At 47.9% G+C, this 54795-nt stretch overlaps 2 protein-coding genes across 4 annotated transcripts; one reads left to right on the top strand and one right to left on the bottom strand.

Annotated features, from left to right (window-relative positions):
* Positions 1-246: 246 nt before the first annotated feature.
* Positions 247-22917, top strand: Slc25a18 (solute carrier family 25 member 18). 3 transcript variants are annotated; one of them, XM_036181216.1, is made up of 11 exons: positions 247-493; positions 828-1012; positions 12485-12568; positions 14084-14206; positions 14379-14434; positions 16847-16937; positions 17892-18010; positions 20668-20833; positions 21099-21253; positions 21684-21759; positions 22259-22917. In XM_036181216.1, exons 3-11 carry the CDS (start codon positions 12549-12551, stop codon positions 22398-22400), a joined length of 948 nt encoding a protein of 315 aa, XP_036037109.1. In that variant the 5' UTR covers positions 247-493; positions 828-1012; positions 12485-12548; the 3' UTR covers positions 22401-22917. The 3 variants fall into 3 exon arrangements, with proteins under 3 accessions (XP_036037109.1, XP_036037107.1, XP_036037108.1); XM_036181214.1 differs by lacking the exon at positions 828-1012; XM_036181215.1 differs by lacking the exon at positions 828-1012 and having other exon boundaries at positions 247-489.
* A 1907-nt stretch (positions 22918-24824) lies between these two features.
* Atp6v1e1 (ATPase H+ transporting V1 subunit E1) lies at positions 24825-46974 on the bottom strand. The gene is made up of 9 exons (XM_036182895.1): positions 46805-46974; positions 42327-42392; positions 37213-37322; positions 35677-35743; positions 32011-32100; positions 31299-31367; positions 28786-28880; positions 26235-26322; positions 24825-25325 (listed from the first exon to the last, which is right to left on the bottom strand). The coding sequence occupies exons 1-9, from the start codon at positions 46835-46837 to the stop codon at positions 25263-25265; spliced, it is 681 nt and encodes a 226-aa protein (XP_036038788.1). The 5' UTR covers positions 46838-46974; the 3' UTR covers positions 24825-25262.
* Between the last annotated feature and the right edge of the window lie 7821 nt (positions 46975-54795).

Consider the following 54795-nt stretch of genomic DNA (forward strand, 5'->3'; position numbering starts at 1 on the left):
CTTGAGCTTTTGAAAGGACAATGTTTGTGCATTTCTTTCAGTCTCTTTGTGCTTACAAAGCTCACTCCTCTAGTTTCCTGAGGCAATTTTAGCAAAAGCTTTCAATGCAGAATGAACTATGTAGTAGCAGCCAAGAAGGCAGCTGGGAAATGCCCAGATCGAGCTATTGTGTGCTGCAGTTCCTGCCCCTCTGCCTCCATGACACGAATTTTAATTCAGGTGTCTTGAGACCATTTGAGGAGTGGAAAACCACAACTTGCTCCTAGAATCCTGTTAGCTCATTCCTTCCTGCATAGGACCAGTCACCCTAGTCTAGCCAGTTAGAGCTGGGCAGAGCGGTTGGAAGAAATGAAGCCAGTTCCTCAGGTTGTATCCAGAGTTTTTGCTATGGGGAGCGGTTAAGTCTATAGGAAGGCAGAGACGAGACCCAGCACAGCCTGGCCTGGAGTATACCAAACACTGGGATGAGGAGTGGCTCCTAACCAAGTGGTCAGTAAGTACACTTGCCCTCGGCATCTCAGGGATTGCTTCCAGGACCTCTGTCTGCAGGTGCTTAAAGTCCCTGTGTAACCTGCTATTTGCATGTCATCTATGCACATCTTCCTGTATATTGTCACCTCTGGGTTTCTTATAAAACCTGTGTAAATAGATGTTAAATTCTACCGTTTGGCGCTAACGACGAGAAAATGTCTATACATACTCGCCACAGAATCCCCACTGCCACGTTTTTGGTGCAGTTTGTTGAATTCACTTGATGCGTGGCAGGCTGTTAGATATGCAGCATCTGCCTGGCACTTAGTCTTTTCCCTTTGTATTCTGAATAACAGATTTCCTTTTCTCAGTAATGAGGAAAAACAGTGGGGAAGCCTGGCCTACAGCAAGGTGCTGGAATGGTCGGTGCTTAGCCAGAAAGTGAAGGTGATGGAGAGTGCTCCCTTTAGTCCATTGCAGCAGGGTGGCTCTTGGTGCATTCACATCATTTGACTTGGACAGACCTCAGCGCACAGGCCAGGTAATGATCTGTTGTGGTTGTCAGAACGGGGGTCTGAACCTGCAGTATGAACAAATGAACATCACCCAGGAACTGGTTCTGACTCCTCCTTCACCCTGCCTGATCAGTCCCATGGAAGGCCCTGTCCGCTGGCCTCAGTTTAAGAACAAACCCCTAGGAAGAGCCTGGCATCAAATTTCAGCTTATAAACCTTTACACCTTTCTGGGCTGAATTTCCCCTCCATACCTAATGGACAGCACTACCTTCTGAAGAACTTTGGAATCCAGCCCACACTACTGGCTAACGGGGAACAGTGGTGTCAGGTGTCCTGTATTCCACACCCAGAAAAAATAACAAAGCTGAGGAACTCCCGTACTGTCCATCCTGGCTCAGGCCACCTGCTGTCTGCCCTCCTTCAGGTAGTCTCAGTCCAGGTCGGCTTCCTGTTTTCTCTGGACTGTATCTGACACATCAGAACTGCCTTGCCCACACACTAGTCCTGTGCTGTCTGTCTATCCATGACAACCCATCAGCAGCTGCTGCATTTTAGTCAACAAACTTAACAAGCTCCTGCCAGTCCAGGCTGCCTCCTAATGCTTATCTGGGCTGTACAAAGCCCGCCTGCCTGGTACCCAGCCTCAAAAAGATTGGTTTTCCTGGAGCACTCAAGGTTGTAAACCAGCCAGTACAGTGCTGGAAACCTTGGCTGCGTACCTATGTTATCAGGGTATCCCAGTAACACCAGACTGGTTCCCTGGGCTTCAGAGGAGTGGAGCACAGCTGCCTTCCTAACGGACTTGGGATCTTGCAGGACCACTCTGGAAGCAAGCAGGCCTTTAGCAGCCCTAACCCAAAGCTGAAGCTCCCTTCTGCCCTGGCTCTCAACTCCTATATATGGGTCCTTCCTGGCCTACACTGCCACTCCAGTTTCTTTTTATTTGTTTCTTTGAGACAGTCTGATGAAGCCCGGGCTGATCTAGAATTTGCTTTCTAGCCATATGCACCTGGGAGCTTCTGTTCTTCCTGCCTCTACTTCCTACTGCTGCTGATCCTATGCTGGGGGTTGGGGTCTCAGCTGAACCACATTCCAGCCCTACCTATTTGTTGTCTTGGGGTTCTACTTCTTGCTTCTGAGACGGGGTCACTCTATAAGGGGTGCTGGCCTGGCATTCATTGGTTAGTCTAAGCTGCCCTCAGATTTATGTAATCCCAGGAGTCCTGGCTCAATTTCTCTCCCTTTTCTGACTCTTGTTTTTCAAGGCAGGGTTTCTCTGTGTAGCAATGGCTGATCTGGAACTCACTCTGTAGACCAGGCTGGCCTGTAATCCCAGCACTCAGGAGGCAGAGGCAGGCAGCTCTCTGTGAGTTCAAGGACAGCCTGTTATACAGAGTGAGTTCCAGGACAGCCAGAGCTGTTACACAGAGAAATCTTGTCTGGCTGGCGCTCTCTCTCTCTCTCTCTCTCTCTCTCTCTCTCTCGCTCTCTCTCGCTCTCTCTCGCTCTCTCTCGCTCTCTCGCTCTCTCGCTCTCTCGCTCTCTTGCTCTCTCTTTTTTCCAGAGCTGAGGATTGAACCCAGGGCCTTGTGCTTGCTAGGCAAGCACTCTACCACTGAACTAAATCCCTAACCCCTCACTCTCTTTTTTAAAAGTTTACTTTTATGTGTATGTGTGCTTTGGCTGTGTGTGAGCTAGGTCCTTGCCTGCTACCCACAGAGATCAGAAGAGAGCATCGGAATGCCCTGGAACTGAAGTTGCAGGTGATTGTAAACTGCCACGTGGGCTCTGGAAACCAAACTCCAGTTCTCTCCAAGAGCAACAATAACATTTACCTGCAATTATAAAAGTACATGAGGGTGGTGTGTAGCTCCATAGTGTAGTGCTTGCCTAACATGGTATGTACATATAGAACATGGAGTTCCATTCACACACTTGCAAAAAAATTTTTTTTTATTAGATATGGTAGTGCATGCCTGTAATCCCAGCACTCTCAAGGTTGAGGCAGGAGGATTATGAGTTGTAGACCAGCTGGTCTACATAGTGGATTTCAGCTGGCTGTACAGTGAGACCCTATCTCAGAAAACAAAAAGTGCATGTGACCAAGAAGCATACAGGAATGGTCACAGCACGTGTGAAATGCCACATGCCCCCTCTCGGACCAACATCCTCTTGCAGATGCTGCTGCAGTTCAGATCAGCAGCCACTCATCTGGCCAGAGCCTTGACTTAGATTCCATGCTGACCCCTCCTCACACTTGCCATCTGCCCCAGTGTGTTCAACTAGTGACAAGGAGTTAAGTCTTAGCAGAAATGCTCAGGCCTTACAGAGGTGCTTCGCGCATTGTAGTCTCTGAATGTTGGGAAATCCCCACCCCCCCAATCACCCTGCTCCTGCAGCTGCCTTAGTCAAATTGTTTCTCAGCTGTGTTTCCAGCACCCTACTAGTAACTGGTTGAGGGACTCTGGCTTCATGTGGCTGTTGGGAGGTTGGGCCCAAACCCAGACTAAAGTGCAGTGTGACAAGGCCAGGACTGCAGCGAAGGACTTGGTGACAGCCTGCCTGCTACCTCTGCCCATGCGAGAGCTGCAGCAGGGACAAGGAGGGAGGGACTGCAGGCTGATAACACCCCAAGGACAAAGCAGCTCCTGTCCTTTACTCCAGAGAAAGCAGAAAGAAGGTCCTTCCTGAAAGCTGGTAAGTTGTCCTGTCGGTCCGTGTCAGGCATAGAATTGGTAGGGAGAAATGGCAAGTAAGCCATCGGAGAGGGCCTTCTATATCACCTACTGCAAGCTGGGGTAAGAGGAAGTCGGCATCCCAGGAGCATCCTGGGAAGTAGGGTACTTCCTAGACAGTACTAAGCTAATGGCCGTTCTGATAGGAGGGACTTAGCCCTGGGAGACCCTGTGCTCTGCCGGCAGGAGGAAGCAGGCCTGGTTCTCATCCCTGAGACCCTTGACCGACTCAGCTTCTAAACATGTGAAGAGAGGGCAGCTTAAGAAGGCTGGCTGTCTTGCGTTAACATCAACTGCAGTCAAAGGCAGGGGTTGTCTTCATGGGTCACTGATTCCCAAAGAACAGTTTGTAACTTACTGTTGGTCCGTGAGCAGAGTGCATCCATCCTGGGCACATTACCAATATGTACAAGGTTTAGGTGCAAGACAGCGAGTTCCCTGAAGCAGCTGCTGGAGCTGCTGGAGGGAGAGCAGAAGAGAGTGGCAGACACTGTACAGGGTGTGATGGGGCAGGACTCTGGCGGACTGCACTAGTCCATCAGTCCCCAAGTGCTTAGGTGGTAGGCTAAGATATACCAGACCCGGGGCAGACACTTGGAACAGGGCTGTGTTCTTCCACCATGTAGATCCCATGGTGTAGATCCCATGAAAGTTATAGACTTGGCACCCTGCCCTGCTGAGCCGTCTGACAAGCCCTGGACAGGGTTTTTCTGAGAAGTACCGCGTGCTAACTGATTGTACCACTGGAGCTCCCAGGGTTTTTCTACCAATGATGAAGGACCTGGTTTTCTCCTGGTCTATCCTGGAACTGTACCCTTGAAGTTTTACAATAGCAACAACTTAGTGCAGAAACAGAATAAAATCACGAGACAGAGCGAGACTGGAGAGCTGGTTCAGTGAGTAAAGGTGTTTGCTGCACAAACCTGATGACCTGGCCCAGTCTGCAGCCCACAGAGGAAGGAGACAACCAGTTCTCACTCTGTCCTCTGACCTCTGCATACACATCAGACTCACTTTCCAAAAAAAGATTTACGGGTATGGATGTTTTGCCTGCATGTATATCTGTGCAACACGTGCGTGCCTGGTGCCAGAAGAGGGAATCAGATCCCCCTAGAACTTGCATTACAGGTGGTAGTGAATGCTGGATTTCGAACCTGGGTCCTCAACCATCCCTCTTAACCCCTGAGTCATCTCTTAGCCCCTCACACACATTGTATAAAAACTTTAAAGACGAAGCATAAACCACCTTTTTTCCTTTTAAACTAACATTGATCCTGAAAAAATGAAGACCGCCAAGAGGCTGGGGCTGTAGTTGAGGCCTGGCACTCTGGTCTCCCCCCCCCCCCCCATCCTGTGACTCTGGACAGCCCCATTCATTTCACACCTTCCAAGCAGCACTTGGTGACATAGGACTGTAATCCTAGATGTTTGGGAGGCTGAGGCAATGCCTAGTACAGGTATGCCTGCATAAGCCACAGATTAAGTTCAAGGCTAGTCTGGGTAACGATGAGACCCCAATTTAAGAACTGTGGGTAGATCTCAGCGGGAGAGCACTTCCCTAGCACGCGCAAGGCTCTAAATTCCATGAGAGGAAAATGGTATTCCTGGGTTTACTTTTTTTTTTTTTTTTTTAATTGTTTAGCACTATGAAAATGGATAGCAAAAGTATCCCAGCACTCAGAAGGCAAAGACAGGCCAAAATGGTTCGGTTTGAGGCCAGCCTAGTCTGCACAGTGAAACCCTGTCTTAAAAAACCCTCCTTTAGATTTATCAAGTAGCTCTTCCAGAGAAATGGAGGGATGGGTAGCTGATGGGGTTGACTTTGATGATGCGGAGGAGGCAAAACAGCTCTCTGCCCAGACCTATTTGCTCCTGGCTCTGGTTCACAGCGTCTTCAGTCACCTTGTTCGCCATATGGCAGCAGGTGACAGGGGTGACCCAGCGATCTGGGCATCTGAGAGGCCACAGAAGGGCACCTCCATGGAAGGAGTACTGATGCCCTTCCCCTGGCCTGCAGTCATGCAGGAGGTGAACCCAAAATGCCTCCAGTCCCCTCAGGTCAGCCTGGGCGGCCACCACACTTTGGAACTTCCTTTTCAGCCCTCATTCTTCCTGCCTCCGCCACCCCAATCTCTGCACCCAGCACATTGTCGGGAAGTCCTCTCCTAACCCCGCCCAGTTCATCCAGAGTGATCAGCCTTAGGCCACAGGGTGTTTCCCTTCCACCACCTACACTGTCACAAAAGTGGTTCTGGGGCACTTACAGCGCTCTGCCTGGCTGCCACAGTTCTCCACGTCTGCTGGCGCTTTGCATCCTTACTCCCACAGTGGTGAACCAGACCACCAGGCCCAGGGAGCCAGCCTCCAGCCCCACTCTGCCAGCTGCCTCTGCTCTCTGCTCCTTCACAGGCCCACGGCGGCGCCCTTCCTCAACTCTGGCTCTTCACAACACTTACTACACAGCTGTAAAAAGGGATCTGCAGAGTGCTCATCTTTATTAAAGACACTGTTGACAAGTCATTCGTTAGAAGGAGTCTGGGACATTGCTTTGTTGTCCCTGGTCAGGAATGAGGCAAAACTGCTCCAGATTACAGAATCTTCCCCTCAGTGCTCAGCCCCCCACCATGGAAAACCTCCCGCCTATGAGGTCATCGCACTCCCACTGAGCCGCACTGCCAGCCCTGGCCTTTCAAAGTGTTGGCACCGGTAAAATCTAGATTCCCTGAAAGGAAAGGGATCTTTAAGCTACAACCCAGTTGCCTGTCAACACTGCAGGCATTCAACAGATTGCCTAAAGGACTGGGCAGTATGGGCCTCTTCCAAGTTAAGGACTTTCCTGATAAGATTCCTTTAAAACCATGGCTGGCTAAACTTAAAGAAACAAAAACTGCCCGCCCCCATGGGACAGAAGAGAGCCTTGTTGCTTTGGGAAAGCATCTAGGTTTGGTTCCTTGCACCCACATCAGGTGGTTCACTGTCTGTAATTTCAGGTCCAGGGACCCAGGCTCCTGTTAAGGATTTCATGGACATGTGATGCACATACAGATATGGACACACATACACTCTAGTATCTGTTGACTCACATAATCACTTACCTGTGGCAGGAAACTTGTGAAGTCAGGGTCTTTGAATACCTGAGTTTGCTAAAGGGAACCCAGAGCTATAAAAAGCACCCAGCAGCAAATACTGCAGAGCAACATTATGAGTGCCCAGGCTCAGGGTGTCCCTTTGTTCTCGGACTTATCTCAAGTGTGCCCGTTCTCATTGCCAAGGAACACTGATTTCAGACATCTGATCTTGCTCTAGAAACAGGGAGTGCAACCCAAAGGGCTGCCACGTGTCTTTCCTTTGCTTTGACTTATAGAGAAGCTTAGGTTCTGCACTTTCTAAGCAGCGACTTGGGAGTTTGTTTGTTTTTTTTTTTTTCATAGCAGTTTATTTACATCTCAAGAACTTCTGACCTTTGATATCATGATTGAGACAGGGGCTCTCTGTGTAGCCCTGGCTGTCCCGGAACTCACTCTGCAGACCAGGCTGGCCTTGAACTCACAGAAATTCGCCTGCTTCTGCCTCCTCAGTGCTGGGATTAAAGGCCTGCACCATCACTGCCCAGATAATATGACATTTTGCCACCAAATGTCCCAAGATTCTGACATCTAGAAAAGCACAAGGTTTGAGCTTTAAGAGATGGCAGGGACAGGACCCTGACCAGGATGAGGATTCTGCAGCCTGGACCTGCCTTCTCCCAGAGAGGACGGGAGTCGAGGCTGTGTTGCAAATTCCTTGTCCCATTGAATTTCAGTATTAAAGTTTTGATTGGAGAGATGGCTCATCAGTTAAAAGTACTGGCTGCTCTTCCAGAGGATCCAGGTTCAATTCTCAGCACTCATGGCAGCTTACAATTGTAAATCCAGTCTCAGAGAATCTGACACCCTCTTCTGGCACCAGAAATGCAGTACAAAGACAAACGTGGGTAAGACACCCACATACATACATACATACACACACACACACACACACACACACACACACACATATATATATACATACAAACACATATGCATATGTATGTATGTGTATGGATATGCATATGTATACACACACACACACACACACACACACACATATATATATACATACAAACACATATGCATATGTATGTATGTGTATGGATATGCATATGTATACACACACACACACACACATACACACACACACACACACACACGTCTAGGGAGCTCTAGGGAGCTGAGACTCTGATGACCCTGGTTAAAAGTTCACGTTACTTAACAGGTGACTCAACCTCATCACTTCAGCTTCAGGACTCCATTGTCCCCTTCTGGCCTCCACAGGAAACTAGACCCACATGTGCAGACACACAAATAGTTAAAAATAAGAAGTGGGCTGGGAATGTAACTCAGTTAATAATAGTGTTTTCCTAACAACCCTTAAACTCTGGGTTCAATTCTCAGGCCTGCATAAAACCAGTTGTCACACAGCCTGTAATCCCAGAACTCAGGAGGCCGCAGGAGGATTGCCACCAGTTGGAGGCTAGCTTGGGCTACAAATAAAAAAATAAAATAGTCCATCACATGCCATTAATCCCAGCAGAGGTAGATGGATCTTTGAGTTCAAGGCCAGCCTGTTCTACAAGGAGTTCCAGGACAACCAGGGAAACACAGAGAAACCCTGTCTTGAAAAACCAAAATAAATAAAATAAAAACAGCAATTCTGTGGCCTGGTAGGCTGGCTCTGGTTAAAAGAAAACACTATACAAGCTCTGTAGTGAAAGGTGAGAACCAACTCCTCAGGGTTGTCCTCAAACATGTGCTGTGTGTGGCGCACACATACATCATAAATAGAATATACACAATAGTAAAATTTTAACTGCAGTTCTGGCAAGATATGCAATGAGGTAATGTCTCAAGATCCAAGGACAAGAACATAGCTGGCATTTAGGTATGGGCTGGAAGCAAGGATTAGTATCATCAAGGCCTGCAGTCCCAATCAGAGGGGAGGCTGAACCGGAAGGAGTATTACAAGTTGGAGGGCAGCCTAGACTGTGTAGAGAAGTGAGTTCCAGGCCAGCCCGGCAGACTTCGCAAGATCCTGTCTCAGAAAGTAAAACAGATGTCAGGTGTGGTGACACATCCAGTCCCAGCACTCCGTAGGCACAGGCGGACAGATCTCTGTGAGTTCAAGGCCAGCCTGGTCTACAGAGCAAGTTCCAGGACAGCCAGGACTACACAGAGAAACCCTGTCTCGGAAAACAAAACAAAAAAGTAAAATGGGGCTCACTGGTAGAAGGCGGCCCAGGCCCAGAGTTCAGTCCCTAGTATCAGACAAACAGCAAAATAAAAGCCTGCCACAGGAACGCTCCTGAAACAGGTGTGGCTCCATTGGATCCCTCTAAGTGTGGCTGTTTCTCATCTTTCCTGTGGTTCTCCATTCTATTTGGCCAACAGAGCAATTTCTACACTGCCAGCCCCCCAGCTTCTCCCACCACCAACTCCGGTATTCCCTGACAGCCCTCTTTCTCTAAGCCCTGGCCCCAGGTAGTTTGTGCTCTGGGGACTGTCCGGTTTCTTGCTGAGTTGTCTTCTGATTGGCTTCTGTCTCTCCGAATAGCAGCTGAAGTGGATCTGTCCTGAGCCTGTCACGCCTCTTAGCGTCCCTGCCTGTTTCTAACTTTGCTTTCCGGGTCTAGCTGCCCCTTCAGCTCACTAGTCAGCTGGCAGGGTCATGTCTGGCAGTGCTGGGGAGGAATTGGGCCCCAGCACAAGCCAAAGGAGCCAGGTCCACCCCTGTGAGCTCCTTCCGAGCCTCACACCTGCATGGCTGCCCGGTGAAACCCTGCTCAGACCTCAGAGACACTGCAGTCAGCTTTTCCCTTCAAAGGCCACCCCACCCCACCCTGCTTTCACGTATGGTGGAGGTGGGGAGCTGAGGTCACAGCCAGAAGACTTCCTCCACCACGCTCCACTTTTATTTTGGGGGACAGTTTCTCCATGAACCTGGAGTGTATGGATTAGGCTGGGCTGGCTGACCAACAAGCTTCAGGGATGCGCGTGTCCCTGTTTGTGCTTCCAGTCTGTTTGTGCTTTCTAGGCAGACAGTTTACTGATGCATCTTCCAGCCGCCCTCGCCCACCAGACCCTTCCACCTGGTCTTCCAGGTGCTGGGATGCTAGGTATAGGCACCGTGTTCTACAGAGTTTCTTACTCTTTAGGAACCTCAGGCTTTCCTGTGTATTATCTGTCGCTTCTGGGCTTCTAGAATTTAAGTCCCCAAGAGATAAGATCTTAGTCATTTCTTCCCCAGTACTATGTCCCAAAACTGGTTGTGGTGTTTTGCATACATGTGTATGCATATATGTGCAGCACATGGATGGTGTTTTGGTGCCTGTCCTGGATCTCACTCTGTAGACCAGGCAGGCCTAGAACTCACAAAGATTCACCTGGCTCTGCCTCCTGAGTACTGAGATTAAAGGTGTGCGCCACCACCTGGCTGAAAGTGTATTCTTAATTATAAATGCCCAGCCTTAGCTTGGCTTGTTTCCAGCCAGCTTTCCTTAACTTAAATTATCCCACCTATCTTTGGCCTCTGGGCTTTTATATTTCTCTATTCTTGTATACCTTTCTTTGTTTCTTACTCTGTGGCTTGCTGTGTAGCTGGTGACTGGCCCTTGACATTCCTCTTGCTCTTCTTCCTGTCTCAGATTTCTCCTATTTATCCTCTCTGCCCGCCAGCTCCACCTATTTCTCTCTCCTGCCTTGCTATTGGCCGTTCAGCTCTTTATTAGGCCACCAGGTGTTTAGACAGGCACAGTAACACAGCTTCACAGAGTTAAACAAATGCAACACAAACAAAAGTAACACACCTTAAAATAATACTCTACCACACATGGGTACCTAGTGCTTGCAGACTACATCCAGCCTCCTAAAGCTGGAGCTACAGATGGTTGTGAGCTGCCACCTGGAAGATGAGAATCAAACCTGGGTCCCCTGGAAGAGCAAGTGTTCCTAACCACCCAGCCATCTCTCCAGCCTCCTCAATATATATATTTTACTAAAGTGATTAATGTCTGTAAGAGTCACTTTCCTCCTCCTCTTCCTCTCTCTCCTTCCCCCAAATGAAAAGACCTTGAGATAACTAATTCTGGCTTGGCAGCCTCAGGAAAAGCCAGGAACATGGAAGAGGGGCCCAAAGCAGCTTGTAGTGAGGCGGCTCTCAAGCCAGCCTGGATGAGCATTCCTGGTGCTTTCCCACTGGGTGGGAGGCAGGATGATGCTCAGAGGTACAGCCCTTCTTGTTCTTTCTTGTTTTCTTTAGACAGGATTTTATGTATCTCAGGCTGACCTTGAACTTGATTATGTAGCTGAAGACAGACAGACAGACACACCTCCTTAGGACTGATCTTTCTCTGTAGTACTTTATAACACAGGACAGCCTGGAACTTGGATCCTGTGCCTCAGCCTCCAATTTTGTTTTTTTTTTGAGATAGGGTTTCTCTGTGAAACAGTCCTGACTGTCCTGGAACTCACTTTGTACACCAGGCTGGCCTGGAACTCACTGAGATTCACCTGCCTCTGTCTCCTAAGTGCTGGGATTAAAGGCGTGACCACCACCAACAGCTCAGCCTCCAATTATTATAGTTTCCATTTCCAGACTATGGTCTTAGTGTTTTCCTTATGTCACAATATAAATGTAACACCAGTCATGGTGGCACACACCTGTGATCTCAGCATTCAGGAGGCAGAGGCAGTGGATCTCTGTGAGTTTCAGGTCAACCTGGTCTACATAGTGAATTCCAGGACAGCCAGGGCTACAAGAAAGACTTTGTCTCAAAAGAACAAAAACCAAAAAAACAGAGCAACAATGGTGACACACACCTTTAATCCCAGCACTCGAGAGGCAGAGGCAGGAGGATCTCTGTGAGTTAGAGGCCAGCCAGGTCTACAGAGTGAGTTCCAGGACAGCCAAGGATACACAGAGAAACCTGTCTCAAAAAACAAAAACAAACTGTAAGTAACTCAGTAAATCCAAGGACACAGTGCAGGTCGGTTTCATATGGAACTTTAGAAAGCACAGCTAAGAACCATATGCCAGGCAGGATGGCTGACACCTGGAATCTCAGCACTTGGATGAAGGCAGGGGATCAGGCATTCAAAACCATCTTCATCGGCATAGGGAGTTTGAGCTCAGTGTGGGTTCTATAGAAAGTCCCTGTCTCATGCCCCCTATTCCTCACATTAAAAAGAAAAAGTAACAGTTGCTCAGTGGTGGCGCACACCTTTAATCCCAGTACTCTGGAGGCAGAGACAAGTGGATCTCTGTGAGTTCGAGGCCAGCCTAGTCTACAGAGTGAGTTTCAGGACAGTCAGAGCTGTTACACAGGGATACCCTGTCTTGAAAAACCAAAACCAAAAGTTACTGGAGACTATCTCAAGTATCCTTGTCTACTGTGAGAGGGACTCCTGGTAAAATTTCTTCATAGCCCATGTCTCCACTACTCCCAGAACTCCCCTAAAAGCCTTTTGGGATGGCCTCTTAATTTAGGCTTCTCCTTTCTCACCCCCTCCCTATATTTTCTGATCAAAGTCCAAACAGTTAAGGATTCTGTCTGAATGCACATTTCCAAAAGGTCTAGGATGGGGGGACATGGATCATGCTGGGGCCTGAGGAATCCTGTGTCCTGTCAGCTCTATGGAGGTCTGAGTCAAGGACACTGACACTTTTTCCCTCTCTACTGGCCTCAACAGCAGCTGCCTGTGAGGACGCCACAACCTGAGTCTTGGGAGCTGCCAGTGGTTGAGCGCCAGCAGAATGTCCAGCCAGGATCTGAGGTAGGCCCTCGGGCGCACTGGTGGAGGAAAGGTGGCGACGGCACCATCTGGTCAGTGCCAGCTCTAGATGATGAGAACCACAGAGTGAATGACTGGGAAGAGAAAATGAGACCTGTTGTCCCAAATACATATTTCCCCAAATATACAAGCAGATACACACACACACACACACACACACACACACACACACACACACACACACAGAGTATTGTTAAAATACAGTTTGCAAGCTGGGCATGATGGTGCATGCCTATTTCCCAGCTCTAGGAGGTAGAGGCTCAAGGATTAGGTTTGAGGCCAGCCTTGGCTACATACATAGTAAGATTGAGGCTAGCCTGGGCTGCATGAGATTCTCTTTATACTCCCCTCCCCTGCAGTAACGTTTTCAATTGTTTTAACACACCTCTTCAGGGAAGTTTCAGCCATGGCCCTCCTCGTTACCAGTTTCTTGCTTATTTAGGTCCCTTTGTGGAGAAACCTACTGTGACCTGCTTTCAGCTGTTCTACAAGTGTTATCCCCATGGCTCCCCATGGCCTGCAAGATAAGAACATTTGACTGTTTTCCAAGGAGTCTGAGAAAGCTTTGTTTTCTATTCCCAGACTTGTATCTTTAGGCAGAAAGAGGAGCTGTGTTGCCTGAAGCATGTGTTTACAGAGGACAGATAATATACTGCTTGTTAAGAAGTCTGGTTATCTCTTGCTAAGACGAAGCACCCATGGTTAGAGACAGGGTATCTTACCCGTTAAAAATTCTTTTTAGATTTATTTTACGCGACTGTTTTGCCTGCATAATTTATGTGCATGCCTGATGTTTACAGAGGTCAGAAGAGTGTCAGATCCCCTGGAAGTAGAGTTTCACATGGTTGTGAGCTGCCATGTGGGTGCTGGGAACCGAACTTGGGCCGGCTGCAAAAGCAACACGTGCTCTTAACTGAGGAACCATCTCTCCAGCCTGGAGGGTGTGTGTCTCGTCCTTAACGACGGCTGTCATTTACCTGGTGTTCATTTGTTTAGTCCTCACACAGCCCCTTAGGCGAGGGAAATGGAGGTTCATAGAACTAAGGCAACTTGCCCAAGTCAACCGCCCAGCCAGCCAGGGTTCATCTGCACCTCCTTCTCTTGACCTTCTACTGGAACGGAAGCTGGAGCTTGTTGAAAATTCTCATTGGCCTCGGAGGGTGAGAGGCTGGAGGGCATCTTTGAAGGCCGAGCTAAGGCCTGCTCACTCCCGGGTGGGCCCCCTTCCCAGCAAGCCTGCAGGGTCTTGGCTTGGTGAACTCTTCACTGTGTCAGCCCTAGACGATCAGGCTGGTCAGCACAGGCTTCCTGGAAAGAGGTTCCTAGCCTGTGTAGAGGGAGGAAACAGGGACCGACTGACAGCCGGAAGCCCCATAGCTGCCATTCCTGACTTTCTCTGCCTGGCCCTGCTCTCATGTCCCCTACCCAAGCTGGCTGTCGCCAAGTGTCCTCTCTCACACCACGTCTCTGTCTCTTCCTCTCCACCTGGTGGCCTAGCATCGCTGCAAAACTCATCAATGGAGGCGTGGCAGGACTCGTCGGGGTGACCTGTGTGTTTCCCATCGACCTTGCCAAGACCCGACTGCAGAACCAGCAGGGGAAAGCTGTGTATAAAGGAATGTAGGTGTTGGTGGGAGAAGTGAAGGCCGGGAAGGCCCCACGGAAGGGAGGGTCTGAGGTTTCCTTTGCTTGTCAGGGAGGGAGCTGGGAGGCAAGGCCAACTGAGGTGTGCCAGGAAAGGGAAGGGGTACATTTGGTCACTACTAACTTCCTTTCTGGCCTCTGCTTCTAGGACAGATTGCCTGGTGAAGACTGCGCGTGCCGAGGGCTTCTTGGGCATGTACCGAGGTGAGGTGGGCTTCTGAACTCCCAAAGGAGCCCAGGCTCCTCTGTCAAGGGTGATAGCACAGTGGTATGGTGTTCATTCCACACAGGGGGCTGCTGGGCTGGGGCCTGGAATACTAGGTGTCTCTGGGCTACCCCGGCTTTCAAGAGTCTTCAGTGTGGTGATAGCTGCTTCTGGGCTTCCTTGGAGGTGCTTGCGTGTGCTGTGTTTAAAGTAATGCCCCCAGCCTTCTCTTGCCTGCTCGCCTCTTACTCTCCCTGACATAGAACAACCCACAGAGCCGTGAGCTCAGCCCCACGTGACCCCATGCGGCTGTCTGCAGCTTCCACATCCATAATGAGACCTTGGAACGTGGGTCATAGGTCAGTGCTAGGGAAACGCTGATATGCTGGGACCCCAGAGAACAAGGACAAACACATGTGTGGATCATCCAGTTCCCATAAAAAAGGGGAGCTGCCCAATTCCCCAGGCTGCTTATTCACCATTAGAGGTGGAAGATACCAGCAGGACAGAATGTGGTGACTTCTTAGCCAGGTGTGGTTTCATACACCTGTGATCCCAGCGTTTGAGAGATGGAGCCAGGAATGATCAAGAGTTTGAGACCATCCCCAGTCACAAAGGGAGTTCAGGCCCAGCTGTCCTAGGCTACATGTGATCCTGTCTCAAACCAACCAAAATGAGAAACAACACCACCACAAACAAACAAACAAACATAGATGACTTCTTGGTAATGGGACACTTGTATCCATAAACAAAGCAGGAGTTCAAGGAGGAGAATGGGCCTGGAGAGGGGCTCAGACATTAAGAGCAACATTGCAGCTGGGCGCTGGTGGCGCACGCCTTTAACACCAGCACTCAGAAGGCAGAGGCAGGCGGATCTCTGTGAGTTTGAGGCCAGCCTGGTCTACAGAGTGAGATCCAGGCCAGCCAGGGCCACACAGAGACACCCTGTCTCAAAAAACCAGAAAGGAAGGAAGGAAGGGAAGGAGGGATGGAGGGAGAGAAGAAGGGAGGGAGGGAGAGAAAGGAGGGAGGGAGGGAGGGAGGGAGGGAGGGAGGGAGGGAGGGAGGGAGGGAGGAAGAGAAAGAGCAAGCACCGCTCTCCCAGAGGACCTGAGTTTGGTTCTCAGGACCCACATTTGGTAGTTCACAACCACCTTTAATTTCAGTTCTAGGAGGACCGTCTTTGGTCCTCTCTATAGGCACTGCACTCACTCTCTCTTTCTCTCTCTCTCTCTCTCTCTCTCACACACACACACACACACACACACACCACACGCACACGCACACGCACACACATACACACACAGACCATGCAAATAAAATAAAATAAAAATTTTGGGGTTGGAAAGATAGCTCAACAGCTAAGAGCACTGGGTGTTCTTCCAGAGGTCCTGGGTTCAATTCCTAGCACCTGCATGGCAGCTCACAGCCACTTGTAATTCTAATTCCAAAGAACCAGGTATGTCTTCTAACTTGCAGGTACCAGACATGCATGAGTGCACTTACATACATGTAAGCAAACACTTATATGCATAAAATAATCTTTTACGGGGCTGGAGAGATGGCTCAGAGGTTAAGAGCACCTACTGTTCTTCTAGAGGTCCTGAGTTCAATTCCCAGCAACCACATGGTGTCTCACAACCATCTGTAATGAGATCTGGTGCCCTCTTCTGGCCTGTAAGCATGCATGTAAGCAGAACACTGTATACATAATAAGTAAATAAATAAATCTTTAAAAAAAATAATCTTTTACAAAATAAAATCTAAAACAATTTAATCCCATATTTAATCTCAGCACTCAGGAGGCAGAGACAGGTGGGTCTCTGTGAGTTCAGGCCAGCCAGGGCTGTGTAGTGAGACCCTGTTTCAAAATTTCAAAAATAGGAGGGAGGGAGGGAGGGAGGGAGCTGGGCATGCAGTGAGTAGAGTGCCTGCAGCTTGCCTGTTGCATGGGGGACAATGTGCCTCACAGTGACACTCCTGTCATGCTTGCACTCAGGGAGCAGGAGGATTGTGACTTCCATGCCATCCTGGGCTGTGCTAAGGCCCCTGACTCCAAAATTAAGAGGGGTCTGGCAGGTATCCCAACCGCTGAGGTGCCTGCACACAGGCCTGGCAACCTGACCTTGATTCCAGAACCATGTAAATGTGGAAGGAGGGAACTGACTCCAGAGTTGTCCTCTGACCTCCACATGTGTGCTGGGGCATGTGCATGCCCACACACAATAATACTAAGTAGATTAAATATAAAAGGAAAACATGTTAGGGAGAGGAAATAAAAACGGCACCTGTAAGACAGTGTTGCCTTGTGTGGCCTCTGCCGACCTATTCAGCCCTGAGCTCTGCCTGTCAGTGGCGGACTGGTCACTTCTGCAGCAGCCATTGATTCTCTCTTCATATCTCACCTCCAGGGGCTGCGGTAAACCTTACCCTGGTCACTCCAGAGAAGGCAATCAAGCTGGCAGCCAATGACTTCTTGCGGCAGCTGCTCATGCAAGATGGGTAAGGCCAGGTGATGGTGACATAGAGCCCCTTCACAGTATAGTCAGAGACAGTATATTCAAGAGAAAATACAGAACACACAGAATATATACAGATGTATTTAGCAACCAGCTGAGACATTTTTTAGAGATTTATTATGTACAGAAGAGGGCACCAGATCTCATTACAGATGGTTGTGAGCCACCATGTGGTTGCTGGGAATTGAACTCAGGACCTCTGGAAGAACAGTAGGTGCTCTTAACCTCTGAGCCATCTCTCCAGTCCATGCTGATACATTTTTTCCTGTTTTATTCTTCATTTTTTGTATGTTTGTTTTTATTTTTGAGACAGAGTCATCTATTTAGCTCTGTGTGGCCTGGAACTTACAGAGATCCTCCAGCCTCTACCTCCTGAGTGCTCAAAATCGTAGCCCTGAGCAGCCACACCCAACAAGCTGACAGATTTTAGACATTATCCCCAAACCTTCTCGTCTTCTGTGTCCCCACTTGTCCTAGGGACAGTACTTGAGAGGCTGGAACAAGAACCTGACCTGCCACTGGTGTTTCGTAGTTCCTGATTTCCTCTCAGGTCTGCCTCCCTCGAGCCTCTTCGGGAAATCTAGCTTCAAGCTCAGGCAGTGGCCCAGTCTGTACTTCCAGGAGGTAGGCAGCAGCCGCAGGGGAGCTGCAGCAAAACTGAGGACAGCTTGCTTTACACACAGTTTCAAAAAACAGAAAGGAGAGCCAGGCAGTGGTGGTACACGCTTTTAATCCCAGCACTCAGGAGGCAGAGCCAGGCGAATCTCTGTGAGTTCGAGGCCAGCCTGGTCTACAGAGAGAGTTCCAGGACAGCCAGGGTTACACAGAGAAACCCTGTCTTAAAAAAAAAAAAATAGTTTCAACTACCAAAGAAGGTGGATGGGCAAAGCGAGGCAGGGCTGGCCTGAGACTAAGGACCTTACTTCTGGTCCCACAGGGTGCAGCGGAACCTGAAGATGGAGATGCTGGCCGGGTGTGGGGCTGGAATATGCCAGGTGGTGGTTACCTGTCCCATGGAAATGCTCAAGATTCAGCTGCAGGATGCTGGCCGCTTAGGTGAGGCACATCCCAACTCATGGCATCTGCAAGGCTAGGATCAGCACAGGGCACACTGTATGGCACATGCACACCCCCACCACCAGGTTCCACACACACTCAGCTTCTAGGTCAACAGACATGTTTTTAACCCTCTCAGCTCCAGACCAAGGAGCAGGAACAAGAGCCTGGATTTTAGAAGGTGTAAGCTCATCTCATGCCTCCATGCCGATGTCTTGATGTTCAGGCTGGATTCCTGAAGATTTTCTAAAATGGGGCTTAGTGGGCTGGAGATGGCTCAGCAGTTAAGAGCACTGGCTGTCCTTCCAGAGAACTGGGGTTCAAGTCCAGCACCCACATGGCACCTCACAACCATCTGTAACTCCAGTTCCAGGGGATCCAATGCCATCTTCTGGCCTCATTGGGCAATGCACACATGTGGTACACAGATACATGCAGGCAAAACACATACATAAACTAGCAAACATTTGTTTTTCAACTCTGAGCCTTGCAGTGGTGGTGCACCCCTTTAATCCCAGCAATTGGGAGGCAGAGGCAGGCAGATCTCTATAAGTTCCAGGCCAGCCTGGGCTACAGCGCAAGTTTCAGGACATCCAGGGCCACGCAGAGAAACTCTGTCTTGAAAAACAAACAAAAACAAAAATTCAGATGTGGAAAGACAAACCGGAATGCTGACCGTGGTACACAGTGAGAGCCTGAGGGAGAGATGGGACCTCCTGGCAGGGGCCAGCCAGGGTCTGGTTAAATAAGCTAATGTGTAACACACTCAACAACACTACCCTCCGTTCCACTGTGCACACTTGTGCTGGAGTCCAGCTGAGTCCCAGACTGGGTTACAGCAGTTTCAGGAAGCCCATGTGTTCCTGTCTGCCAAGAAGAAGCTCCTGCCATGTTACCTATTCAACTGGGTAAGAAATTCTAGCACAAAGCCTGGTGGTGGTGGTGGTGGTGTACTGATCCCGGCACTCAAGAGAGAGATGGGTGGATCTCTGTGAGTTCCAAGCCAGCCAAGGCTATATAGTGAAACCGTGTCTCAAAAAAAAAAAAAAAAAAAGAAAAGAAAAAGAAAAAGAAAAAGAAAAACAAAACCCCAAACTAACCATTCACACAAAGAGCAACAGCAAAGAAAATGTGTGTAAAAGCCAGAGTGGTGGGTTTGTCTGTAATCGCCAGGCTGAAGGGGAACTCAGCCTTGGCTAAAAGAACCACATATACACACATGGCCCTGTGGCTGCTTCCCTCGGGTTCTCTCTACAAACTGCTGGGTAGGCAGGAGTCCAGTTTTCCATCTGAGCCTCTCCTTCTCTCTCCTCACCCCCACGCCCCTTGCCCAGACCTGGATATCAAACCTTAGCTAGAACATGCCAGTCAACCCCTGAGCCACACCCCAGGTTCCCTCCAAAGAAAAGCAGAAGGGAATGAGCAGTAAATAACTGCCTCCCTTGCTGCCTTTGGATCTAAAGAAGGCCAGGATGTGAGATGGAATTATTTCCTCTGAGCAAGAACTTACTAACCTCAGCGAAGGACCTAAGCTTTTCTTGTTTCGTTTGATCTTTGAGGGCCTCATGACCTCTGGCAAGTGCTCTACAATCAAGCTATTTCCTAGCCTGCTTTGTCTCTAGACCAGGTTTCATCATACTGCCCAAACTGACCTTGAACTCTTGGGCTTAAGCAATACTCTTGCCTCAGACTCTTGACTAATCAAATCTACAGGTACATAATACTATGTCCAGCAAACACTGACTTCTAAAATAAATACACAATCTCAGTACATTAAATCCTATGGTCATTAGTGAGACCCACAAGTTCTATCATATCTATTATTAATCCATCAGTCACCATATCTGTCCATCCATCCATCCATCCAGTAGGATGGCCTTGATATAGTCCAAGCTGGCTGACATCAAAGTCACAATCCTCAATTATTAATATTATTATTATTATTATTTTTGAAACAGGGTCTCTTGTAACCCAGGCTAGCCTTAAACTTGCAAGATAGCTGTGGGGAACTCTATTATACCCTGATTCACCTGCAATTTAAATGCTCAGGGAAAATAATTCTGTCTCAATTACTAGATGTTTGTTCGTTGTTCTTATTATTTATTTCTTGACTCTTTATAGGCTGGATCTCACTGTGTAGCTCTGGCTGGCCTGGAACTATATAAACCAGGCTGGCCTCAAATTCACAGAAATCCACTTGCCTCTGCCTCTTGAGTGCTGGGATTAAAGCTATGTACCACCATGCCCCATGTTTTTCTATAACTAACAGTAATCCTCCAGCCTCAGCCCTCCAAGTGAGCAGAGAAGCCTAGCTTCAGTTCACCAAGTCACAGGTAATGAATTTGACACTAAAATGGTTTAACACTGAATTCTGTGAGTCGGAGGAGGTGATAAAGGGCGTGTGCCCTTGATCTTGGAGTAAGGGAGGAGGCAACCCTGGAAGACTGAGGAGGTGAGTTTAGACAAAAGCGTTTGCTGGTGCCGTTTAACATTAAGCAGAACATATACGGTGTTTCTTTCTGGAGGCTAGCAGGATGCTAGCTAAAAAGCTCAAAGAGCTGGAAATGGCGGACCATCCCAGGGTTTTAATCAGGCTGGGCGAGAACACCTTGGGTACCTGCTGGGCTTGGTGCAGACATGCCACCTTTCCTCCCCAGCTGTCGGTCCTCAGGGCTCTGCCTCGGCTGCGCCCACCTCCCGGCCCTACAGCACCGGCTCGGCTTCCACCCGCAGGCGCCCATCGGCCATCCTCATTGCCCGGGAGCTGCTCCGCACCCAGGGCCTGTCTGGCCTCTACAGGGGCCTGGGTGCCACTCTCCTAAGGTGAGCGCTCTTTCCGAGCCCGGGCCCCAGCCCCCAAGTCTTATCTAGGGACCTGCCTGCCTTACTCATCCTACCAAACTGCTCTCCCTCCCGGTGGTTCCCCTGCGGGTTACAGAGGTGAGGATGGGGAGCGGGTTACGGAAGAACTTCCTCTCTGCCAAACGGGGTGGGGGGGGGGGCGTTTCTCGCATCTGCTGCGCTCCAGGGCTCATGGGGAGGCGGCTGGGGGTCACCCAGAAGGGTCGGTGGTCTTTCCCTTCCACAGGGACATTCCCTTCTCGGTCATCTACTTCCCCTTGTTTGCGAACTTGAACCAGCTTGGGGTCTGCGAGCTCACGGGCAAGGCTCCCTTCACACACTCTTTCGCGGCAGGCTGCGCCGCAGGTTCGGCGGCGGCCGTAGCTGTCACCCCTCTGGACGGTAGGTGTGGAGAGGGCCGGGGTTTGGGCTTTCAGGTCATCCTGCTGCTTTCCGGGTCGGGCCCACACAGGCGGAGCTTGCAGGTCCAGCAGCCCCAATCCCCAGCACCCGGGAGGTCCGCACAGAAGCTGGCACTGGGGTAACTGTAAGGAGCTGCTCCCGGCACTGGGGTAACTGTAAGGAGATGCTCCCGGCACTGGGGTAACTGTAAGGAGATGCTCCCGGCACTGGGGTAACTGTAAGGAGCTGCTCCCGGTGTGCTCGGGGCCACACACAGCCCTTGCAGGCAGCAACACTTCTCCCACTAAAGGGGGGCAGAGAAGGCCGCTCACCTCACAGCCACAGAACTGGCCCCACCGGGAAACCCACAGGTTTGCACCAAGGACAAGTTCAGGGTTTAGTTACCTGCTTTAACTCCTGCTTCATCCAGTTCTGAAGACTCGAATCCAGACCCTGAAGAAAGCTCCGGGCGAGGACATCTACAGCGGGGTCACTGACTGTGCCAGGTGAGCCCAGCACCCCTAGACGCCATGCCAGCTCAAGGCCCAGTTCACGCGGGACTTGGAGCTGCCTTGGAATGTGTTGGCCCCTCACTTCTCGGAGGACGCAGTATTGGGAGTTTCCCGATTCTTCAGGGGTCTTCTCCCCACTCCTCTTCCCAGAGTCCAGACAATTCGGAATTACTAAGACCCTCTCACACTGCAGCCCTCGAGACCAAGGAAGGTGCACAAATTCTTGGCCAAGTGGGGTTTAATGGCTCGTCTTTGGCCTAGCACTTGAGAGGTGAAGGAGGGAACACAGGTCAACCTAAACTACCTTGAGTCTTAAAGAAGGTATGAGGTGGTAGCTCATTTGTAATCCTATATAATCCTACACTCAGGACTAGCCTGGGCTGTATCTGGAGACCTTCTCCCCAAATCCAACAGCAAAAACAAAGTAAAGCTTGGAGAAGTCTGAGAAAGCATACTCTTAGCCTTCAACTACAAGGCTCTCCTTTCTTCACAGGAAACTCTGGACACAAGAAGGAGCAGCTGCCTTCATGAAGGGAGCAGGCTGCCGGGCCCTGGTCATAGCCCCCCTCTTTGGGATCGCCCAGGGCGTCTACTTCATTGGCATCGGAGAACGCGTCCTAAAGTGCTTTGAGTAGTCTATGGTGGCCCCCACAAGCTGCCATCTCTGGCCCTACACTCGAGACTAGGTGGTAGTGCTGGAAGCCTAAGATGCCTACCCTGTTGTTGTACATCATCTAACCTGTAATGTTACCTCAGAAGAAATGACCCATTTCACTACTTACCAGGGGCCTTCAGAAGCCCCAACCACCTGCTTAACAATGGAAACAGCCTTGTGTATTGGGGCAGGCGCAGGCACAGTAAGGATGGAAGGGCTGGTCTACACCAGCACGCCCCCTGTAGGCAGGTGCAGGACAGTGTTAGGACAGTGTTAATCCTAGCACTCACACTGTGACATCAGAAGTAAACCTGGCCTGAACCATGTGCCCTCCTGAGCATCATTAATGGTCAAATGAACCCAAATGAGCAGTATGGCCCCCTGAGAGTAGCTGTCCTGCCCCAGATGCCCACCCTTAAGTATGGTCCCAGATCACTCCTAGTGGGTGCTTGTGGGACGTGATCTAGAATAAAGCTGGTTAAATCCTTGTCCTGTAATCAGCACAGCAAATGACTTACAAGGAATGTCTCCTGAAGAACCAAGCTGTGGCTTCTGGGGCCCCACTCCTGACTGTTGCCTAGCGGTGGAGAATAGCTGGGGACATTTTCACACTGAACCTTGTGTGTGTGTGTGTGTGTGTGTGTGTGTGTGTGTGTGTGTGTGTGTGTGTGTTGTGTGTGTGTGTGTGTGTGTGTGCGCGCGCGCGCGCCCCAGAAGCCAGAAGAGAGTGCTGGATGCCCTGAAGCTCAGGTTATGAGCAGCTGTGAGCCATCTCTGCAGCTTCCTACTCTTGAGTCTTGTCTCCTGCTCATCACTTTATAACCATGTTACACCAAGAACTCCAAGTCTCAAGGGCCTCAGTCCTTCCTCCACAGCCCGCTATAGAGAAGTGGGATAATGCCACCAAATGGCATCAGGTCCTAAGAAAACAATCCTGGGTTTTGGTTTTGGTATTTCAAGATAAGGTTTCTGTTTAATAGTCCTGGCTGGCCTCGAACTCATAGACATGCCTCCCTCTGCCTCCTGAGTGCTGGGATCAAAGGCCTGCACCACCACAGCTAACAATCCTGTGTTAAGAACAGGAACCAGGGCTGGGACACAGAGCTCAGTTGGTAGAGTACTCCCATAGCAAGCTCCAGGTCCTGGGTTCCATCCCCAGCACCTCCATCCCCAGCATGGTGGGACATGCCGGTAATCACGGCACCTAGGAGGTGGAGGCAGGAGGGTAGAAAACTGAAGGTCCTCGGCTGCCAATAACCAAGTTCTAGGCCAGCCTAGACTGCATAAAACGAAACTGCCCACAAATCCAAACCACAAACTGAAAAGACGTAAGGAAGTCAGGGTTGCCTTGCCTCCCATTAATGGGCAAAATCCGTGCACAATAATTACAAGACAGAACGAGGAGTCCCTGTCACCAGTTGCTCTGCTGTTCCTGCTGGGGGTCCAGCTCTCCGCAGGCACCGCCACCACTTCCTTGTTCCCAAGGAGAATGGGGAACCTGAATCAAGAGGCCAACCTCAATTGTTCCCAGGGCTGCTGGCCGTCCATCCTCCCCACCACCTTCAGGCCCACCTTTTTGTTTTTTTCTCTTTAGAGTGCTGAGGACCGAACCCAGGGCCTTGCGCTTGCTAGGCAAGCGCTCTACCACTGAGCTAAATCCCCAACCCCCAGGACCACCTTTTATTCCGGTTATGTACTCGTCAATACAACTCCACGCTTTGGGACAAACCACTCCTTACAACTGGCTAGTGGAGCAGTGACAATTCCCTAACAGAAAAGAACCTACATTAGTCCTACCTAACTAAAAACCTGGTCCTGGGGACGGCCGGATGTGTATGCAAAATGTGCATTCATCTCAGGACAGGGGAAAGATGGATGGTGGCCGTGGCAGGATCGGTACTAACACAAAGCTCCTCCCTCCAAAACTTGGGCTTTTTTCACTTTGTCCAAATAAAACTGTTCCAGAATAGATGCATGGACCAAAGTTTGGGGGTGTGGCTCAGTGTACAGCCTAAGCTTACCATGTGAGGCCCTGGCACCTACCCTAGCACGTGTGCACACACAAGGCTGTCCAGACTCTGGGACAGGTACACTGAACATCTATGTGTGGTGTCCACATGGTCACAGAGCTGCAGGAAGGTTTAGTAAAATATCAATACCGTAGGGATGCAGAAGTAGTTCCTTTCTGGAGTCCTTCTTTTTTTCTTTTGGTGGTGGTGGTGGTGGCGGCGGCGGCGGCAGCGGCAGGGTCTTCTTTGTTGGGCAGACTGGTGCTCAACAATCCTCACCACAGCTGGGACCACAGATGTGTTTCACTGTGCCCAGCAGAACTCACAATACTTTACCAAAAAAAAACCCCCCAAAACCCCAAAAACCAAAAACAACAACAAAAAAGACAACCAAATCCACATAAGTCTTCTGTTTTAATAAATAAAGAATATTTGTGGCTTAGATTTTAAATCACGTTTACAGATAAGGAAAACTAGATCCAAACAGTAACAGTGAGGCTGGTGTTGTTGGAGGAATGCAAGCCCCACATGCACTTTACACCCAAAGAGCAGGGGACAGCATGCACAACTCACTCTAGATGTCTAGGAGCAGAGAAAGAATGGTGAGGGCCACGCAGCATCATCTGACCCTCACGTCCTGCTGCAGAACCAGTGCACAGCTGTGGTGTCAGATGAGCTGGGCCTGGGCACCTGTCCACACCAAGTGGCCCTTCGGTTGACATTGGGCAGAGCTGCAGAGGGTTTCCACTGATTACCAGGATTAGAACGAAGGAGGAAGCCACACAGATGTCTGCGTCTCCAGTAGAGCCTCGATGAACTGCACCTCCCCAGGCTCAGTCCAGAAACTTCCTGTTGGCATTTGCACCAAACAAGGCTCCCCGGACCTCCGGCATCATCTGTAAGGAAGCCCGTCAGTAAATGAGGACCTCAGACAGGGCAAAGTCGGAGCTAAGCACATCAGACCTGTCCTATCTGCCGCCCTGTGCCAGAGGCACTTAAGCAGTCACACTATGTGCTAACACCAACTGCTCACAAAAAGGCAGGAAAGGCCTGAAGTTATTACTGTACTTTCTTGGAGACCAGGTCTCAATCTCAGTTCAGACTGGCCTCAGACACAATAATCCTACCCCAGCTTCCCAGGTGGCAATGCTACCCTGTCTGACTAAACTACTCTGTTTGTTTTTTGAGAAAGAGTTCTCTGTGTAGCCCTGGCTATCCTGGAACTCACTCTATAGACTAGACTAGGCTTGGAACTCACAGAGATCTGGCTGCCTCTAGGCATGCACTACCACACCTGGCCTAACTAAGCAGCATGGCTGTTGACCACCATGCCTGGAAGATGACCAGCCTTTTAGGCTTGTTTCCTAGAGTTCAGTGTGCAAGTGTGGCAACACGAGAACCAGCAGCAGCCTTGCACTCACTTTGAAAGGGCCTGTGTTCTCTGCAGTACTTGAGAGCGAGTGCCAGCCTGTTGTGGAATATTCCTTTACACTATTGAAGATATTTCACTGTGATTGGTTTAATAAAAAGCTAAACAGCCAATAGCTAGGCAGGATTTTGGGGCCAGAGAGGAATTGCCAGCCAGACATGGAGGAAGCAGGAAAGCAACGTGGGCAGAGTACAGTAATAAAGCCACAAGGCAGGAAGTAAATTAATGGAAATGGGTTAATTTAAGTTGTAAGAGCTAGTTAGAAACAAGCCTAAGCTGTCAACCGAGTTTTCATAATTAGTAAGTTTCTGTGTGGTTATCTGGGAGCTGGCAGGCGGGACCAGCCAAGAGGTAACCAGAATTCTTCTGTACTTACCTGTTGGGCTATGAGGTCCAGCCGGCTTTCCAGAGTGTTGGAAACCTTTATCTTGCGATCCCCATTATAGATTTCAACTCCACCAGCTCTACAGAACACAAGAAATAACAGGCTTGACCAGGTGTACATCCATGACACTTATACCACTCCCTTGACACAAGGTGGCCTAGGCAAGTACAGTGCACCACAGGGCAACAGGCTTGACACTTATTCAACAGCTTCAGTGAGACCAATCACACAACACCAAGGGACTGCTGAGCACAGCCACGCAGTTACATCATACTGTTCAATTATAGCCAGGCCTCCCCAGCTAGGTGGATACTGGTTTCAGTGATCATAGCTATGAATCAACAGGACTCCGGAGAGGAGGCACTTGCTGAGAGACAGGGAGGGCGGATGACTCAACATCCTCAACAGCCTATTGTCTGCCTCTAGCCACCCTGCCTTGCCATCCCACTCAATGCCTCTCAGCACTCAAGAGGTATATGCAAGTCAACTATATTACAAGGAACCACGGGCAACAAGAGCCACTCATGACCAGTTCTGTGAATTACTGAGATAAACAGACCATCAGACAAGGCCTAGATGATGCCTGAGACACCACCTCACTAGGTAGTCCAGGCTAGCCTGGGACTCAGCATCTAACTATCCCCCTGCCTCTGCTGAGATCACAGGCATGTGCCATTATGCACAGGCTGGGAAAGGTTTTGAACTTTCTCCTTGGGACATTTCAGTGGATGATGATGGCCACAGACATACCCACTCCCCCTTTGATGCTCCTCAATGGCAAGATGGTGCTTTGTTAAAATCCCAACTCCTGCTTCTTTGTTTTTGGGGAAGTGAGGATAGCAGGAGAGAGGGATAATCAAAAATGTCCTAGGCCAGCACCGAGTGTCAGCTTTGCTCTCTCTGTGTTTTGAGACAGGCTCTCCCTATACAGTCCACACTGGCCTCCAACACTCTACTCTTGATCTGAGCCAAAAGGCTGAGAAGCAATAAACCACATATCCCACCTCAGCCTCCTGAGCGTGAGCCACCAAGCCTGGCTAAGCCTACAGCTTTTGTTTTGTTGTTTTCCGAGACAGGGTTTCTCTGTGTAACCCTGGCTGATGGGGGAATTTGCTGTGTAGACCAGGCTGGCCTTGTACTCAAGAGATCTGCCTGCCTCTGCCTCCAAGTGCTGGGATTAAAGGTGTGCACCGCCACCCAGCTCTGGCTGCATTCAAACAAACAAACAAACTCATGCCGGTCATGAGCTCTTGACAACCTACTGCTTCAGCACCCCGAGTCTTCGATTACTGTCAAGTGCTACACACCAGCTCTTCCCGAGAGTTTATTCAGAAGTATTAGTACACCTGGCTATGGCAGTGGTGTCTCAGAGCCGAAGGTACCGTACAATGGGATAGTACTATACTGTATATGGAATGGTACTATACACAGGTACTTTATTACTCTTTGGTGCTGGGGATGGGACCCAGGGTCTCACATCCACTAAGCAGACCCTCTGGAGGTACGCCCCAGCCCAATCATTACTATTCTAATCTCTGAAATTCAAAACACATATGATGACAAGGCTCCAGCAGCATCAGCCCATGCCTCACGCCCTTTTCACCGTCTGCTCCGTTTCCACAGCACACCGGCACCAGTGCTGCCTAGACATGATCTCACTTCAAATCAATGACGTCAGCTGGGCACGTGAGCCATGCCCATAACCCCAGCCTCCTGATTTGAGATTGCTGGAAACAAGACCAACTTGGTCTACAGAGTGAAGTCCCGTCTCATCCCGTCACCACCAGAAAAACAGAAACAAAAAGAGCTCAGTGAGCTTAAGAAGGGTCCAACGCTGCTTGGACAGTAGGTGGCGGAGTGGGGAAGGAAACCCACATCCAAGTCAGCAATATGTTCATGACCTCCTGGGTTCTACCTGGAGTGGCAAGAACTGAAACAAAACCCCAAAGCCCCAAGTCTAGTACTGATGACAGTGTTCAACCCATTTTACATTCCTAAGCCTCTCCTATTCTTTCCACTCGGTTCAGAATGTGTCCCAAGAGTCTGCCCCAGGTCAGGCAGGCAGTGGTGGTGACGTCAGACACACACCACTGCCCAAACGGGGAGTTTCTAAAGTGTACCCCCACCTGCACTGCCACTTCCTCAGTTGGAAGAAACCGCGTAGGTACTTGAACGGAAGGCAGCTGTGGGCACCCGCTCTGGGCACGGGCTCTCACTTCCCTAGGGCTAGCTTCCACACTTCCCACACAGAAACCTACACCCAGCTCTGGGCAGTGGAAGCACAACCACTCTGAGCTCAGTGAGCTTCCAGTAACGAGGGAGAACCGGAGCCCGGGCAGGAAACAGCCACGCCTCTGTCCTATAGCCAAGACCTCCCCAAGAAAACACTTTCTTATTTAGGGTTGGGGAGTAAAGCAGGTATGGGCTTAACCACTGAGCCAACCCCCCACACCCCACAAACAACAACCACCACTTTCTAAAAGGCTGGCACCTCAGCCGTTCCCACAGCAAGCAGCACATTCAACAACAGAATTCTCCTTACATTTCCTCAGGCAGGTAGGCCTCCTGGTCAATTTGGACATCAACATCTTTTTTGGTGGCAATTTTATACATAGGAATTGCTTTTTGTACTGCGGCCTGGGGGAAGAACCAAACAGAAAACAATGAAAGATTTTCAAGTAACAGCAAACTCTGCTGCTGATCACATGCTGGTCACATGATCCCGAGCCTGCACACGGGAGGGAGGGAGGGCTCATCGACTGAATGACCACACCAGGGGCAGTGACAGGCTCAGGGGTGCAGTGGGGCAGCAGACCCTGTGTGTCAGGAGCGCGGTGGGGGCTGGGCTGTCAGCCTGCCCTTCCCAGGCAGCTGCAGAAGCGAGGACTCCCGCTTACTGAGGAGGCGCGGTGTGATCCACACCCCTGACGAGGACTAGAGGACTGGGCTGGAAGGCTGGCTGGGGTTAAAAACAAAGTCTGCTCTTCCAGGGGCTGGGAATCGATTCCAGCACCCACAAGGCAGCTCACAACCATCTGTGACTCCAGTGCCAGGGGACCCACCACCCTCTTTTGGCCTGGAAGGGCACCAGACACACAGGTTTATACAGGCAGGCAGAATATGCATACACATTCAACTTTTTAATTAAAATAAAGTACGGTTGGGTATGAAGAAACAGATACAAGAACCTTTGTGCACTTGTGGGTACAAAAGTAAAACACAAGGCAGAGGCAGGCGGATCTCTGAGTTCAAGGCCTGTCTGCTCTACAGAGAGAAACCCTGTCTTGAAAAATCCTGGAGGGTAAGGTGGGGGGCGAGATGTAAAACACAACTGCCTAGGAGACTGTGTGGCCCTTCCTAAAAAATCCAACAGACTAAACCGGGCGGTGCTGGCGCACACCTTTGATCCCAGCACTCGGGAGGCAGAGGCAGGCGGATCTCTGTGAGTTCGAGGCCAGCCTGGTCTACAGAGTGAGTTCCAGGACAGCCAGGACTGTTCTACAGAGAAAGCCTGCCTTGGGGAAAATAAAACTCCAACAGACTGAACTTCCTTAGGCATCTGGTCACTGCAGCCACCCCAGAGACCTTTGGTCTAAGTCTCAAAGGTAAGCCGTGCCCTGGCACACAGCGACTTCTCAACTGTTGCTGTGGATATCGCTCTGTGTAAATAAAGTTCTGATTGGCCAGTGGCCAGGCAGGAAGTATAGGCGGGACAAGAGAGAAGAGAATTCTGGGAAGTAGAAGGTTGGAGAGAGACACCACCAGCCGCTGCCATGGAAAGCAACATGTAAAGACACCGGTAAGCCACAAGCCATGTGGCAAAGTCTAGACTAACAGAAATGGGTTAATTTAAGATAGAAAAGGTAGATAACAAACAGCCTGCCACGGCCATACAGTTTCTAAACAATGTAAGTTTCTGTGTGCTTTCTTGGTTGGGTCTGAGCGACTATGGGTCTGGCGGGTAAGAGAGATTTGTCTTAACTGGGCCAGGCAGGAAACTCTAACTACAAACTGTGGCTGCTCTACAGCAACAAAAGCAAACTTCCACTTCCAAAAATCTAAGTAAAAATTGGAGGGCCAGGCTCGGTGACACACCTTTAGTCCCAAGCACTTGGAAGCTAGCTCTCTGTGAACTCAAGGCAGGCCTGGTCTACATAACAAGTTCCAAGCCAGCCAGAAACCAAGACCAAATAAGTGACTGTCACAGAGAATGGATAAGCAAAATGTGGAGCACCTTAAACTATTTCTTTTTACAGTATTTGTGTGTGCACAGAGGTCAGACACCTCGCAGGCGTCAGCCCTGGTCTTCCATGTGGCTTTACTGAGCCACTTGCCTGTGTGTAGTCTATTTTAGATGCTGGAGAATCACTCACTGTCTTGGCTAGATTTACCTCAACTTGACACAAGCTAGTCACTTGAAAAGAAGGATTCTCAATTGGGAAAATGTCTCCCTAAGACTGGCCTGTGGGTAAGTCGGTAGGGCATTTTCTTAATTCGTGGTAGATGTGGAAGGCCCAGCCACTGTGAGTGGTGCCACCCATGGGCTGGTGGTCCTGAGTGCTCTAAGAAAGCAGGGTGTGGTGACTTGTCTTCAAATCCAGCGGAAGGCAGAGGTAAGAGGATCTATGAGTTCGAGGGCAGCTTGTTCTACATAGTAAGTTCCATGTCAGCCAGGAATAGATACATAATAAGACCTCGTTTCAAAACAAACAAACAGGGCTGGAGAGGTGGATCAGAGGTTAAGAGCACTGGCTGCTCTTCCAGAGGTCCCGAGTTCAATCCCCAGCAATCACATGGTGGCTCACAACCATCTAAAATGAGATCTGGTGCCCTCTTCTGGCATGTAGACAGAACAATGTATTTGTAATAAATTAAATCTTAAAAAACAAAACAAAACAAAAACAAAAAAACAAACAAACAAAGCAAGCAGGGTGAGCAAGCCAGTAAGCAGCACCCCTCCACACCACATCAGTTCCTGCCTCCAGGTTCCTGCCTTGACTACCTCAGTGGTAACAACATCTGTGTTGTTTTCAACAACTAATCTAAGTTCTGTACCTTCACCAAAGGGAAATCTTGTTTTCTGCAGCGCACAATCATCCGAGGCTCCAACAGCTGGTACAGGCCCTGTAAAAGCAATCAGAGTCGATAGTGGGAAACACAACGGAACAGTGTCTTGGCGTTCTTCCCGTGTCCCCCAGTAAGCTCTGCAAAGACAACATGCAGTATGAGAACAGGGAGCACAGCTTGGATTTACACTAGACACAGGCTGGAACCAGAGACTTTCAATGGTCAACCAAATTCCTATGGAAGCCTATTAACCAGACCAAGGACAAACTCTGCACGAACATGAGTAAAATAAAGGATTCATAACCAAGAAGCAAACAGTTTTGTTTGCTTGAACGTTTACTAGGCACTGAACCTGAGGGTTATCCCAAGCTATGCAAGTAGTCTGCCGTTAGCACCAAGCTGTGTCCTCAGCACTAAACACGGGTTTAAAGCCAAGTATTTCAAAGGGCAAACCAAAGTACGGATGTGTAAAGCTGCAGCCAACAGGTGGACTTGACTAGAGAGTTAGAAAGGACTTGTACAATCACATGAAATCGTCTCAGACAGACAGACAGATGTCGCCACCTTGTGCAGCACATAGACACAGGGAAAAGGAAGGAAAAAGAAGTCGAGGTGGGAAAACTGAGCTGGCCCTGACAGACAGACGTTCCAGGCTCTCAGGACTGCAGCTGTGCACAGCCAACTTGGCATAGAAGCATACCTGGAGGACCAGCCCATCCAGCAGCACCTGGTATCTGGTTGTGTCTTTTACCACCTTGCTGAGTCTTTGCTTTGCCTCATTTAGCAGATCCTACAAAGAATGGAAAGAAAAAGCATTCTATCTACCCATCACAGCTCATGCCCACCGCCTCACATCTATTGCTGGGTTTTCACTACACACACATCCCAAGACACATGATAATGTACATGTCTGCATTACACATGCTGCTAAGAAACTAAGTCTCATGCCTTTAATCCCAGCTCTTGGGAGGTGGATCTCTGTGAGTCTGAGCCTAGTCTGGTCCACAGAGCAAGTTCCAGGCCAGCCAGGGCTACACAGAGAAACCCTGTCTCAAGAAACAAAAACAAAAATGAAAACAAAAAAAGCAAGCACGAAAGAAATGCTACCCTTGTTCCTCTGCCTGCCCAGTGCTAGGGACCAAACCCAGGGCCTGTACTTGCCAGGCAAGTACTTTACCAGGAAACTAAATCCCTAGCCCATGAAACACCATTGGGTTTCTCTATGTATACCTGGTTGTCTTGGACTCGCTCTGTAGCCCAGGCTGGCCTTGAACCCAGATGTCCACCTGCCTGCCTCCCCGTGCTGGTGGGAAACACCACCTTGCTATTAGAGTTCAGTCTAGCAGGTCTACTCGGCCCAGAGACCTAGGGACTGATGAACTTGGAAAGATCCACACAAGGGTAATTCCAATCCAGAGGTGGAAGGAGCACTGCTGTAAGCACCTGAGGCCAGCTGGGGCTACACACCAACATCTGGCCAGTATGGTGGTACACGCCTGCACTGCTGGGGCAGTGGAAAGATGATCAGGAGTCCAGGGCCTGACTCAACTACATAGGGTGTGGAGGAACAAATTGCTCAGTGTCAGAGAATCTGAGCTTGCTTTACCCAGCAGTGCTGCATAAGGAGATGACTGGACCACGGGCATGGTTACCATATTGGAAGGGTCTACACTTGGCTGTATCTAGCAAGGGGAGGTCTTTTGCCTCGCCCCTTGGCATTGTTATAAAAACCACTTTGAATAAAGTTCTGGGCCTTGGGTATTGACCCAGGTCCTCCCGAAGCTGTCCTGTGTCTCGGTCTTTCCTCTTGTCGGCTAGGCCTATCATTTCTATCTAGTATTTCTTATTCCTCTCTCCTCAAGAGTGCCCTGGAAAAGTGAGAGCTGGCTTCCCACAATAGGGAGTTCCAGATTCTAGGACTATTGGCACCTTGTCTCTAGACAAAGACAGCCAGGCGCACACATGCCTTTAATCCCAGCACTTAGATGGCAGAGGCAGGCTGATCTCTGAGTTCAAGGCCAGTCTGATCTACAGAGTGAGTTCCAGGACATCCAAGACCACATAGAGAAAAGCTGGAATGTTTCTCTCCTAGGTTACAGTGATCCTGCACAATGTGGTTGCTTAAAACAGTCATACATCTACTTTCCTTTTTATTTTTGACAGTCTCACAGTGTAGCCCAGGCTGGCCTGGAACTTACAGTGATCCCCATCTCCGCCATCTGAATGCTGGGGATGCAGGTGTGCACCAATTTCATGTGGTGCTGGGGACCCAGTTACAACAGTTGTACCAGTGCAAGAGCTTCCCAGACATGAGGCATGCTCAATGCAAGTTCCAATGTCAGACATCCTAATACAAAGGCAAACAGACCCCAGGCCTCCCAGATCCATGGAGTATTTGACCGTAGATTAAAAGAACTTTACAGTGTTCTCCTGTTTCTGTTTTGTTTTCTCAAGACAGGGTTTCTCCGTATATCCCTGGCTATCCTGGAACTCAGTATGTAGACCAGGCTGACCTCAGATCCACCTGCCTCTGCCTCCTGAGCGCTGGGATTAAAGCCACTGCAGGGCTTAAAATTTTTTTTTTACAAAGAACTTTAAGAAGTTTTCTGGGTCAAATCTAACATCAAACTATTATCAGAAGTACGTATATGTGTGTGTATGTATGTGTGTACACACACACACACACACACACACACACACACACACACACACACACAGGAAGAGGCTTGGCAGTTAAGGGCACCGGCTATTTTTACAGAGTTTGATTCCCAGTACCTACAATGGTGGCTACCAATTGTCTGTAGATCCAATTCTAGGAAGTCTGACACCATCTTCTGGGCTCCAAGGGTTTCAGGCATACGCATGATACACAGATATACATATAAGCAATGAATTTTTTTTTTAAAACTTAAAAAAAAATTTTTTTTTTAAAAATTCATAGGCTGGAGAGATGGCTCAGCAGTTAAGAGCACTGGCTGCTCTTCCAGAGGTCCTGAGTTCAGTTCCCAGCAACCATATGGTGGCTCACAACCATCTAGAGTGGGATCTGATGCCCTCTTGTGGCATGAAATCGATAGAGCACTCACATACATAAAATAAATAAAAAAACCCATGAGAATAATGCATGAAAAAATTAATTTTTCTTTTTTTAGAGATGGGATCTTAACTCTGTAGCCCAAGCTGGCCTCAAACTCCCTGTGATCTGTACCATCAAGACCAGCTGGCTGTATGTGTGACACAGGGTCACTATAACCCAGGCTGGCCTTAGCTCAGGCAATCCTGCCTCCACCTGCTACGTGCTGGTGTGACAGGTGGAGCCACTGTGCCTAGCCACGGAACTCTTATTTTTCCATTTTATAAGGAAGCTTGTGCCTCCAGAGCAAACAGTGGCCCAGCTGGCACCCTTTAGTCTCTAAACATAATTCAAAAACTCATTCCTTCTGAACTAAGTGGTCCACATCTATGTTTTCTTCTCCAAAAGGCCACAATTCTTTCTGAATGATGCTGTTTTCCTGTTAAATGGCGCCTATATTCTCTCATTCGATGTATACTGTTTATGATACTGCCCTCTAAATAAAACAACAAAAAACTATTTTTTTGTTATTGTTGTTTTGAGACAGGATTTCTCTGTATAGCCCTATCTGTCCTGAAACTCACTGTAGATCAGGCTAGCCTCAAACTGAGAATCCTCTTGCCTTTGCCTCCTATTGCTGGGATTAAAGGTTTGTACCTCCATCGCCTGGCTAAAACAATTTCTTTTCTAAATTGAAAGTAGGTGTGGCTCTTAGTGGCTCTATATTCGGCCCCTCCTCCATGTACTCTATGGTTTGTTTCTTGCTGCTGTATGATCTGTCTGGTATACCATTAGCTTAAAAGGTCACCAAACTCAAGGCCAGACTATTATCATGCCTTCATTTATTATTAATATCTAGTATAATGATCTGCTAAACGTTTTTCTATCTAAAAAATACTCATTAAACTGAGCATGGTGGTGCTTTCTTGTAACTCTACACTCAGAAGACTCAGACTAGTTGGGTAGCAGTGACACACGCCTTTAATCCCAGCACTGGGGAGGTAGAGGCAGGTGGGTCTCTCTGACTTCAGGGCCAACCTGGTCTACAGAGTGAGTTCCAGGACAGCCAGGGCTGTTTCACAGAGAAACCCTGCCTTGAAAAACAAAACAAAAAGACAGACTGGAGGATCATTATGCCAACTACCTATTGAGACACACTATCAACAAAGCAAACCAACAAAACCCAACCCAACCAAACACAAAACCCATTATTTCTAAATGTTAATTAGTGATTATCCTGAAAAAGTGAATGGGCATTTCACAGTTCCATAACCACTAGAGCTAAATACTCACAGTGATGAGGTCATCTCTTGCTCTGAGGACTTTGAGTCTGGCTTGATTCATCAGATTGGACATTTGACTACAAAAGGGATGGGAGAATATCACTACAACATCAAAACCAATGACCACAGAAAAACACACAACTTCCCATGAAAGAGCAAAGATGCTGGATAAACAGTAAGTCACCTGTCAGTAACCCTGTGGGTTTCCATGGTCTTTCACCATTTTTGTTCTTGTGTTTTGAGACAAGGTCTCACTGTGTAGCTCTGGCTGGCCTGGAACCTAGGGCTCTTCCTGCCTCTGCTGGACTACAGGAGTGTACCACATGCCCTGCTCCTTTCACCTTTTGCTATGGAGAGACGCTGCAGCCCTGTTCATCCTTGCCATTTTTGAACTTATGACCCTTGTGTCCAGACTAGCTTCCACCCCAGCTAAGGTTTCTGTTCCAGTGACAGAACTCCACTAACCTGCTGAAGTCAAGAACTAGACTCCCTGTTCAAGGCCAGCCTGGTCTACAGAATGAGGTCCAGGAAAGCCAAGGCTACACAGTGTGGTGGTATTGTGTTCCCCACAATATTGTGCACCCTAATAAATTTATCTGGGGTCAGAGAACAGACAGCCACTAGAACAGAGCCAGAAATGGTGGCTAGAAAATGGGTCAGAGCAAACCATAGCAGAAGTTGGGTGGTGGTGGTGCACGCCTTTAATCCCAGCACTTGGGAGGCAGAGCCAAGTGGATCTCTGTGTGTTCAAGGACACAGCCAGCATGGAGACACACACCTTTAATCCCAGAAATCCAGCCTTTAATCCCAGGGAGTGGGGGCAGAAAGAGAAAGATTATATAAGGCATGAAGACCAGAAACTAGAAGCATTTGACTGGTTTAGCATTTGGCTGGTTAAGTATTCAGGTTTTGGAGCAGCACAGTTCAGCTGAGACCCATTCTGGATGAGGACTCAGAAGCTTGCAGTCTGAGGAAACAAGACCAGCTGAGGAACCTGCGAGGTGAGGAAACTGTGGCTTGTTTTGCTTCTCTGATCTTCCAGCATTCACCCTAATAACTGGCCTGGGGTTTGATTTTATTAATAAGTACCTTTAAGATTCATACTACATACAACACAGAGAAACCCTGTATTGAAGGGGGAAAAAAAGGAAAAGAAAAAAATAAAGAACTGGACTCTCAAACTGCTCTGGCTTGTCTCCATAGTTTTGAACTTTTTTTTGGATGGAGAGTAGATCTCGGGGATGGAGTTTTGATCCCTGAATGGGGTAACCAAGCAGTGCCCCACTGAGCTACTACTCCCTGTGACCTTATTTCGTTGACCTTCAAACCTTCTTAATGGCCGAGGGCCTGGCTCAGCTGGGTGGTGGAGTGTGTGGACAACACAAGGCTCTAGAGTTGATCTCCAGCACTGCATAAATCACACATGGTGGCACACGCCTGCAGTCTCACTGGGGAGGGGGAGGCAGGAGGGTCAGCTAGCTCAGGCCAACCTGGGCTACAGACATACGCCTTCTTTAGTTTGGTGCATTAACTATCACCTCCTTACATTTTTTTCTGCTGTTCAATCTGCTTTTCTTTCTTTTCATAGTATTCCATAATCTTCAGTCTTTGGGTTTGCACAAGACGACCTTTCTCAATGTTGAACTCTTCTTCTGCCTAGGAAGAATTAACATACATTAATTCAGCACATTGGATTTGGCTGATCATTTTATTTTAAACATCCAGGAACCAGGAATACTTTGATATGTTTACTCATTCCCTATGTGAAACAGAAAATCTATTATAACACTTATCCTCAAAGATTACTTTGTTGTAAACCTGAATGTAGCCATTATGAGACCATTAGTTCTGCTCCTTGTGAGATGCTGGTTTTTTCTTTATGGTTCTTAGTTATTCTTTTGCAGAGCTGCCAGCTTAAGTTGTGCTGGGATCAAGAAAAATGGGCCTCGGTGGTTCATGTTCCTGGAGTTGTGTCCATGCCCATGGATGCCCACATCCTCCAGAAGAGAATTTGACATTGCTGCTGCCGTTGTTGCTGTTATAACAATGATGACCACTACTACTATTATTTCTGGAGACCCTGGCAGCAAAAGTAGCTACCACAGTTAGTTAATCAATAGTTATATACATTTCAATTGGCTTTGAAAGTAATAAATTTACAAACTCAAGTTCCATTTGCTCTCGGGATACCTTCTTACAAGGACTCCAATTTGCAGTAAGGCTCGTTAAGGAAGGGAATGGCTCAGCTGCCTTTAGCCTACTGGCTATGGGTGGATTAAGACTTCTGTTGGTCTTTTCTGTGTCGAACACACATTGCAAGCTCAGCACCACTTAGAGATCTTTGGCAACAGTTAACTCTGCAGCTCTCACATGATTGAGCATGTATGATAATGAGTATTCAGAGATGGGTAATTCCTAGGGGTGCTCACCAACCTAAGACAGAATGCCTGTGTGGCCTGGACAGGTGTCTCCATGATGGGTAAGGTGACCTGCTGACGTCCCACGCAACCTAAGTCAGAAGCTCATTTTTTAGTTAAGGGGGGGGCCCTGTAGGTCCCTGGCCCCCATTTTGGGTAACTGTTGCCTTGCTTGTTGACCTTGATCTTGATATCTTCCCTATGGTAACTCCCTGCCAGACTCCACCCTCCTGAATGCTTAAGGGAAGTTCCTTGTCTGTGTATCCTGCATATTGGGCATTAACAGCTTAGATGCAAGATTGTAAAACATCAGAAGCAAACTTCTGCCCTCCAGGGTTCCCCCATTGTGCTGAAAGCCTGTATTTAAGGCCTCCTCCCTCCTTCAATAAACGGCATTCAAAAAAAAAAAAAAAGTTAATTTAAGATAGAAGAAGTAGATAACAAGCTTGCCACAGCCATACAGTTTGTAAGGGAAAAAAAAAAAAAAAAGATTACTTTGTTGGCCAGGCAGTGGTGGCCCACGCCTTTAATCCCAGCACTCAGGAGGCAGAGGCAGGTGGATCTCTGAGTTGCAGGCTAGCCTGGTCTACAGAGAGAGCTCTAGGCCAGCCAGAGTTGTTACACAGAGAAATCCTGTCTCAAAAAAAACCAAAAAAATGATTACTTTGTTGTTGTTTTTAAAAATGTGTCTCACATGTGTATTTAGGTGCTTCTGGATGTCAGATGAGGGTGTTAGATTCCCCTGAGGCTGAAGTTACAGGTGGTTGTGAGCCACTTGATATAGGTGTTAGGAACCAAACTCTGGTCTTGCATAGCAGCCATAATGCTCTTGACCAATGAGCCATCTCTCCAACCCCCAACAATCTTTGTGGAGTTAGAAATTATACATCACTTAGGAGTATTTTCTTTTCCTGTCTTCAACATGTGGCAATCCCCCTAGCTCAGCCTTCAGGTGGTCGGGTTATCATTTTTGTTCTGTCCAAGACAAAGACCAGTGAAGCCAAGGCTGACCCTGAGTTCTCTTGATTCTACCTCCTAAACGCTGAGATTTCAGGAATGTGCTACCAGATGCCTGTAAAAAAGGCTCTGGTAGAGTATCAGATGCCGATGACTTTCAATAACTGTAACTGAATGTGGTAGTCCATGCCTTTATCCAGTCTCAGGCAGAAGCGGGCGATCTGTGATTTCTGTGAGGCCATCCTGGCTACAGTGAAACTCTGGCTCAATAACAACAAAACTAAACACTGGCACCAACAAAAACGAGCTTGAAGATTGGGATAGGAGAGACGGCCCAGCACGCAAAGGCACCTGATGCCATGTCTAACAGCCCCCCCCCCCCAAAGGAGAGAAAGAACTACCACACACTGTGCTCTGACAGCTACACAACCACAGAACCTGGCACTGATGTGCACGTGGAGTGGCCACACTGCTTGGGAATCAGACCAGAGTCCACCCAGCCAGTTTCAGAGAAGCTTCCTCCTGCAGGAGACAGGAGCAAATAGAGGCCCACAGCTGGACAATGTACAGAGACCTTGGAATATTCAGTCCTAAATGGGATGTCTCCATCAAACCCTCAGGGCTTAGAGAACCCTTAGGAAGAGGGGGCAGAAGGATTGTATGAGCCAGTGGATGGAGGACACCAAGGAAACAGACCTTCTAGACTCAACAGGACTGACACACATATGAACTCACAGAGACTGTGACAACATGAACAGGTCCAAGCCAATGAAGGGGAAGGAACACAAACTCCCATCCCTACCCCAGAAGCTACCCTCAATTGACAAAGGAAAAATCAGGTTTCTCCAACGGAGTCTGTGGTGGTCTGAATGAAAATGGCCTCCACAGACTCATAAGCAGTAGCATTATTGGAGGAAGTGTGTCACAGGAGGTGGGCTTTGAGGTTTCAGAAGCTCAAGCCAGGCCTAGTAGCTCACTGTTTCTTCCTGCTGCCTGCAGATGACAACATAGAACACCATGATGATAATGGACTAAACCTCTGAACTGTAAGCCAGCCCCAGTTAAATGTTTTCTTTACAGAGTTGCAGTGGTCATGGCGTCTCTTACAGCATAGAACCCTAACTGAGAGTCTCACTGGGTATACAAACACACTTAAGGGCCTCAGGCCTGGTGCAGACGGGCAACACAAAACAAATTCAATGGTCCCTTTGCAGATGTTTTGTCTCATAATGCTTTGCTTGGACTTTTTTTTTTTAAACTTTACATGTCTATTATTGTTTCTGATTTTGTTTTAATGGATTTTGTCTGTGTACCTGCCTATCTCTCTATACCTGTGTATCTCTCTATATGTACACATTTCTCATGTTTTTCTTGGTTTTATTTTCAATAAAAATACAGTGCACGAGCACATGTACACATAATAAATAAGTGTACAAATCCAGGGTTTTGTTGTTTTAGTTGTTTTCAAGACAGAGTTTTTCTGTGTAACAGCTCTGGCTGTCCTGGATCTCACTCTGTAGCCCAGGCTGGCCTCGAACTCACAGAGATCCGCCTGCCTCTGCCTCCCGAGTGCTGGGATTAAAGGCGTGAGCCCCACCCTCAACCTCCCATCCCCACCTCTGGCTTAGTTGTTGGATTTTTTTTTGGGGGGGGAAGGGCTATACTATTTCCTAGGCAGTTATGTTTTACATTTCTTTTTCCCTCCCCACTAAAATTTTTGGAGACAGGGTTTTTCTCTCTGTAGCCCAGGCTGTCCTGGACTCATTCTGTAGACCAGGCTGGCCTTGAACTCACAGATCTGCCTGCCTCTGCCTCGTGTTTCACTTTTCTACCCACAAGTGCACAAAGCTTCTTATATCTCTTCACACCTGACAGCACTTTCTTTTATTTTAACTAAAAAATTTTATGGGTATGGAGATTTAGCTCAGTGGTAGAGCGCTTGCCTAGCAAGCACAAGGCCCTGGGTTCGGTCCTCAGCTCTGGAAAAGAAAAAATTTATGTGCTAGAATTAAAGGTATGTGCCAACACTGCCCTTCATAAAAATTGTTTTTAAACTTCAAGGCCTCTTTACCTACATAGAAATACAAGGTCAGTCTATAGTACATGAGATCCTGTCTAAAATAAGAACAAGCGAAGTATAACTTTAGGAAAGTTACCCATTTATTAACAGGTATTTGAACTTTTACATTCTTCCTAAAAATTTATTATTTTAAATTATGTGTAGGTGTGTGCTAATGCCCATGGAGGCCAGAAGCACCCATCTGGATCCCCTGGAGCTGGAGTTACAGACAGTTGTAAGCTGCCTAACACGGGTGCTGAGCATCGAACTCAGGTCCTCCAGACAAGCAGTAAATGCTCTCAGCTGCTGAGCCATATCTCCAGCCCCTGAACTATCGATCACATTCTAAAATGAATACTAGCAACAGACCTAGCTCATTTGGTAGAGTGCTTGCATGCATGCAATTCAATCTCAGCATGCCATAGAACAGGTAAGGTAGTACATAATAATCCCAGCACCTGGGACATAGGCGTCAAGAACAGGAGTTCATGGTCATTTTTTTCTACATTGCTGAGTTAAGGGGCCAGCCTGGGAGACTGACGCCCTCAAGAGGAAAAAAAAAGAAATGTGGCCCACAGCAAAATAGCTCAGAGGGTTAAGGCATTTGCCATCACGCCTGAGGACCTGAGGTCCAAGGATCCACATGGCAGAGAGAGAACTAACTCCAGAAAGTTTGAGCTGCAAACATCCCACCCCCAAAATAAATGTAGCTGGAAAAAAAATTTAAGTGGCTCTGGAGAGACAGCCAACTGTTAAAGGCACCCCTGCTCTTACAGAGGACGAGCTCGGTTCTGAGCAGCCATATCTGATGACTTTCCACTACCCCTAAGTCCAGTTACAGGAGACCCAACACCCTCTGGCCAAGGGTACCCGTATGCACATGGTGCATATAAATTCATGCAGTTTCATACACACAAATAGTAAGTAAATCAGTTTTTACAAGTTTCTTTTTAGCTGGGTGGTGGTGGTGCACACCTTAATTCTAGCATTTGGGAGGCAGAGGCAGGTGGACCTTTGTGAGTTTGAGGCCAGCCTGGTTTATTGAGACAGTGCCAGCCAGGGCTACATGGGAAGCTTATCTTGAGGAAAAAAAAAAAAAAAGACAAAGATATGTTCTCACTGACCAGATGTGATGTGAAACTAGACAATTTTAGCAGTAATAAATATTGCATGGGAAAACCCAATAATAGCATGAACCTTTAGATAACTGAAATTTGAAAATCTCACCTTTGCATCTATTTCTTCTGCTTTCTCATTGGCTTCTTGTTCGATGAAAGCCATCATGTGCTTAATCTGTGTGGGGAAAGACATTATGCTTTAAGTCAGTAAGAGAAGACAATGACATTTAACTTGGGAGTCACGAGGTAATCACAGAGGATGAGCAAGTTCCAGGCCTGCCTTGTCTACAGGGCACGTTCCATGGCAGCGAGGGAAACGGGGCAAAGACTTCAGGAGGTACAGACTGACTGACTGCTCTAAGCACCATTGGAACAACCCGCACAACCGAGGACCTGGGACGGAGCTCTTACCACAGGCGGCTCACTCCAGTTCCGAGTTTACTGCTCGTCCTCCCCTCCAAGGTGTCTAAATACGCTCCGCCCTCCACTTGTACCAGTCTTCACACGGTGGACAGCTTCCCTGCCGTATCCTGAACCTCCCACCGCTGTGCTCCTAACGCACTCTGCATGTACCTTCTCTACCAAGGACCTAACATCTGGAGGCTTTTCCCATTTTTCTTTATGGTGTGTGAGTGGGTGTGCAGAGGCCACAGAGGCCAGCCATCTGTAGAGGTCAGCTCCCTGCTTCCACCATGTAGGCCCCAGGGATTGAACACACCACCAGGCTTGGCATCAGGTGCTTCACCTGATAAGCCAGCTGCCCTGGTTGGGCTTTTTGTCAACTTCACACAACGACACAAGCTAGAGTTAGTTATCTGAGAAGAGGGACCCACAACTGAGAAAACTTGTCCCCATGAGACTGGCCTGTAGGCAAGCCTGAGCGACAGTTCTTGGTTAGTGATTGATGCGGGAGGGCCCAGCCCCACTGAGGGTGGGGCCACCTCTGGGCAGGTGTCCCTGGAATGTGTAGAAAAGCAGGCTGAGCAAGCCAGGAGGAACAAACCCTTAAATAGTTAGTTCTGTGGCCTCTGTTTCAGTCCCTGCCTCCAGGTTCCTGCCCTGACTTCTTTCAGGTTGGACTGTGATATGTAAGTGTAATTGAAATAAACCCCTCTCCAAGTTGCTTTTGGTCATGTTGCTTTATCACAACAAAATCCTAACTATGATGAAGAGCACTGTCTGCTCTTCCAAAAGATCCAGGTTCAATTCCCGGCACCCACATGGCAGCTCACAGCTGTCTGTAACTCCAGGATCCTCACACACACATGCAGGCACAACACCAATGCACATTAAAAAACGAACAAAAGAAAGAAATCCTAACTAAGACAGAAATAAATGGTATTTTTAAAGTATTTAAAAAGCTGGGTATGGCAGCACATACCGGTGATCCCTGCACTCAGGAAGCAGAGGCAGGTGGATAGCTTTGTGAACCAGCCTGACTGCATAGTGAAACCCAGGCTCAAAACCATAAACATACTTTAATAAAGTGATCAGTGTTTATAAATGCTCCAAGATCCATCTGGCTTCCTGGGTGAAACCAATTCAAACTTGTATTCCCTGCCTTCCTTAGTTGTGCTGGACCTCTTGGCTACAGAACTGCCTTGATCAGCTTAGTCTAGAGCAAAGGCACTCATTTAAACTCAGGCCAGAGAAGCCTGTTTACAGTCAACCAAGACTCTAAGAAAATGAGTCAACCCCTTGTCCCACACATTACCCCTCAAGGACATTTAACTCCACCCCAAGTCAGAAAAACAGACATTTAATGATGTGGGGTTTGGTTTTTTTGTTTTGTTTTTCTCTTTGCTATCCCACTAATAAGGTTTTGTTGGAGTCTGGTCCCTTAGAAAATCTGATGTAACAAATGATTATACTCTCCAGACAAAAACAAAACAAACAAACAAAAAACACATTTAAAAATGTTGGGAGAAAGAGGACTCTAGGATTTTGTTTTGTTTTGTTTTTCGTGACAGGGTTTCTCTGTGTAACAGCCATGGCTGTCCTGGATCTCACTCTGCAGACCAGGCTGACCTCAAACTCACAGAGATCCGTCCACCTGCCTCTCAAGTGCTGAGATTAAAGGCATGTGTCACCACCATTGCCTAGCTAGAATCTAGTAATTATTTTTATTTTTTAATAATTTATTTTCATTTTATGTACATTGGTATTTTGTCTGTGTAAGGGTGTCAGATCCCCTAGAACTGGAGTTACAGTTGTGAGCTGCCATGTGGATGCTGGGAATTGAACAGGTCCTCTGTAGGAGAAGTCAGTGCTCTTAAACAGTGAGCCACCTCTCCAGCCCTAAATCTAGGATTTCTTAAGCACCTACTATATGCTTGGCACTTGGCCTATATACTGCTGAGAATACAACACACTGTCCTTGCCTTGGGAGTGTAGCTCACTGGTGGACCACTTACCCACCAAGACCTAGGTTGGAACCCTACTACCACAAAACAAAACAAGCCCCTCAAAACACAAAACACCTGTTCTCATGGGGGTGGGGGTGGGGGGATGAGCACAGACTGTAGGCAGGATTTCTTCATTACTTCGAAGCTTTGTTTCTGCACTATAGTTTTCCTGTGTAGGCCTTGGCCTCCCACAGAGTTCTAACAAGGAGTAAGAAGGGAACTGGGCGGAGGGTGGACCAAAAAAAAAAAGGAACTGGATTTGTGCCTGCTAGGAGCATGTGGAGGGTACTCTGCTTTTCCATTGTATCATGTTTTTCCTATGCTAAAAACCCGAAGCCGTGATAAATGTTCCAAAGCCCTGTTTTCTGTGAAAATACCATAGGGTTTCTTAACCTTCTTCATGGATGTCACCCTACTCCCTTCTGTAACTGCCCCAGCTCCCTCTTCCTTCTCCACTCCACTCCCCCAAAAGAACCTTACTGTTCCTTAATGCATATAAGGATGAAATGAAACACATTTTTACCAGAAAAATGGAGGCATCAAAAGACAAATACATTGCTCATCTAGGAAGCTTCACAAGCCAGTTAGTGGGCTTTAAACAGGAGTTTTCTGGTTCTTGAAGAAAATAGGGAGTTGGGGATTTAGCTCAGTGGTAGAGTGCTTGCCTAGCAAGCACAAGGCCCTGGGTTCGATCCTCAGCTCAAAAAAAAAAAAAAAAAAAAAAGGACTAGTGGAAGACTTTGCCAGGCAGTGGTGGCAGCGGCGCACGCCTGTAATCCCAGCACTCGGGAGGCAGAAGCAGGAGGATCTCTGTGAGTTCGAGGCCAGCCTGGGCTACCAAGTGAGTTCCAGGAAGGGCACAAAGCAGAGAAACCCTGTCTCGAAAAACAAAACAAAGAAAATAGACTTAGCTTTCTAAACTATGCAGGTATTAAATTGCAGCTTTCAACTTCCTTTTCTGGAAACCCATATGCAGCTCGGGTGGGGAGATCTGCATCTGCCATCCCAGTACTTGGGAGACTGAGGCAGGGGACTACCTGGGCTACACATTACCAGGCTAGCCAGCACCACAAAGCAAGAACTTACTTCAAAACACCGAGGGAACCTCCCCAATAAACAAACAAGAAAGAGACAAGAAAACCTATTGGTAACGTGACTACTAAATGCAAAGTCCCCGGAGACCGTTTATCAGTCAGCAAGACAAAGGGTTAGCACTTTTCTCTTGTTAGGGACCTGATAGCAGCACCCCCATTCTCCCTAGACTGTGATTTCAATGTTCCTTAATTTTGATTGAATTTAGATTCTGAAGTCGGGTTGTGAAGCCCGGATGGCCTGAAATCATGATTCCGCCTGTTTCTGATTCATCTAGACTACACTGTCATCACAACTAGAATGACAGTATTTCTAATATTTAAAAACTTCAATGTACAGCACATTCTAAAATATTAAGTAAATTTCCCCAAACTGATTATATGCATTAAAAAAAAAAAAAAAAAAAAAAAGACCTTAAGCCAGGTATGCACTCAAGAGGCAAGGCATAAGAACCAAGGAGCCAAGTTCATTCTCAGTTACAAAGACTTGGACACCAGCCTGGGCTACAGGAGACCCTGCCTCAAAAAGAGGGCAGAGGAACTGACTCGAGCTCCTGATTTGCTTAACATTTTCCATAAACCCTAACTCACCAAAAGTGTGGCTTTTAAGTGCAATAAGGCTTTCTCATATCAATGGACACCTTAGGTTCATGATTATGACTTCCCCAGATGCATAAGCCCGGTTCACACCAGGAAGGTCCTCAAAAGGCAAGCTGCTCTTTCCCAACAGTCTCTTTCCTATCATTTATTGTGGGTTGGGAAAAAACACAAACAGCTTTCAACCTCTGCGCAAAATCCTGCCGTATTAAGCAGTGAAAACCCCAGGAAAAAGGGGGTTGCCAAGATGGAAGGCAGAGTCAGTTGCAGGATCCGTGACAGCAAGTGGAAGCAGGAGAGCAGCGGTCACGTGAGACGCGCTGCAATCCCCTCTCCGGGTCCGCACATCTTCCCCGCGCACACCACCCGCTCTCAGAATCCGAGGTCCGAGGGCTCCTCCGCAGAGCTCCAGCCGCCCGAAGACCCGGCTCGCAGGAGCCAAGCCAGCACAGCCCTCCGCACTGCGGCTGCGCGGCCCCCAAGGCGGCCCTCACCTGCTTCTGCACGTCTGCATCGCTGAGGGCCATGGCGAAGGCGAAGCTCGGGCCAGAGACCGCTTCGAGTCTGGGCTTTAAGTGGCGGCGGAACAAACCCGAGACGAAAACCCAGCGCAGGATTACCCTTCCTTTACTTTATAACCGGCTTCCGGTTCCTGCCAGGTGACCAGGCGGCCAGGGCCTTCCCAACCAATAGAACGAGAACTATACCCTCGGAAGTTCCGCCCTAGCCCCGCCCCGTCTCCCAAGCGCATGCGAGAACTGTCGGTCAGGCGTCTTTTTTTTTTTCCTCCCCCAGCTGACTCATGACTGCGTGTCAAGGACAAAATACTCCGTAAGAGAAAGGAGAGTGCTTTAGAGATTCTTGTATCAGACATTAATCAGAATTATTTATACTTATTCAGCGGTTGCTTTTGTAAATCAATTTTGTCTTTTTTTCCAGGCTGGCCTTGAACTCCTGATCTTCTTGCCTCCACCTGCCAAGTGTTGAGATTATGGATACACACCACACCTGACTCAGCCACAACAGTTTAGATAATTTACTCAGAGCTCAGAACCAAAAAAAAAAAAAAAAAAAAAGGCCAGGTGTAAAGGCTTATGCCTTTAATCCCAGCCCTCAGGAGGCAGAGACAGGTGAGTTAGAGGCCAGCCAGGTGTAAAAGTGAGTTCCAGGACAACCTGGGCTACACAGAAAAACCCTGTCTCGAATAAACAAATAATCAAAACTATACCCAGAGCTTGAGATGTAGCTCAGTTGGCAGAATGCTCGTCTAACACAAAGTCTTGGATTTCTGTCCAGCATCTGTGAGCCCAGTGTGGTGAGGCATAATCACAATCCCAACACTCAGGTGGAGGCTGGAAAACCGTTCTAACCCTAAATTCCACATCATTCCTTTACATTGGACATTTGAAGGCTATCTGGGCTAGAGACTTAAGTGTTTTTATTTAAACCCAAACCATGGGGCTAGAGACATGGCTCAGGGTTAAGCACACTGGCTCCCCTTCCAGCAGCCCTATGGCAGCTCACAACTGTTTCTCCAAGAGATCCAACAGCTTCCATGGGCACCAGGCATGCAGGCAAAACACCTATACACACTACACAGAGAAAACCTGTCTCGAAAAACCAAAAAATAAAAATAAAGATAAATAAAAAATAAATAGAGCCAGGTGGTGGTGGCACACGCCTTTAATCCCAGCACTCGGAGGCAGAGGCAGGCGAATCTTTGTGAGTTTGAGGCCAGCCTGGTCTACAAAGCGAGTACCAGGAAAGGCACAAAGCTACACAGAGTAATCCTGTCTCGAAAAACAAACAAAAATAAATAAATAAAACAAACAAACAAAAAACCCAAACCAAGGCGAGCGGTGGTGGCGCACGCCTGTAATCCGAGCACTTGGGAGGCAGAGGCAGGTGGATCTCTGTGAGTTCAAGGCCAGCCTGGTCTACAGAGCTAGTCCAGGGCAGGCTCCAAAGCTACAGAGAAACCCTATCTCGAAGAAAAAACAAAACAAAACAAAACAACCCAAACCAGATTTAACATTAATAAAAACAAAGCGAGTTCCAGGACAGCCAGAGAAACCCTGTCTCAAACAAACAGATAGATAGATAGATAGATAGATAGATAGATAGATAGATGATAGATAAAGATAAGATAAAAATAATCCGTTCGCTATTTATTATCAAATAAGAATTGTGTCGGGGTTGGGGATTTAGCTCAGTGGTAGAGCGCTTTCGCAAGGCCCTGGGTTTGATCCTCAGCTCAAAAAAAAATCATAAATTAAAAAAAACAATTATTTATGTAATTTTATTATGTATTAAAGTCAGAGGCAAATTTGCGTACTAATGAGATGGGTGTGCTTGTTTAATTTTATGTAAAGAATTAAATCATGGCTGAATATTTGATACCTAAAGATACAGAGTCTGTGAAACATTTTTCAGAGTTAGTGAGGGGAAAGGCTGGGGGGGTGGGAGGAGGAGGGAGGGGGGAATCTGTGGTTGGTTTGTAAAATGAATAGAAAATTTCTTAATTAAAAAAAAAAAGACAGGGTCTAATGTCTCTCAGGCTGGCCTTGGAACTAGCTATGTTGCCAAGGATAATCCCAACCTTAGCTTCCTGCCTCCATCTCCCAAGTGCTGGGATTTCAGGCACTGTTGTATTCAGTATTTGTGTGGTGTTAGGGACTGAACCCAGGCCTTGAGCATGAAAAGCCAAGTGCTCTATTCAGCTGAGCTAGAACACCAGCTTTCTGCTCCTGAGTGTCTTCAGATTTTTTTCATTTATTATTTGTTTATTTTGAGACAGGGTTGTTTTTTTTTAAAGATTTATTTATCTATTATGTATACAGAACAGGGTGCCAGATCACATTACAGATGGTTGTGAGCCACCATGTGGGTGCTGGGAATTGAACTCAGGACCTCTGGAAGAGCAGTCAGTGCTCTTAACCTCTGAGCCATCTCTCGAGCTGGAGACAGGGTTTCTCTGTGTAGCTTTGTGCCTTTCCTGGATCTCACTCTGTAGACTAGGCTGGTCTCGAACTCACAGAGATCCGCCTGCCTCTGCCTCCTGAGTGCTGGGATTAAAGGCATGGGCCACCACCACCCAGCTGTGTCTTCAGATTTTTAAGGAGTGTTGTCAGGTATACCATCAATTTTTTTAGTTTTCAGACGAGACGTCTCTCTGTTGTCTAAGCATATCTCCAACTCCTACATCTCCTGCACTCAGGAAGCTAAGGTGCGGGGCTCTTTGCTATGTCGGGAATAACTAAGAGGCCAGTGCTGTGCAGAAGGAATTAAGAAAGACCAGACTGAGAGAGAAGAGGGGTTTAAGGAGACACTGCAAAAACAGGCAAGTTCCCAGAGGAGAGCTCTCTCTGCCGGAGGGAGGAGGGAAAGCTCTTTTTAATGGTGGATGTACTGGCTGGGTTTGTGTCAACTTGATACAAGCTAGTCATCAAAGAGGAAAGAGCCTCAGTTGAGGAAATGCCTCCATGAGAACCAGCTGTAAGACATTTTTCTCAATTAGTGATTAGTGGAAGAGGGCCCAGCCCATGGTGGGTGGTACCATCCCTGGGCTGGTGGTCCTGGGTTCTATAAAAAAGCAGGTCAGTAAGTAGCACCCCTTCATGGCTTCTGCATCAGCTCCTGCCTCCAGGTTCCTGCTGTGTTTGAGTTCTCGTCCTGACTTCCTTCAGTGGTGAACAGCAATGTGGAAGTGTAAGCAAATAAACCCTTTCCTCCTCAACTTGCTATTTGGTCATGGTGTTTTGTTGTAACAGTAGAAACCCTAACTAAGACAGCAGTTAAAAGAAAATTTCTCTTATGGTTGGTTTTGTTTTGTTTTGGAGACAGGTTTCTCTGTGTGTAGCCCTGGCTGTCCTGGAACTTGCTTTGTAGACTAGGCTGGCTGGGAACTCAAAGAGCTCCACCTGCCTCTGCCTCCTGAGTACTGGAAATAAAAGCATGTGTCACCATGCCCAGCAAAAGGAAAGTTCTTATGCTTTATCAGGTGAAGCACCTGTGTGGGTTCAGACCCATGTGGGTTGACCGTATGGTTAGGCAGATACCTCATTTTGATAAGGAACACTTTTTTTTTCCCCTGGGACCCATGTGGTGGAAGGAGAGAGCCACCAAACCCTGAAAGTTGTTCGATTTTCTTTTATTTTTTTTTTCCCGAGACAGGGTTTCTCTGTGAAACAGTCCTGACTATCCTGGAACTCACTCCATAGACCAGGCTGGCTTTGAACTCACAGAGATCCACTGCCTCTGCCTCCCAAGTGCTGGGATTAAAGGCATGCACCACTACCCAGCTTCAAGTTCTGAAAGTTTACCTCTGATCTCCACATGAAAGCCATGGTGTACAGGCAATGTCACTATCATAAACAAACAAACAAATAAACAAATGTAATGGAAGACGTTTTATGTAAATGTGACAAATGATGCTCAGTTTTGGAATGGCAGAACATGGTACACAACTATCTAAAATTTAGATTCTTGGGCTGAAGAGATGGCTCAGAGGTTAAGAGCACTGACTGCTCTTCCAGAGGTCCTGAGTTCGATTCCCAGCAACCACAGGGTGGCTCACCACCATCTGTAATGAGATCTGGCTCCCTCTTCTGGCCTGTAGATTCTCAATTATTCCGTTTTTTTGTGACAAGGTCTCTCTGGGTAGCTCAGGTTGGCCTTGAACTCAAGGTTGCAGATGCTATTCTGAAGTGGATGGCTGTGGTAATCTATTTTAACCTCAGAACACGCTGCTTTAGCCTCAAAGCAGGCCCCTGCTGCCTTTGAGCAGGACCACAAATTCAAGCCCTGGCTGCATGCAACCTAGTGCCTTTTGAAAAGTTCCTCTTTTTAATGAACCGGCTCAAGCCATTGGAACGAGCCCCTCGTGATCCATCCATGCACAGAGTCTCAAGGAGAGACTGACTCAGTTATCATCTTGGCTGCAATGTCTGAGCTATCTTGGCAGCCTAAGACTTCTTGTTATTCCTGTGTTCAGAGAGGATGTCTTCCTGCCTCTGAACTCCTGGGCTGAAGTCATCTTCCTGCACATACCACTTTGCTTTATTTAAGTGAGGAGAGAGTAAAGAAACCCCTGAGAGTGGCCACTCCACGCTTAGGGGTAAGGACATCTGGAAGAGTCCGGAGCTGAGAAAAAGAAGCATATTGGACATGGCCAGGGCTAGGGAATCAGGGCTGGAAAAGTCAAGGAGGAATAAGGAGAAGGAGGAGGAGGAGGAGAGATGGGCCACAATGTTAGCATGGACTTGGAGATGAGTAACAAGTTTAAACAAAGATTTAGGGAGTTGGCTTTGATATTCAACCATAGGAATATGTCAATGGAATCACAAGTCCCTTCTTTTATTTATTTACTTACTTACTTATTTATTATGTGCATTGGTGTTTTGCCTGCATGTATGTCTGTGAGGGTGTTGGATCCCCTGGAACTGTAATTACAGACAGTTGTGAGCTGCCATGTATGTGTTAGGAATTGAACCTGGGTCCTCCAGGAGAGCAGCCAGTGCTCTTAACCATTGAGCCATCTCTCCAGCCTCCCATGAGTCCCTTCTGCCAGAGGCAAGGGAAATGACTCCTCTTGGCAGATGGGAACACCTTTCACAAGTTCCTGAGGAATTCTTGCTTTACTTCATTTTAAAAGTAAATTAAGTCAGCAGGCTGGTGGTGGTGCACACTTTTAATCCCAGCACTCAGGAGGCAGAGGCGGGCAGATCTCTTTGAGTTCAAGGCCAGCCTGGTCTACAAAGCAAGTTCCAGGACAGCCAGAACTACACAGAGAAACCCTGTTTTGAAAAATCAAAAACAAAAATAAATTAAGGTAGGCTGGTATCCTTACATCTGTAATCCTGGAATTTGGAAGGTAGAAGGAGGAGAACCAAGAGTTCAAAGTCATTCTCAGCTAAATGTCAAGTTCAAGGCCAGCTTGTGCTTCAGGGGACCTGCCCTAAATAAATTAATAGTCAGGCATGGTGGTGTTCACCTGTAGTCTCAACACTGAGAAGGTTGAAGCAGGAGGATCTTAACAAATTTAAACAAACCAAATAAGATAATAGAATGTTGGCACAGTGGCACATACTACTCCTGGCACTTGGAAGACTGAAGTAAGACGGTGGTGTGTTCCAGGCATCTGAGCTACACACCACACAATTCAATGAATTGCAGGTGTGCTCTGTCTCCCCTCTGTGCAGCTCACCCTCTCCACTGTTAAGTAAACAACTAGTTGGGCAGTCATTTGCTGATTCATCAAGAAGGAGACCAAGTCTTGTCTGATAAGGATGTGGTACCTTTGCAGAGATAATCTCTGGGGTTAGCAATAGCAAAGCATTTACACATAATCTACATCCTTCACTCCTTCCGGTATGTCTTCAGGGACCTACTTTTTTTTTTTTTTTTAATTATTATGTGTACAGTGTTCTGCCTTCGTATATACTGCATGCCAGAAGAGGGTACCAGATCTTATGATAGATGGTTGTGAGCCATCATGATGTTGCTGGGAATTGAACTCAAGAACTCCGGAAGAACAGCCAGTGCTCTTAATCTCTGAGCCATCTCTCCAGCACCAAGGGGACCTAGTAAGTGCTAAGCAAGCAGTTTTTACCTTATATTGTTTAGAGAAAAATGACGTGAAAAAGTCTACACAATTCAGGTGTGGTGACTGAAATGCACATTCTGTTGGTAAGTTGTCATGTGCTACTTAAGCTTACTGAAAGGGGGCTCTGGAAATAAAAGAGGGCCCTCCTCTTGGGGTGCAGCATGTTTATTTCAAGTGTTCTCCAAAATATCTTTTTCTTCAGCAGGCTAGCCCCCTAACTCTGACAGGGAGGGAAGTTATCAGCAAAACAGCTGAGTTAAAACATCATGTCCTTTGAGAACAGCTGGAAGGTAAATCATTTCCAACAGACATTACTGTTGTTGTTCCTCATTATATAAAAATACCTGCTCAAACAAAAACAAAAACAAAAACAACCCTGCAGAAGGAACTGGCCGCTGGGAGTTCAGCCGCGTGTTTCACAGGCAACTCATCCCTGGAGAGAAATCCTAATCGGGAATTCCAGCTGACTGCCTCAATTTCCCCAGCCAGTTCCTGCTGGAGGTTTGTAGGTTACCTTTCCCTTTCTTGATTGTGCTACCTCACCAACCTTGCTGGATGCTGAAGTCGGTGATGTCTCAGTATCTATCTGCTGTTTCTCTCCAGCTGTTCCTTGCTGTTTATTCGTTTGCTATCGATGTAATAAACTCAGTCATTGGAAACTGGAAGCAGTTACCACAGGTCTTTCTTGAGATAGCACAGAACAGGTGTATACTCTTAGAATCCTAACACTTGGGGAAGTAGAGGCAGTGATCTGGAAATTTCCATGCCAGTCAGTTTAAATAGTAAGACTGTCTCAAAAAAGTGTTTTGTTTTGTTTAAATCTAAGAGCACACTAAACCTGCAAGTATTAACCAAGTCATAGTTTCCTAAATCCAGTCTCCACTGATATTATCTTCAGTCTTGTAGAGAAACTAGTTAAAACAAAATTTCAAATGAATTTTAAGAAACAAGTCTACTCTTGTGTAACCTTATTTGCTCCTGTCTTCAAAAACTGCTGGCCTAAATTCCTGTCAGGTTAGTCACAATGATGAATCTACATGCCCACTTTTCTCACCTAGTCCCAAGCTGGTGGACTAGAAGCGAGTCAGCAAAACCGACAAGCCCATTTCTATTAAAAACCAGGTCTCAGGTAGTCTAGGCTGGCCTAAGACTCGGTATGTAGCTGCAGGTGATCTTGAACTTTTGACCCTCTTGCCTCCCCTTCTAATTTCTGTTCTTCCTAAGGACCTACGTTTGATTCCCAGCACCCACATGGCAGCTCACAAATATTGACAAATCCAGTTCCGGGTGATCTAACACCCTTTTCTGACCTCTTCCAACACTTTGCACCCACCATACATGTAAGCAAAACACCCATATACATAAAATAAAATAAAACAAAACAACAACAACAACAACAACAACACACACACACACTTTCAAAAGGGCTGGGGTCACAGTTCAGTTTGTAGAGTGTGTGCCAAGTTCTATCCCCAGCAACACACAGGCATGCTAGCTGAGACTCCAGCACTCGGGACAGAGGCAGGATGAGATTCAAAGTCATTCTAGGCCACAGAACAAGTCTGAGGTCAGCATAGGACATGGTCCCAAAGACAAACAGAAGCATACAATTAAATAGACCCCAGTACATTTCTGACTGTGCTACCATTGTTACTGTGAACTTTAAACATTTCATCGGCCCTCAAACATGGCCAGGGTGGTCACTTCCTATCAGTTTTTATTGGCTATTGTGTGCGTGTGTGCGTGTGCGTGTGCGTGTGCGTGTGCGTGTGTGTGTGTGTGTGTGTGTGCGTGTGTGCGTGTGCCTGTGTGTCCCATGCGCTCCCAGAGTGGTGGTGGTGGTTGGGCTGTGTGGTCAGAGGAATCACCTTGCTGGAGTTG

The sequence above is a fragment of the Onychomys torridus genome, chromosome 3 (assembly GCF_903995425.1).
Source record: "Onychomys torridus chromosome 3, mOncTor1.1, whole genome shotgun sequence".
Lineage (NCBI taxonomy): Eukaryota > Metazoa > Chordata > Mammalia > Rodentia > Cricetidae > Onychomys > Onychomys torridus.

Coding starts and splice junctions, on each gene's coding strand:
- Slc25a18 (XM_036181216.1), top strand. CDS start 12,549: ATGTCCAGCCAGGATCTGAG. Junction 16,938..17,891: donor CAGCTGCTCATGCAAGATGG/GTAAGGCCAGGT, acceptor CTGGTCCCACAG/GGTGCAGCGGAACCTGAAGA. Junction 21,254..21,683: donor AGCTGTCACCCCTCTGGACG/GTAGGTGTGGAG, acceptor TGCTTCATCCAG/TTCTGAAGACTCGAATCCAG.
- Atp6v1e1 (XM_036182895.1), bottom strand. CDS start 46,837: ATGGCCCTCAGCGATGCAGACGTGCAGAAGCAG. Junction 26,323..28,785: donor GCCTACCTGCCTGAGGAAAT/GTAAGGAGAATT, acceptor TGTGTTCTGTAG/AGCTGGTGGAGTTGAAATCT. Junction 25,326..26,234: donor TGGACCTCATAGCCCAACAG/GTAAGTACAGAA, acceptor GCTTCCTTACAG/ATGATGCCGGAGGTCCGGGG.